We start from the raw sequence: 69,941 nt of genomic DNA, 5'->3' as shown, positions 1-69,941 counted from the left end.
AGCAAAACTGCACTGGAAACAACTTTTCTTTTTGCCAGGTCTTATGGGCACAACCTGCTGGGGTTGATTCCCCACAGCTTCAAAAAGGCAAGGAGAGGAAAAGGGTTTTTCCTCCATCTGAGACAAATTGTGGCCATTAACGCGTCGACATTTATGGGCAGGGAGATAAGGGAGCAATTCATGATGTGGAAAAGCCTTCTAATGATGTTTAATATTCAGATTGGGACTTACCTTGGATTTCTCTTGCTGTGCTTAGATTAATGGCTGGGCAAAGAATAGATTCTTCTTTTCAGGAATGGAATAAAAAAGGGGAGGGAAAAATAAATAACTTTGGGGCAGGTCCAGTGCCAAAACCTCCTTCAGTTCACAAGGGGAAAGGGGGGGGAAAGGAAGGGAGGGGGAAAGGAAGGGGGGAAGAAAGAAAGAGGAGGAATGAAGGAAGGAAAGGAGGAATGGAAGGAAGGAAAAATGAAAGGGGGGAAGGAAGGAAGGGAGGAAGAAAGAGGGAAAGGGAGGAAGAGAGGAAGGGAGGAAGGAAGGGAGGAAGAGAAGAGAGGAAGGGAGGAAGGAAGAGAGGAAGGGAGGAAGAGAAGAGAGGAAGGGAGGAAGGGAGGAAGGAAGAGAGGAAGGGAGGAAGGAAGAGAGGAAGGGAGGGAGGAAGAGAGGAAGGGAGGGAGGAAGAGAGGAAGGGAGGAAGGAAGAGAGGAAGAGAGGAAGGGAGGAAGGAAGAGAGGAAGAGAGGAAGGGAGGAAGGAAGAGAGGAAGAGAGGAAGGAAGGAAGGAAGGAAGGAAGGAAGGAAGGAAGGAAGGAAGGAAGGAAGGAAGGAAGGAAGGAAGGAAGGAAGGAAGGAAGGAAGGAAGGAAGGAAGGAAGGAAGGAAGGAAACCTCTTTACTTTGGGTTGATTAAAGCATTTTTCTCAAGCAGATGTGAAATGTTTTCTCCTCATTTTCAGCCTCACCTTTTGTTTTAATGAATCCAGAGAAAGGATCAATTGACTTCTGAGTCAACATTTTGTTCCAAAAACACCCCGAGATGAAATACTCCACCGGCTCCCCTGCAAACCCAGGGGCTGCAGAGGGACCTGCACACACTCCTCCTTCTCCTTTGTTATGAACACAAGTCCTTTTGCTCCCAGGGTCACAGCCAAGGCAGGAGGTGTGACTTTCTCCTTGCTGACTGCAGTGTTTACCCACGTGCTTCCCTAATGAGCCATTATCATCATTAGTACTTGTTCTGATAGCACTGATCCTTTCTACAAGTGCAGGCACATGAGAAACAAATGAACCTTCCACTTGTTCTGCCCTTCCCTTCTCTGCCTTCCCCACACACTTCTCACCTTATTTTTCACTCCCTCATCTCCTGCAATGGTTTTTTGGCATCATTAGTAGCATTCAAGTAGCTGGAAACACTTTTATAATTTGATAATATTTCCTGTTCTTTCTCTCATTAAGTCCATGAGCTCATTGCATTCAGAGATTGTGCAGGGAGGAAGAATCACCCTCCTCTGCCTCACACGAAATACAAGACTGGGTCAAACAAGGAGCTTCCAGGAGGTGCTTTCACTTCCACAAACTGTTTCTGGCAGGCAAAGAGTGGAAACCTCTAAAAGATAGAGAGGAACCCAATCTTTCTTCCCCACTTCCCAATTAAAAAAAATCCCTTTCCAAGCAAAAATGCCATTTTCTTTGGACCATTCTTCTTTTATCAGCAACCAGTGGGGAAAAGCCCAGAAGCTCTGCCAGAAGAACCATCTGAGCTCAGGTCCAAAAACCACTTGTTCAAGCCAAAAATCAAGTCTCATTAAACCCCAGATCAACAAGTAGGTTTGAAATAATCCTTTTTTAGGCGAAATACAAACAAAAATAAAGGTGGTGTCTGATCTGTCACCCAAGTGTGGCCACTGGGTTTGACCCAGCCTTGTTCCTGCCCCAGTACCAGCAGCCTTGGGGGAAAGAGTTGAAAAAGAATAATAAAACCAAGAAACCCATTGAGATGAGGCCACCACTGCCCTGCAGGAAGGTTCTGTGTCCACAGCTGGACTTTTCCAGCTCCATTGAGGCCTTTCATAAAATCAAGACCCTCCTCCAGTGCTGTTGTCTTGGCTGGACCTGACGTTGGGGTGACTGCATTTCAGTGAGCCTTAATTCCATTTCAGTGACTTAGGCTGCAAGAGAGTCATGGAGGCTTTAATACATGAATAATTCCATGCAAAATAGTTTAAAATTAGCCACTTTGCAAATCCCAGGCACTCAATGATTAGGGGGCAGCAGACTTCACTGTTCATTAAATATTAATCAGCCCATCTCATGCATATCCATTCTGATACAGTCTCATTATACCAACAGACTCCACTTTTTCCAGAGTCTCTGCCTGGAATTGCTATTCCCCAAAACCAGCCCTGGCAGACATTAGGTCTGCCAAGAAACTGCTCATAATATTTCATTTTCATACAAAATGTATTGTAATGTCCCTTCCTAATGCAGCCCTTTCAATCTGTCTTGACAACAGCGTGGCTGGTTTTACAGAAAATGGATCTTGTTGTGCCCTCAATAATAATGCCAATTAAACAATATAATAATCCTTGGAGAGAAGAGAAAAAGCTGGAGCAGCAGTTTTGTCAGCTGACTTGGGTGTGTAGAAAATGGTGGGGAATAAAAGAAAGGTGGGGGTGAGGCTGGTCTGCTCCCCAAAAAGCTTTTCTAAATGCATCTCCAGGATGGAGGGAGCAGGCTCAGATGTTCTTCTGCCTTTCTCCTGTGCTACTCTCTGTTTTGTTGCCAGGAACTGAGAAAGGCTTCGAGTAGGGAGCAATCTTTGAGGCTTTTCAGGCTCCTTGGCAAGATGTGCAACCCCAGCCTGTGTCTCATCGAAGTGCAGTGCAGAAAGACACTGCAAATTTTGATCCATTTGCAGTCTGAAAACAACAAATAAAAGGGGGGGGGGGGGAGGGGAAAGTATAGTTCAGTTAACACTTGAAACATCTGCAATCTCTGAAGGCTTTCTTGGACATTGAGAACTGTGTTTGTCTCCCTCAAGCTTCCCATGTCTGGGAATACATTCCCAAATGTATTGTGGCAGCTGCAGCCTGGAAACATCAGAATCATCATAGAAACAGAGAATCATGGAATAGTTTGGGTTGGAAGGGACCTTATAGATCCTCCAGTCCCACCTCTGCATGGGCAGGGACACCTCCCACCAGCCCAGGTTGCTCCAAGCCCCATCCAACCTGCCCTTCAACACTGCCAGGGATGGGGCAGCCACAGCTTCCCTGGGCAACCTGGGCCAGGCTCTCACCACCCTCACAGCAAAGAATTTCCTCCTCATGTCTCACTTCAATCTCCCTCTCACAGTTTTCATCCATCCCCCTCATCCCATCCCTCCCTGCCCTTGTCCCAAGTCCCTCCCCAGCTTTCCTGGAGCCCCTTCAGGCACTGGAAGGTGCTCTCAGGTCTCCCTGGAGCCTTCTCTTCTCCAGGCTGAACACCCCAACTCTCCCAGCCTGTCCCCAGAGCAGAGCTGCTCCAGCCCTCTCATCATCTCCGGGGCCTCCTCTGGCCTCTTTCCAGGAGCTCCATCTCCTTCTTGTGTTGATGACCCCAGGGCTGGACTCAGCTTTGCAGGGTGGTCTCAGCAGAGTGGAGCAGAAGGGCAGAACCCCTCCCTCACCCTGCTGCGAGCTCTGTGGCCACAGTCCTTTTCCAGGATCATTCCCAAGGGCAAACCAAGCTTGCCTGGCAGCCAGAACAAACCTGGCTCGTTCAACATCCCCTCTATGCCCATCAGAAACAGCTCAGTTTTCTCCCAGGCAGGCAAGAAAGAGTTAATTTGCCTCCACAGCAAAGGGTTGAGGGCAGCAAGAAACAAAACTTTCCAGTATCAGGCAAAGAAGCTCATTTCAAAGGGTTCTCTCCCAAGAATTCAATTCACAGGTGCCAAACCACTTCCTCCAGATCCTGGGCTAGAGATAATTAGGGAGCATTTAAAGCAGAGCCCCTGACTCCCCTCAGCTCATGTGGTGACCCAGGACAGTAATTCTGCAGTTTCCAGAGGCTGGGATCTGCTGGGAGGCTGAGGAAGTCATGGCAGTGTTACTGAAACCACAGGGCATTAGTTACAGGGCTGAGGAAACAAATCTCACAGCATAATCCTGAGGTGCTTCTCATGCTCTAATTAAACCTATATTTAGAAGCTGCAGGCAGGAAAAATGGCATGAAAAGTTTCTCCTCTGCTGAGTAGTTTTCCATCCTTTCCCCCCAACTCACTAAAGCTGGAGAGGGGCTGAAAAAGATTCCTCGTGTTGATCTGGATGGAGGAAGAGAGAAAGAAATGCTGGGCAGATAAGAGATCAGCAGCATTTCCATCCCCTGAGCCCTCTCTGGAGGACCCAGCCCTGCCAAGGCTTGCTGATAAGACTGACTCCTGCCCTGATAAGGTGACATCAGCCCAAGCCACTCACAAAGGGTTGAGCTCTTCACTGTAGGCATCAATATTTTCTCCTTCTCTACTCGCAAGGCAAGGCTGGAGGTGGGACAATGAAGCTGAGGAGCTGGGGACATCACAGAGGCTGCCTGGGGGAGTTTGTGTTCAGCAAAGGGTGGGGAGGGACAGGTGAACCTCACTGCCTTTCCCTGTAGGAAGGGGCACAGCAGAGAGATGAGGAAGGAGGGACAGAAGCCTGCTGTGTCTTTGGCCACTTAGAGCCATCAGACTGGTGGGTGGTGAGGTTGGGAGGCAGGAGACACTTGGCACCAGCAGAGACCCTTTCCCTGGGGTCAGAGCTGCTGGGACAGCAAGGCAACCCCAGGACCCTGGTGTCTGCAAGAGCTTGGTGTTGCTCAAGCTGTTGAACTTGCACAAATGGTCCTTTTGCCTGTGATTGACCATCTGTGCTTGGAGCTTTTCTCCAGGAGGCAGCAGACACGTTGGGGCTCATGGCAGGAGCACCCCCAGGCTCAGGCAACATGGGGAGGCTGAAGATGGTTTAAACTGCAAATCCTGAGGATGAGAATCACAGTGCTAGCTGGGACCCCTTCTGATCATGTCAAACTTTATCCAAAGACATTTTTTTTGACACTCAAATGTGTCTGCTTTAGCAGAGCTTTCACTTCTAGTCACCATGCAGTTTGGGGTCTAGCTTCAAGAAGGATCTCCCTGGGTTCTCCAGGCTGAGGCAGGCATGGCAGTGAGATCTGCTTTCTTCATGCCAGAGCTGTCTGAGAACTCTTGCTCCTTTCTTTTCTCTGCCTTCACAAGGTGCACTGTTGAGCTCACAGCCAGGGAGAAACCCGAAGGCAGCAGAATGAAGGGCTGAGCCTGCTGACCAGGAGGCAGACCAAGATGCTCATTCCCACCCTCTTGATGCCAAAGGAGCCCCTCCCACAGCAGGAATTATTCTATAATTAGCTTAGAGAATAAAATACTTTTCAATAAGGACTGAAAGTCAGCAGGCCATCTGCCTGGTTTGATTTGCAGGCACTAAGCATCTTCTGCTGGCAGCAATGTTTTTCTTGGTTCCTCTCTCTCTAACCCTCCAGGGTGCTGAGCCCAGGCCTGAGGATGTGAGCTGGAGCCAGGACACCCCCATCCTCACTGCCCAGGCCACTGCAATTGCTTGGTTATGACACGGCACAGCTGCTCTCAGAGACAGGCAGGGCAGCAGAGAGGGCATCTTGCACTCCTTGCAGTCTTGCTGCCACCACTTCTGAGCTCCATGACAGCTCCTGCTGCAAGAAGCCCCCTCCTCAGGAAACACCAGCAGATGATCTCTGAGTTAGTTCCTGGGGGAGCCCTTGGGTCTGCTCTGGGGGTCCTTAGAGAGCTTCAGAAAAGGCAGAAGCACAATTCTACAGTATCGTGGAATGGATGGGGTTGGGAGGGACCTTTAGAAATCATCTAGTCCAGCCCCCCTGCAGTGCTCAGGGACCTTTTAAACTTTAAATCGAGTTGCTCAGAGCCCCATCAAGCCTGACCTTGAAGGTCTCCAGGGATGGGGCCTCCAACACCTCTCTGAGCAACCTGTTCCAGGGCTTCCCCACCCTCATGGTAAAGAACTTCCTGATATCCAATCTAAATCTACGCTGCTCTAGTTTCAATCCATCCCCCTCATCCCATTCCTCCCTGCCCTTGTCCCAAGCCCCTCCCCAGCTTTCCTGGAGCCCCTTCAGGCACTGGAAGGTGCTCTCAGGTTTCCCTGGAGCCTTCTCTTCTCCAGGCTGAACACCCCAACTCTCCCAGCCTGTCTTTCTAGGAAAGCTGCTCCAGCCCTTGGATCATTTCTGTGGCCTGTCCTGCCCAGTCGTGGGAAGGGCAGCCAATGAGGTACCTGCTGATCTGGAGGCCAACATGACCAACCTGCCAAAAGAGACAGGTGCTAAAGGGGCTCCTACAATCACACAACACTTCAGCCCCTCACTTAATATCCCCAGATGCTCCATGGGATTTCCAGATCACATGGAATAACCATTTCTCTTTCCAGCACCCTTTGTGTAGCCGCCATCTCCTGCTCCTTCCTTGAGCATCTGGTGGCCTTGCAGTGAGCACAAATGAGACCTTTCCACTTGTGACAACCCTGGGATCTTTCCCATCAATCAGAAACTTAAAATGTTTTGACGTTTCCAAAATGACTATTTATTTGCTTGTTTTCCCCAGCCCCTCAGAATCTCCCTTGAGTGTGGTTGCAGAAACAAGGCATAATCAGCTCAGTTGTGTGGGAAAGAGGAGTGCTCAGAGTCTCTCCTCTCCCTGTGCCATCTCTCTCTGCCTTTTGGCTCCTGCTCTGAGAGAGGGACTCAGACTGGGTCAGGGGAATAATCATTGGCCAAGACTCAATTAGCCTAATTAGGATGTTAGCAGCCACCACTGAGCCACAGTGCCTGGTCACATACAACCATGAAGATGTTTCTTACCTGGGCTGATTAAGAAGGGGCAAAGTGTTGATTGCTGTGTCTTAATAAAAGGAGAAAAGCCACTAATTTGATAAATTGAGACTCTGACTATTCCTGGAACAAAACCCAGCTTGTTTTGTAGCAGCTGTTGGATCAAGTCCACACACGAGCTGTTAACCAGGGCATCTAAAACATCTCTGCTATCCTTTCATTCTATTCCCACCAACTGATCCAGATCCATTCAGCAGCCACAGTCACCCATCCCAGGGAAACCTGTCCCCTGTTGTACTGCCAAGCCCCAGCACCCAGTTTCATCCCTCCTCTGTGCCTTGCTCCTCACATCTCCCCCCCAAAACCTGTCATTCTGGAGGAGATCTCTCCTGGGGATGAAGTGAAGCATCCCAGATCTGAAACACTTTGCATTATCTGTCATCAGCACTTAGAGCCATCAAGCTCTGATGATCTTCAGAGGTCCCTTCCAACACTTAATATTCTGTGATAAGCAGCTTTTCAGTGCCAAGGGATAAAAAAAACCCAAGCATCAGGCTGCCAGTGATGCCTGAACTGAAATGCAGGCAGCTGAAAGAGCTTCAAAAACACCACCCAATTTCTGATGGCTAAATAATACACAGGAAACACACCCTGCTTGTTGTGTGAAGACCAAGCTATGGAGCAAATCCACCTGAATGAGCTCCACAGACCATTCAACAGCTCCCACCAATGTCTGTCAGTGCCAGGCAGGCACTGGGATTCTGTGTGGTTTAGTAGCAGAGCTGCTAATCTTGAGTCATTGCTTTATTTTGCTTTGCAAAGGAGAAAAATTAACTTTTCAGCAGCCCATTATTAGATTTCAGCACCTAATCCTCCGACTGAAAACTGCTCCCCGAGTTCTATGGGGGAGGAATTATTATGAAACATCAAATAATGAGGAAATCAGGTAGTCAGTGACTTAGTCAGCCTTGAAATAGATGATCCCCCTCTGAATTGAAGAGGTGCTGCTGCTGCTGAAAAGACAGTGAAGGGATGAAAATAAAAATTAAACACCAGAATGAAAAGGCAGCTGAAAGCTTTCCCTGTTGGAGGGGGGTGTCTGCAGAGCACTTTCCACTGCCTGTCACAGTGACAGCTTCAAGAATCAATAGGAGAAAGGGAGTAAAAAACCATCTCAAGATATTTTTGGAGCCTGGTGAGCCTTATAGGGAAATTCCTTTGCAGGCAAGGAGCAAATATTTATTACCTTTGTTTTGTTTCTTCTGCCCACTCCAAGCCACAAAGGTCTTTTTGGTCAGTAAACAAGAGGTGACAAACATCCCTTGGTCATTGCCCAGGTTTGGATCAATGTTGAAAATCTCCATGATGAAAAAAATGTTTGGTTTTGGTTTTGTTTGGGGGGTATTGGTGGAAAAGAGCAGCACTGAAATCAAGGGGGAAGTAGAACTGGGGTGGGGTTTGGTCACAAAGTTGGCTGAAATTCCCAGCCAGGGATGTTGGATGGCAAAGATGCAAATCTTGGTCCATCCTGAACTAAATGTCCAGCCTGAGAATCTGCTCCAAACCAAGACATGGTTGCTGTTCTGTCAACCCAACCACCTGTTCTCCCCTGCCAGTGGAAAACTCAGCAAAATTCAGTGGCCAAATTGAATTTGCCTTGTGTTGGAGTCCACAGGCACAGTGTCAAACGAGAGAACCACGGGAGCTGACATGAAAGGGAGATCTCTCCTGGGTTCATACGGCCCCTGGAAGGGCATAAAATGAGTTGGGCTCCCTCTGGAAGGCCATGGGTCACCTCACCCACCCCTGCCCAGCTCACTCCCATCAGTGCCAGACACAGCCAGACCCAGCAGGTCCATCCATGGGGTTCTTCTATCAGGTAGCAAAGAGCAAGTGCAACTTCAGCTGACATTAAGCTGTCCCAAAACATCAGCCTAACCTTTGTGCACATCAGGCTTGTCCCTCAAGCATAGTCCCAAGTTGGTTATTGCCCCTCATGATTCTGCTTCACAATCTATGCTTCATCTTTGCTTAACAAACTCACAGACAGTCAAGCCTGCATCGAGTTCATGTTAATCCTCCTCAAAAGCTACACTTGGACATATCCCAGTGTCCACATCCTTCTCCACATGATCCAACAGGGTCTTTCAGAGATCTGTGTTATTCCTTTGCCAGTTACAGTCGTGTTGTTTGTTAATCTAGTGTCTAATTGCTTATTACTTACTCTCAGTCCCCTCTTTAGTCCAGCTCCACAGCCAGCATTTCTCAGACCGTGGCACAGCTTTGCCAACAGGGGACAGGGTATTTGGTCCAGTCCCAGGAACTGGAAAAAAGTCCATGATGTTGCTGGGGAGGGATGAAAACACCTCTGTAGGCCTCAGGGACATAGCACCAGGAGCAGAGATCCAATGCAGAGGGCAATTCACTGAGCTGTCCCCCAGAGAGCTTTGGAGAAGGAGTCACGTTGCTTCATCCCTGCATAATCTGGTGTCTCACACCATGGTTTACCTGGTGTTTGTGGCTCCTGGTCTGCAGAGAGCTAGGGACAACAAAATTCCTGGAAACCAGAGGAAGCTTTTTCTCCCCACAATCCACAGCTGCCACGTTCCTGCCCCATTCAGGTGAGATCTGAAGGCAGGAGCTCAGCCTTGGGGCAGCTGCTCTTTGAACTTCTTGGTAAGGTGCAAGTCCTGAGTATCACCTGGGCACACACTTGTAACTTGGCTGCTCATTCCAGCCAAGCCCACCCATGCTTGAAATATTTTTGGTTCCCTTCTTTTCCTTCTGGCCAGCATGACCCCAAACCCTGATTGCTCCTTGAAGCCATGTCAGATAAGCTTTGCTTCCTTCTTCCTGCCAGGTCCCCTCAACACTCCTTCATTTCTCTTTGTGGCCACTTTCATTTTGCAGGGACACCTGCAGGCACTGGAAAACACAAGTTTCTTTTAGTTGTTGGTTTCCCAAGAGGAGGGAAATCTCTGGAACATGGAGCAGGGGTTAGAAAGGCCACATCTCAGTGGGTTCCTTTCAGAAAGGTCGTGGTATAACGAGGTAACGACCTGCCAAATGCATTGAACAGGCCCCCCCATTTGCTGAGCCCCCCCTCCTCATGAGAGGCAGGAAAACAGTCACCTCTTCCCACCCTTTGTCTGTCTAATTTGGAATAGGATCTCTTTTATCAGCTGCCTGTATCTGCTTTGACCTCTCCTGAAGGCCACACCACGACCTGTGGGGATGATGTGGGAAGAAAGAAGCATTTCTGCACTGGGATTGCAGCCTTGTGTGGTGTGTAGTGGGGCTTTGGTTTATGTTTGATGAGAAGATGTCTCCGTTTGCCAAGCAGGAGGTCTTTGCAGCTTCTCTCACCTGCAGATGACTGATTCAGGGGAGAAGATGAGGAAACAGGGGTTTCCCTGCAGTGGGGAGAAGCATTGTCAAAGGTTTGGGGCTCACCAGGTGAAGAGTGTTCCCTTCCTCTAGCAGGGAGGACCTCAGCCCTCAATTTCAGGTCCAGTTCTACCAAACCAACCTTTTTCTCATTCACACCTTGCTCATCTGCATGATTTCTGGCACCTCTTCCTGCTGCCAGACCACAGCCACCACCACAGCCCAAACAACACATCAGTGGAGGAAAGTATCACCCCCCCACACACACACACACATCCCAAGTAGGCTGGCAAAGATTTATGATAGCCCTGGTGAGAAAACTGCTGCTGAAATCCTATTTATTCCCCTGCAAACCTCCTGCTTTCCTGGCACACTCCGCAGCAGAGCTTGCAGCAGCCCTGCAGCACTCAGGGTTGCCTCCACGTGCTGGAATAAAAGTGAGGAGGACACTCAGGGAAGGGGACCTGCATCCCATCACGTTCTGCTGCGTTTGCTCACGTCACAAATTCAGGCACTTGAAAGCCAAGAGGGCTGAGTCATCCTCCTCCTCCTCCTCCTCCTCCTGGCTGCCAGACACACACCCAGGGATTTGGGCCGTTTGTTTCTCTTCTAAACTCCTGGTGATTATTTTCTCAGAGGGTGTGTTTGTGGGGGGGTTGAGGACTGGGGGGGGCAGGCTGGTGTCTCAGCTTCAGCTGCAGGAAGGGGTGAATGGAGCAAGAGGTGTGGGGCAGCTCAGCAGCCTTGTGGGGTTGCTGTGGTTGCCTGGATGGAGGTGTCTACCCTTGTGTTAGAGTGGTGAGAGCCTGGCCCAGGTTGCCCAGGGAAGCTGTGGCTGCCCCATCCCTGGCAGTGTTGAAGGGCAGGTTGGATGGGGCTTGGAGCAGCCTGGGCTGGTGGGAGGTGTCCCTGCCCATGCAGGAGGGTTGGATCTAGATGATCTTTAAGGTCCCTTCCAACCCGAACCATTCCATGCTTCTATGTTTGATGTCTCTTTCAAAGGATGTAGTATTTCTTCTGGTCCTATGTTATTTTTTCCAGCCCAGAGACCTCACATGTAGCTTGTAGAACCTCATGTGGCAATAGCCACCCATGTTTGGGCAACTGAGCTCAATGTGTCTATTGTAGGCAACTTCTACTGAAGCCATGTGGCACCAAGGAAGCAATCCTGACCCAAAACAATTGAAGACTGAGCTTAAATTCTTCCATCTTCTGCCAGACACTCTAATTCTACAACTGCCACCCTCCCAGTCTCCAAACACGGTGTGGGAAAACCCCCAGTTGTCCCAGCTCCATGTGTCCCTGACTTCCAGCCACCCTCTGGCCTGCTGCTCAGCTGAGGCTGCAGGATGAAGGGGATGGCAGGAGGGATGGTGGCCTTGTTGGTTCGTGCTCCACAGCTTCAGAGCTGCCCAACTGGGTGGTTGTCATGCGAGGAACATCCTCGTGCTCCCCGGCTGGTGGGCGGCTGTCTGGGAGCAGGGTGGCAGTTGTTTGTGGAATGTGTAATGAGGATTATGGATGGATGGAGTTCACCCAGAGACGGGCTGAGCTTGGCACCTTGTGAAGATCCAACCTCCTCCTTGTCTCCTCTTGGTTTTCTTAAACACAGGAGGGCCCTTCCCCCACCCAACAGAGACAGCAGGATTCATCCTTCCCTGCTCTCTTCATCAAATTGAAGCGACTGATTTGAGTCACAATAGTGTGGGAATCATAATTGACTCTGGGTGTCTTCTCGAGATGCTTCTTGATTTTCTGAGCCAGGCAAAGCAAAGATCTCAAACTGAACTGCAGGCATAAATGATGATCCCCCTCCTGCTTGAAACTGTGCTGGATTTCTAGTCCCATCTTCAGTTGTTTTTTCATGGGACCGTTGAGATTTGTGAAAGGAAACAACACAGCCTGCTCTTCTTCTTCTCAGTGCTGCAGTCTGACATGTCAGAGCAGCCTCACAAGAAAGACAGGGATGGCAGAGAGAGACGAGGCTAAATTGCACTTTTGGATGCAAAATTCCACTTTATGCTGAAGCAATTTCATTCCTATGTCTTTGTGTGTGTTTATTCTCAGCAAGAGGCAGAGTATCTGCCCTGCTCCCCTCCTTCCAGCCTGGGTGACACCCCGAGCCCACCCTCACTCTGTGGTCCTGAACTCTGTGCAGGACCCTGCTGCCTCCCAGCCCACTCTGCAAGTCATTCACCCTCCTTCTTTGACCTGAGCTTCTAGGCAGCTGCTTGGTACAGAAGAGCTGGCTCAGGGTGGAGAGGAGAGCTGGGGAGGATGAGGAGGGTGAGCTGGGGAAGACATGGAGATGGGACGTCAGCGAAGGGGTGGGGGGAGAGGAAGGCAGTCGAAGGGCAAGGTAGGGAGGATGTCTTCCTGCTTTCTCTTCCAAGTGTCTGTTTTGTTGACCGTAAAGATCTTGTCCACAGAAAGGGAAGAGAATATGTTTGTGTCAGGAAATCATCTGCAGATCCACCACAGCACAGGAGTCCAAGGCCCCATCCATACGTCTCTGCTGTCCCTCAGCAAAGCACTGTCACCAGCAGCCATTGAGGTGTCCAGGAGCACCAGAAGTGGGTCTGCCCACACCCTGAGCCCCTAAACCTGACTCAAGAGTGCAATGAAGGCAGGGAAGAAACTCCTGAGGTGCCTGCAGAAACTCAGATTCATACTTCAAAACACTTTTCTGGCTGAAAGTCTCACTATCCAGGGCACAGGAATTTTTTTGGCAGCTTTGGGTATGAGGAACACTCACCTTTCCATCACATCCACACTTGCTGAGGAGGGAGGGCAGCTGGTAGGTGTCCAAGATATGCAATGGTACCCAACAGGAATGAGTGAATGGAGAGACAGTTACTCCATCACTTCTGTTTCCTTCTTCCTTTTCATTTAGCTCTTCCTAGAGGCCTTGGTTTCTCACACTGGGTGCTATGAATGGTCACTTGGGGCTTTCATGTGCTCTGTGTAATTGTATCATTTCCAGAACAAGAGCCAGAGGTTGCCTTTGGTTTTCCTTTTGAAGTCTTTTAAGACTCAGCCTCCTCTCTGACAAAACCAGCAGTCATTTGTTCCCCCTCAAAACATTAACTGGGTTATTTTCAGACTTGTCCTTTGATGAGGTTTTATTCTTCTCTCCATCTCTGAGGAAACATATATTGTCAGTCTTGAAAAGATCTCCAATAATGTTTATTTTTGATATTTGGGAAGGAGCAGAAGAATATGCACATATGATATGAGAGGAATCAACTACTTTTTGGTCCCTCAGTAACTAAGAAGGTCATTAAGCAACACCTGATAGGAACAAAACTGTCTTTATATCATTTCAAATTGATAAGCTGAGGTAGTTTTCTTTCAGGAGTCTTCAAAAAGCTGATCAAGAAATTCTCCAGGACACTGATAACAAATAGTAATGAGGGAGAAATCCTTCTTGTGAAGGAACTTGCAGGAATCCATGGCACGTTGTGAAGAGAAGACAAGCAGGATGTCCCAGAGCACAACACATTTGCTGAACAGGTGTTGGTCAAGGGCAGAACGACAGGAAAGTTGATCATGGAATTTAGTTAATTGGGAAGTAAAGGCTGGGAATGTCTTGCCATGGATGATGGAGGATTTCTCTGGTTGAGTGGATTTTCAGTCTTCCATTTATGGTGGATAAAAGTACCTGCTCTGATCTAGTAGGATTTGATTTCTGACAGGCTTAGCACTGATAAAACAATTAGCACTAAGCCTGGAAATAACTTTATCTGCCCAGTTGGACTGAGAGAAGTTATTACCACTCCTGACAGAGCCTGACTTGCCAGTGTTAATGAGGCAGATGAATAAAGAGCTGCCAGGAGGAAACCACCCTTGGTGGGGTGTTTCTGGTGAAGAGCTGCACAGCCCCAGCCAGACACTTCCCTCCTGGCTCATCCCCACCCTTGGAGCAGACAGAAAATCACACCCAATAAATTCACTTGCAAAACTTGATAAATTGGGGAAGAGCAAAAAAAGAGAAAACAGGCCAGTGATTACAAGTCTCATATCCAACAAGCCTGGTCTAATCCATCTGTCTCTACATCTTCCTTCCCTCATCTCTCCCCAGAAACAAAGCTCTGCATCAAAGGATGAGTCTGGTTAGTGTGACCCCCAACTCCAAAAATGAATCAACTCCAAGAATTGAAGCAAGCACCAAGCACCAGCCTGGCTGAAGGGGCTGGAGGCAACATCTGCTTAGAGCCAGAAATGGCCAACCAATAATTATCTGCTTCCCTGGCTCTGCCCACACGGGCAGCTCAGGTGTTGGCAGCATCTGTGGTCTTTAAGAGAAGGAGAAAATTCAAGGACTGAAAGCAGGGACAGGGTGTGATTAGAGACTGAGAGAAAATGTCATACCCTGGGAGACTGAAAGAGCTCGGTCTGCTCAGCTGATCAAAATAAAGGGGAAAAAAAAGAACACACACAAAAAAAGCAGCCAGATTGAGAGGTGATTTGATCACAGTGAGTAAGTGTCTCCCTGCAGAGAAAATACAAGGTACTCAAATGTTCTTGAATGTTGAGGAGAAGGAATCAGTGGTGAGGATCTGAAACCAGGCAGCTTTGCATTGGAAATGAGAAGGTGGAGAGAGGATTCTGGTTGAGAACCAGACAAGGGCAGGGAGGGATGGGATGAGGGGGATGGATTAAAACTGAGGGTGGTGAGAGCCTGGCCCAGGGTGCCCAGGGAAGCTGTGGCTGCCCCATCCCTGGCAGTGTTGAAGGGCAGGTTGGATGGGGCTTGGAGCAACCTGGGCTGGTGGGAGGTGTCCCTGCCCATGCAGAGGGTGGGACTGGATGATCTTTAATGACCCTTCACACCCACACCAGTCTGGGATTCTATGACATAGATGGGTGCACCTACACCAAAAACTCTGCCAAGAGGAGGAACCCAACTCCTTCTTGTAGCTTCCTCAGGTCAGAAACATACGGTTTCCCCCAGATTTTTACCCCACTAACACGCCAGTCAGGTTAACTCCTGCTGAACCAGTGCCACCCTGGTGGGGAATCCATGGCAGCTGGGAGTGACTCAGCCCCAGTGGGACAACGTGCCCAGTCAATGGGAGTGACTCACAGCACAGGAGCTGGGGGTGTCTGCAGCTCTGCAGGCAGCAGAGGAACACACCATCCCTGGCACTGGGGATGAGCTGGCTCAGACACAACTTCCCTTTTTTCATCCCTTGATGAAAAGCAGAAGCAAGGCCAGGTCTCAACACCTGGAAACTGAAGCAGGGCTGGCTCCAATGCTGATTCAGCTCATTGCAGCTCCTGCAGCTGTGTTCTGGGCTGCTCCCAAGGGTATTTCCCTCCACCTCTTTGGGTGCTGGCATCTACAACAAGGGAGAAATCCATGCAGCCTCTGCCCAGGCCAGCTCCAGCAGCTGGGAAGAAAATCACTGCTGACATCACTCCCCAGCAGGGCCTGCAGCACACCGGGACCCCCAACAGCTCCTCCTCGTCCTGAGGACTCTCAACATGGTTAAAAAAAGATGTGTGCCACTCCTGCAGTGAGAGCAAGTTCATCAGATACGTGAAGAAACAGCAGCAAGTGTCACAAAGGAGCTAATATTCCCCTTCCGGAGCGCGGCACAAATGAAATCTTGCCGGCTAATTAAAATCCCTCCATCCATCTCATAAACATCCTGGAATCATTTATATCTCTGACTGAATTATTGAAGAGTTCATCCTCTCGGGATACAAAACGATTGCTTGAGTGCTGCACTGCTGCAGGTTTGGTGTGGTGGAAGATCCTGTGACCTCCAAGGAGCTTTCTTTGTATAAGGAACCGACAAAGCGACACGGTGGTTCTGTCTCCAGAGAACTTCCAACAACTAGTCCTGGGAAGCAGTGAGGAAGAGCCTTTAGGGACCTCATTCCTGCTGGCAGAACTGCATGAAATACAGGAGAGAAGGGAGCAACTCAAAGCTTCTTTTGGTTCCCCCATCCACTCGTCTAAATAGGCCCAGAAATTGCACCTTCAACACGAGCGAGAACCTCAGGTGAGACTAGGGGTGAGGGATGGGGTGAGGAGGAGGTAGGAACTGCTTAATGAGGCACTGTCACCATAGAAGATGGCCATCCTGACCAAATGGGTCACCAGAGGTGGCTCAGGGGACTTGCAGGGTAGAGCTGCCCAGTTGAGCAGGGGAGGCTCTGCTAAACTACCCCAAAGGACTCCCAGGTTGGTCTCTTCATCTCCAGCTGCATTTCAGCCATGAAGAAGGTGGCAGCTGGACACACGAGGACACTGACGACTGACAGGGCTGGCTGGAGCTCCCAGCAAGACTGTTATGGAGGTCTGGAGTCCCAGCACACCTGCTGGGATGTGATGGCACTGCTGGCACCCTGCAGCCTGCTCAGGGGATGTCCCCTCTCCTGGGCACAGCTGTCACAGCTCCTCAGCCCTGGGGAAAGAAACTTCTACAGTAGTGGCTTCAGCTGTACCTTTACTTACAGGAACACTTCTTGCTAGCCCAGTCTTTCAAAGTCTGTTTCAAAATCCTCCCCTGTTCCTTTTTAATGGGTTTTGACCCACCAGCAGACAAACTGAAGCTTTCAGTTCAGGCAAAGCACCTGATGGAAGACAGCAAAGCACTTCCCATCCACTCAGCTTTTTGGCCCACGAAGGGTGTCTTCAGAGCACCCACCTCCTTGGTCAGGGGAGTCTGTGCCATGGCAAGGGAAGGATGCCTCCAGATGACTTCAGGGATGTGGAGAAGTGGTTGAACAAGGCATTCCACATGAGCACTAGCACTTTGCCTGTCTCGCGTTCGCTCTGGAAGTGCTAATCACGGTACATCAAATGCAATTTAATTTCAATTACAATCTCTCTGATGAAGCTTATGCCTTTCCCCATCCCCCCTCTCAGCACCCTCATGCACTCCAGCTCACACACACACCACACACAGCACGGAGCACTTTGAGACAAGAGAAGATTCAACTGATTTCTGTTGCCCTGTGCTGGCTTTCTGCCCCCCTGCGTGCATTTGTGGTGCACCAAGGAGGTAGAAACACCATTACTAACCAAACATGACTCATAACATCAGTAGTTAAGAGATTCCCAGGGAAAGGAGAGACAGTTCTGACTTTAATCTGACACTTTGGGGGAATCAGGAGGAAGAACATTCCTTTATTGGACCTGCACTCAGCTTGGAATGCTGCAGAAAATGGCATTGGTTTCAGGGAGGCTGTAGAATCCTTACAGAGGCTCTGGCTGGAACATATGATGGGGGTTTATCTCCTCTGCAAATGACATCTGCAGGGCTTTCCATGTCTGCCAGGAGCTGGGTGAGTCAAGGAAATCAAACAGTATCAGGCACCTGCCCAGCTCCAGGGCAGCAAGGGAGGGTAAAGGGTGGAGAAGTGAGGGGGACAAGCCAGCCTGGGAACTGCCCTCAAGACTGGGGGTGCTGGAGAAAGGCTGGGACAGAGCAGAGGGGGCAAGGCCGTGGCCAATGGCAACATGATGGTCAGGTTTTTCCCTTGGCTTTGGCGTGCTTGGCTCAAAGCCTGCTCCTTAGTGGTCAAACTTCCAGATGACAACTCTCACAATCCCCTTCTCCCCTGCCCTTGGCCTGACACACGGGTGTGAATGTCCCTGTTCATCCCTACCCTGAGCCCAGTGGGGCTTTCACCCTAGAGCTTGCATTTCCTTTTTTGTTTGGTTCTTCCTTCTATTTTGCAGCTGTTCCTGTCAGCTCCAGCAACCTACTCCACTCTGGAAAAGTCCATGGAATGGAGATGAGACAAAAGCAGGAATTAGCCACATGGTCCTGCAGTCATTAGACCATGGGAGATCAGAGTCTCCCTCCAAAGAGCAAATTATGGGTGGTGGCTTCACAGGGGCCAAGAGATTCAGGCAGCTTCCAAGGAATGTCACATCCAGGCTTGTTTTCATTCCAGAGCCTTCTTAGTTTATTCCAACTGACCTTGATTTGGAAGATGGTGTTTGAAAGGATAATAAATAGAAGGCCCTAAGTTTGCAGTTAGACCAAGGAAAGTGGTAGAAACTGAATCTCCAGGGCTGGAAACAAGCTCAGATGGCTCAGGATGGTGGGTCACCTGAACCCAAGAGGTTGCACTAGCAGACCACCACCAAGAATAGTTTTGGTTCTTCTCCAGTGGCCAGGGGGGTGCAGGCTGCACCCTGACTGCAACACAGCTGGGTCCCCCCTATTTGAAAAGATGGATTTTTGACCAGGTTACTGGCTATTTTTTTGTGTGTCAGCAGAGCACCAGAACCCTGAGGCTCTCCAAAACCACCCAGAGGTGATGGTCAGGAGGACAATATTATCATTTGTCTCCCTTCCCTCCTGTAAAAGAGAGAAAATTGCATTTCCCTTGTGAAAGATTGAAGGGGAGAGATTGCAGCACTCCTCTCTGTCTCTTTTTCACCCTTGCTTGTCCATTTTCTCTCTATTCCCCCTCCCCAACAACACCTTTTTCCCCATGTCCTCCCTCCCCAAACACACCAAGCTCCCAGTTTTGGGGCCTGAGCCCTACAACTGGTTGCAGCCCTTCCCTGAAATAAGCCTTCTTTTACTTCAGATGCAAATACTTTCCAGATTGCAGCAAAGCTTCTGCCTCCAGTTGAAAGAGCTTTTCAAACCTGTGGCTTGAGCTGAAGTGTGAGCCCCTTCCTCAGCAGGGCCCAGTCCCTGCTCAAGTGAAAATGGAAGTTGTCAGGAGACAATGAGATTAAATCTTTGCAAACTGTGATCAGCAAATAACCAGGCTGCTATGAAAAAGATACAAATTGCTTCTAAATACCCTTTTTGCAGGTTTTGAAGATGAGCTGTAATGTAAAAAGGAACAAAAAACCCCCCCAAAAAAACAACCCAGAAGGAGAGAGAAGAAAAAGAGGAAAAGAAAAAAAAAGCAAAAGCAAGCCCAGGGTAGTAGGAGAAGCATTGATCATGGAGAAGACAGCCTGGCTGTCTCCAGGTGGTTGCACAGGGTGGCTCGTTCACAGGGGACACTGGGGTCACCCTCCTTGTTCTGGTGTCCAGAGGCTGGATGTGCACAGAGCTGGTGAACCCAACCCACCTGTGTCTGAGCTGGGGAGGGGTCAGTGTGGGTGTCCCCAGACACTCTTCTTGGTGCAGACACCAGCTCTCCTAGGGACATCCTTTGGCCTGTCTCAGGGTCCAGCCCTAGGACAAGATGAAATGTGACCCAGAAGTCTCCCAGACATCCCTTCCAACTTACATGACCCTGTGATGCCCCTAAGTTAATGTATTTAGGGACATTCTTAGTGCAGGGACTTTCTTACCACGTGTTTCACCTGCTCAGCCTTGTGGGCTCCTGCTGTTGGAGGACCTGGAGCAGGAATAAACCCCAACCTCTGGGTTTGTGGAGGTCTGCTGTGCATGAAACCAAAGCTTTCCCCTCCTGTCACGGGAGGTTCAGAAAAAACCAAAAATCCCCCTTTTGCAGCAAAGAGCATCATAATCAGGGCAGTGATGCTGGAAGGGTCTGTGGGGTGGTGATGCCAGCAGGATGCAGGGAAGGGGGGTGACTTGCTGAGCTCTGTCCCCTTGTTACTCCCCCTCCCAGCCTTTCCAAGACACTAAAGGAGAGCAATGGAAAGAAAACCTGTGGGAACTGACTGATCACCCCTCTGAACAGCAGGAATTTCCTGGCTGGAAACACTGCCCACTGCAGCACCAGGACAGGAGCAGTGGCCCTTTGTCACTCACTGCTGGGACTGCCACGTGCCCTGGGGCATGGCTGCTTTTGTCAAACCAACTCTGCAGAAACACTCTGCTTTCTAATCCAGCATAATCCCTGCAGGCAGCTCCCGGGGAGCAGAGCAGTGCTCCCAGCTGGTCCCAGCTGAAGGGAGGGCTCAGTTCTGCTCTGTTCTGCTTCGCTTCACTTTGCTCTGCTCTGCTTCACTCTGCTCTGCTCTGCTCCACTCTGCTCTGCTCCACTCTGCTCTGCTTTACTTTGCTCTGCTTCACTTTGCTCTGCTCTGCTTCACTTTGCTCTACTCTGCTCCACTCTGCTCTGCTCCACTCTGCTCTGCTCTGCTTTGTTCTGCTCTGCTTCACTTTGCTCTGCTCTGCTTTGTTCTGCTCTGCTTCACTTTGCTCTGCTCTGCTTTGCTCTGCTCTGCTTTGCTCTGCTCTGCTTTGTTCTGCTCTGCTTCACTTTGCTCTGCTCTGCTTCACTTTGCTCTGCTCAGCTCTGCCTTCCCACTGGCACTGCCTGTTCTCCAGGCTTCTCCAACTCACCCTGCAGATTTGCCCTTTGCCTCCAGCAATTCCCTCTGTCAGCCTGCCTGAGGCTCACAGGTCACTGCCCTGGTCATAAGGCAGCTCCTGGAGAGGTCCCTTTGTCTTGGTCCCTCTTGGGGCACAGCCCTGTCCCGTCACCATCATGAACATTTGGCTCCCAGTGATGGGTGCTGGTTTGCACTGGGAGCGTTCAGCACCCACTGAGTGCAGGGGAAAACAGGGGCCAGTCCTTGGAAGTGCCAGTTGTGGCCTTAGATGTGGCATTGGCTGCCTTCCTGTCCCCACCTCCTTCAAAACCAACACTGTTGGGGCTTAGAAGGGGACAAACTCAGCCTTGTCCATCTCTGCTTTGAAGAGGTGGGTTGGACTCTGCCATCCAGTCAGATGAAGAATGTCCCAGGAATGTCCCCTCCTCACTCTCTTGGCTTCCATCACCTGCTGGTTGGAGGGCCCTGCCTTGGGAACCCACTGTGGTCCTTTCAAGCCTCACACCCACAAGCAGCCAACCTGTGCACACCAGAGTGAGGTGAACCCTGCTTTTTTCCAGCTCACAGATTCCACTCTGCAATGCAAGAGACTTTCTTTCTCCTCCTGGTGCCAACTCTTCCATCTCCAGGGAAAAGCTGTTATTGAAATAGTGGAGCTGGGGGAAATAACTTCATACATACCAAGAGACACAAAAGGCAGAGACACCTCAATACTTTTCTAAGACCAGATCTTTTGCTGGTAGGATCTGGCTAAATTGATTGGCTTCCAGGTGATGCCAAAGTGCCCAGAGATGCTGCTCACCAGGACCCCCCAGGCCAGGGTTTGGTCCTGTCTGGTTGGTTCATTTCCCCTGTAATATCCACAAAGCATCAAGGCTGGAAACCTCCCACCCTGTCCCACCCCCATCCCTAATTTCAGAGCAAATACATCCGCAGCTGCCTCCTGCCATGGGTCAGTGCTGGGGACTCTGGTTGTCTTTTTTTCTCCTCCCTGCCTCTCTGGGCAGCCTGTCCCAGGGCTCTGTCACCCTCACAGGAAAGAAGCTTTTTCTGATATTCACATGGAACCTCCTGTGCTCCAGTTTGCACCCACTGCCCCTTGTCCTGTCCCTGGACATCACTGAACAAAGCCTGGCTCTGTCCTCCTGACACTGCCCTGAACGTGTCTGTGAACATGGATGAGGTCACCCCTCAGCCTCCTCTTCTCCAAGCCCAACAGACCCAGCTCCCTCAGCCTTTCCTCATCAGGGAGATGTTCCACTCCCTCCAGCATCTCTGGGGCTCTGCCCTGGGCTCTCTCAAGCAGTTCCCTGTCCTTCTGGAACTGAGGGGCCCAGAACTGGACACAATACTCCAGATGTGGCCTCACCAGGGCAGAACAGAGGGGGAGGAGAACCTCCCTTGACCTACCAACCACCCCCTTTCTAGCCCACCCCAGGATCCATTGGCCTTCAGTGGATTTGACCCCATTGACCACCACACAGCTGAGCACAGGGAACCTCTCCAGCTCTCACTCATTCCCACTCCCCCTGTGCTGCTGCATTGAAGTGGAGACCTAATGCATTGCAGCAGGGAGCTTGTCACAACACATGAGCAGGGTATCTCTGGATAATTCCCTTCCATCAGCTCAACTACATCTCATTTTCCAGGCAGATTTTGGGAAGTTTTTCTGTGTGTTACACGAGGCTCAGCCATGAAGCTCTGACTGGCTCTGCAGAGCTTTCTCACAGCCTGCCCTGCCCTTCACTTGATGTTCTGGATGTGTTTCTTAAGCTGCTTTCAACCCCCCCTGTATCTGATGACATTCTTCTCTCTTTTAGCTTGATCCTTGCTGAGAGTTTTATTCATCTGACCTAAGTGTTGTGTTTGGGTGGGACCTGAAGGTGACCAGCCCCAGTGTGGAGACCCCTATGGTGACAGATAATGACCTGCCCCCATCAAGCAATATAAAAGCTAAAACCAAATGAACAGGACAAAGAGGAAGGAGAGATGAGGTTTTACTTGAAAAGATTTCAGTGCTTTGAGAAACCTCCCTCAAGCCAAACACTGGGATGTCCTTGGGCCTGTTCCCTGTCGTCTTCCCACCTAAGGGAGTTTCCCAAGCCCTGAATCATTTTGCATTAAATAACCCCAATCAGCATGACAGGGCTGGTTAAAAAGGCAGGGAAACATCCAGGGATCAGGCAGTCCCATCCTCACAGCTCAGTGATTCCATGGAAGATGGATTGGCTGGGTAATATCCACAGAGCAGCCATTCAGCTCCTGAGGGCTGATCCAGGGCCTTTGGCAGGAATTACAAGGTTAATCACACCAACTTGTTTCATGATTATTACTTCCATGGCTACAGCTCCCCATGCACCTCCATCACAGCAGCACAAACACAGTGGAGAAGCCACTGGGAATGGCACGGAGGAGATCCAGGCTTCTCCTGAGAAATGGGTTGATTTCAACTTTCCAGATACCAGATTTAGGGATGGAAATCTGGCTGAGCCATTGGCACAGTCCCAAACCCTGGCCTGCATCACCAGGGCTTCCCTTCCTGACCCCTGGTGGGAGCTGCAGCCCTTTAAGGCCCATGTCAGAGTCAAACCTAAGGCCCAGTCAAGCTTTTCAGAGATTCACACAAAACAGGAACGTGTTACAGGGACCAGAGCAACCTCAGGATGTGATGGGATCTCAGCAAAGAAGAGCTGATCCCAAACAAGGTGCACGGTTCCTTCTCCCCCACAAGCTGCTCCTGGTCCTCAGCTGACTGAGCCTGCTGAGTGCTGAGAACAGAGCAAGAATGGGGGGGGAAAAAACCCCAACCCTGAGGACTGGAAGAAAAACCACAGCTCATCAGGCCACCTCTGGTCCAGGCAATGCTTAAACCCCAGGTAGAACTGGACAACATGAACATATTTCAGGGCACCTGAACACCCTGGCAGAGGTCAAACCAGAGCTTTTTGGTTTGTGGTGGTGAACCTCTGCTCCCAAAGCAAACCTCTGCTCTCTGGTGTCTGTCACTGAGAAGCAATTTCCCTCTGCAACCCCTGGAGCCTGTAAAAGCTGACAGAGGTCCTGGTTTGGCTGAGGTTGGACAGGATTGTATCAAGGATGTGATTTCACTGCAGCATGAACAGAATGGCTGTGCACATTACTTATATTCCTGCATATTCTTCTTCTTCCCTGCCTCAAAAATGGTATGTGCAGGCATCAGAGTCATGTCTCAGCAGCCAGGAGGTTATTTACTCCTCTGTCTCTCTGTACTCCTTTGCCCCCAAGTTGTGGCAGGACGTCCCCATCAGGGCAGCCTGAGCCATTCCTGTGAGCCACAGAAAAACCCAAGGCCAGGTGAGACCTGCTCAGCAGTTGGTAGAGCCTGGAAGACAGAAAATGAATCAAAAGAACCATGGACTTGCAAGGAGCTCCTCCTGGCCAACTGAGCAGCAGGTTGCTGGCGCGTACAAAGCAGTGGTTGTTTCTGGGTCCCCTATTTTGGGACTTTTGAGGGAGCTGGGGGTGTCCAGCCTGGAGACAAGAAGGTGAGGGGAGACCTGCTGGCTCTGCAGCTGCCTGAGAGGAGGTTGGAGCCAGGGGGGTCGGGCTCTGCTCCCCAGGAACAAGTGACAGGAGCAGAGGAACCGGCCTCAAGTTGTGCCAGGGGAGGCTGAGGTTGGAGCTTGGGAACAGTTTCTCCCTGGCAAGGGTTGTCAGGGCCTGGCCCAGGCTGCCCAGGGCAGGGGGGGAGTCCCCATCCCTGGAGGGGTTTCCAAGCCCTGGAGATGGTGCTGAGGGACGTGGGGCAGAGGTCTCACCATCCTCACAGCAAAGAATTTATTTCTAAACTCTCATCTCAATCTCAGCTTGAAACCCCCCCCGTCCTATCACTCCCTGCCCTTGTAAGAAGTCCCTCTCAGAAGTTGTCCTCTCCCCTGCTGGAGGAGGTCAGAGGGCTGGAGGTGCCCCAGGGAAGCAGCTTGGTGACCCACATCATTTCACCAGAGAGTGGGAGGTTGTCCTGAAGGTGCAGCCTGGAGAGCCCAGGTGTGAACTTGCTCAGCAGCCCGGGAAGGGTCAGGGTGCCCCAGGCTCAGCACCTTGGCAGCATGACACCCATCCCTGCTGCTGACCCTGCCCAGGCTGTGCAGGACACCCATTCCCTCTAGGTACATCAGGCAGGATAATAAATGCCCACCCTCTGCCTGGAGGCAGTGACAGATTGGGGATGGTGCTAGTTCTGACCTCCCTGCACGTGGGCACTGCTCAGGAGAGGGGGGTTCAGCCCCAGAGGGAGCCATTCAGACAGAACTCGGCCAAGGACAAGGACACATCCCTCCTCTTTCACACAATTTTACCTAGCTAAGGCATTTCTTGGATCCTTGTTACTAGGTATCCAAGGACATGGAGACCTCAGAGCATCCCCCTGAGGCTGGAGCAGGGTCCCATCCCCTGCCAGAGCCTCAGCTGTAAATGCCCAGCAGCTCAGTGTGCTCAGCTAAAATGCTGGGTCCTGCAAGCAGGACTTGGGCCACAGGGGCCAAATGAATCTGGGAAGGACACCCTGACCTGAGCTGCTTGCACGTGGGGAGGAAAAAAGGCCTCCTGCAAGCCCCCCACTCTCTAAATTGCTGAACCTGCACAAGCCAAGGTTTAAGAGCCAGGGCAGGTGTTGCTAAGAGAGCTGCTGCCCTTCGGGTCTGGGATTAGCTGCCAGAAACATTAACAAGCACTTAAAGTGCCCAGAATGGAGGAGAACCACAAATGATGGTACTGGAGACCTGGGAGAGCAGCCCGAGCACCTGCTGAGCTCATGGTCTGACCTGCTCCCCCCTGCCCTGCAGCTCATTTTAGGGAAGCAGCCTTTATCAGCTGCCCAGCCCCCGGCAGGCTCCAGGCACTCTGCAAGAACCAAGGCTCCTTCCCGTGGCTTCCTGAAGGGAAATGTGAAGTTTGGAGGGCAGCAGAAGTGACAGCTTTACACAGAGCAGCTCCTACAGGCTGCCCTTGGAAGTGCCCAAGAAAAACCTCTCCTGGACCAGGACATCTGGAAGGGCATTTCTTTGCCTCACTCGACTTTTTTTGGCACCTTCAGCTTCAGGGGAACCTCACCTGATGCTGGATGGGTCACCCCCACTGACTGGAAGGCCCCAGCTATTAAAAACCCTACATTTCCAGGTGGTTGATAAAAAAATAAAAGGTCACCTTCTCTAGCCTTCATTTCCTAATTTTCCTGTTTGGATGGAAAGTTTGGATTCCCACAGACCTAGGATCTCAAGCCTGAGCACACCCCAACATTTTGGGGCTCACAGTAAATCTGAGCAGCACAAGCACTTTCAGTCTGCCTAGAAAACAAAAACAGAGCCAGTTCCTTCCCAAGGGGGAGGAGTTCATGGACAAGGTGATGACTTTCTTACCAACAGCAAAGCTCTCAAAGGCCAAAGTGTTTCCAGAGGCAGCAGCAAACTCAGCCTTCAACAGGGCAAATTCTGCATCTTGCATCCTGCATCTGCTGAGCACCTCCCAGCTTTGAGCAGCCCAGTGCACTGAAGGGTCAAGCTGGAGCCAAACCTTGCCAAATGAGTTCATTCAGCTGCTGATGCTCAAGTTGGTGGGAAGGTGGAGGCTTTAGTTGTGTTGAGTCATCCCGTGGAGCAATAACACCCAAGTAGAAAAAGACCCATGAGCCCAAGTCCCTGCTCTGGGGTGGATGGGGTTGCCTTTCTGCAAAGCTCACGAGCTGGGGTGGTGGCCTGAGCCTGGCAGAGCTGAGGGTGGGTTTCCCCTGGTTGCAGGTACAAGTGTTGCCAAGACACCTTCTTCTGGTACAGGGACAAAGAGGCAGCTCCAGCTGCTGCCCCTTCCCTGCCTGTGCTGAGGATGCAAACCTGCAGTGCTCTGTGTGGCTGGTTTCTGAGCTGCTCCTCTGGATAACTGGCCAAAAAATAAGCAGCAGGATTGATTGGAGAATTGAATTAGAGGCTGAGGGCTGCAGATCCCAGCCCTGCTCCAGGATCTCAGCACCCTGGAGCTGGTCAGCTCTGCAGCAGGCAGGAAAAAGCAGGGGAAATGGATGGGAGAGAGGAATGAGCTAGAGCAGACATCTGGGAGTGCATCCATCAGAGCTCTGCTGCTGCTGGATTCAGTCCTGCTGAACTGCAGTGCTGGGAGGCTGGGAATGCTGTCCAGGCTTCTGGATCAGCACACCCAGTGCCGAGCAGCTGGGACATGGCCAGGGAGGACTGTTCTTCCCTGGTGCACACCTGAGCCACGGGTGGGCTGGGCACCTCAACCAACCTCAAACTGACCAGAGCCAAGTGGGACATCAGGCTCCTCTGCAGCCCAGCAATGATGAAGCCTGACCCGGGCTGCATTGTCACCAGTGGACATCACTGCTGTCTGTGGCTCTTCCCTGGGAGCCTGAGGTCAAAAACTCCCTGGTGTGAAGCCTGGATGTGAAAGGTGTCTATAGTTTCATAGCTGGCTCTGTCCCAGATAGCCTAGAACATGCACAGGAGAGGTGGAGGAGACAGGCTGCAAGGGACAGATGTTCTGCAAGTGGGATCTGCTGCTTTGCAGAGAGGTGGGAAAGGAGGAAAAACATCCTCTCCTCTCCTCTCCTCTCCTCTCCTCTCCTCTCCTCTCCTCTCCTCTCCTCTCCTCTCCTCTCCTCTCCTCTCCTCTCCTCTCCTCTCCTCTCCTCTCCTCTCCTCTCCTCTCCTCTCCTCTCCTCTCCTCTCCTCTCCTCTTCCTCCTTCTCCTTCTCCTTCTTCTCCTTCTCCTTCTCCTTCTCCTTCCCTTCTTTCTCTTCTGATTTCTTCCTCTTCATCCAGAAGAGGGAATTCCCTGCTCTGAAGGCAGCCCTGCCCTGCTATTACCAGCCCTGCAGAAGCAATTCCTGCAGCTCCCACAGCAAAGCTCCATGTGTGGAAGGTCACACCACCTGCCACACACAACATTCCCATTCCCACCCCATGCCCACCACTGGGACATCCAAGAACACATGCTGAGGGGAGAAACCCATCCCCATCCCAACGGGATCCCTTTCTGCAGACCAGCTTTGTGATTTCCTCTCCCACTCTGTAATAGATGCCAGTCCTTTGGTTGACCCTTACTCAGTTAATTGTTCCTCATGCAGGAAAAATCCTGGTTGAGCAATGATGGAGGAAAACATGGATGAGGAACACAGTTAGCAAGCTGCCAAGGGCCTTCAGCTCCATGGGATGGAGCACTGTAGGAGTATTACTGATCTCTGTGGTTCTCATGGACTGAGGGACTTCATAAAATGAGAAGAGACCAAAAGAAATGCCCAGTAAATGTGCAGCTCCCTGGCTGAGCAGTGAGGACCTACATGATCCTAGTTAACGTGTGCCTGGAGAAAAACATGTGGTAGAAAGAGGATTTTTAGCTATTTGGCCAAATGATTGTATTGCTGGAAGTAGTAGGGAAGAGACCTTTCCCCTCACTTCCCACAACACCCACCACATCTGTACAAAGGCCACAGCTGGAGAAACAGAGAAGGTGGAAAGTTGTTGGGCTCATCAAATACCAGGAGATGGTCTGTGAGAACATTGTAATGGAAAGATGCACCAACAACCCCAAAAGACACAAAGAAAATGGGCTGAGAGGATACAAAACTGGACACCACCTTGCCAAACTTTTTTGGACTTCACTTTCAAACCATTTTGTACCAGCACCATCCACGGGAGCCATGAATGTTTTCCAGGAGCCACGTTCTTGGGCTTGGGAAGACAGAGGAGCATGGCTTTGGAGGAGAGTCAAGCAGAACGTCTCAGCCACCACCTGAGTCCAGTTCCAGGCTGCATGACCCTGAAAGCAGATGGAGAAGGGGCCTCGTGTCAGCCTTAAGCTTTGAGAAGAGACATCCCCACATCAAAGCTCCTTCTCCAGGCCAGTGTTGGCTGCAGTCCTGCCAGGCAGTGTGGTTGCTACGAGGAACAACCAGCACCACCTCCAGCACGTCCACCTTCTGGCTCCCTCCCAGCTCCCAGCACTAGTGCCCAAGCTGGCTGCTGCCTTGGCACCAACCCACCCTCTAATTAAGACACAAGAGAAGGAAGGGGAAGCCTCCAAAGAAATCCCACCAACAGCCCTTACAGGAAAGAGCTGCCTGATCCAAGTCCTCTTCATACCCACCTCAGCCTCCCAAGTTCATCTGCCCTGAAGGCACCAGGTCACTTTGTCTCTGCCCTTCATGCCACCACAGAGATGCCTTTTAGAGCATTTTACACTGTGTTTGTGTTTGTATTTTATTTTATTTTGCTGCTTTTTTGCTCTCTGCATGGTGGCCCCTGTGTCTTTCCTTCTGGGTTTTATTTCATTGCCTTTTGGAGATGAGGAGATTAATATTTCATCAGATGTACAGGGAATAAATAACCAGATTTGAAAGACATCCAGAAACTGTCCTTCCTTGACTGGCATTTACAGATCTGAGGAGTGGGGAGGGATTTTTGCCACAAGCCACTTCTAAGGAAGTCACAATCCTTGCCATGACATTTCCATCACCCATGACATGTCCATAGAATCATATCATCAAATCATAGAGAGGTTTGGAGTGGAAGTACCTTCAAGATCATCTAGATCCAACCCCCTGCATGGGCAGGGACACCTCCCACCAGCCCAGGTTGCTCCAAGCCCCATCCAACCTGCCCTTCAACACTGCCAGGGATGGGGCAGCCACAGCTTCCCTGGGCAACCTGGGCCAGGCTCTCACCACCCTCACAGCAAAGAATTTCCTCCTAATCATGGAATGGTTCGGGTTGGAAGGGACCTTCAAGATGATCATGTAGATCCAACCCCCCTGCATGGGCAGGGACACCTCCCAGCAGCCCAGGCTGCTCCAAGCCCCATCCAACCTGCTCTTCAACACTGCCAGGGATGGGCCAGAGCACTTTTGGCTGGTGGATGGATGGGATCAGCCTCCAGAGTGAAACAGTGGAGTTTTTTTTCCCAACTCCAAACTGTGGCTTCTTGTTTGATGGGAAATACCAATTTGCTGATTGGCAAATTTTGACTGACTTGCCTAAAAGCATTTGGATTGAGGAAAACATAATCATTAGAACTGTTCTTATGATTAGTTTATTATTCTGCCTTGAGGTGTCGTTAGCTGTAAAACAAAAGCTTTTGTGTTGCTCTTCTGTTCCAAACTGACAGTTCCTCCCAAAAGAAATCTGAAAAATATGACAAGCTATTTTTAAGAACCTCAGAAATCAAATGAGAGGCTCAGTGAGATCCCAGAGCTTCCTGCATTTCCCACCTTTCTTGAATTTGCTTGTTTCAAATCACAGTTGCAGTGGTTTTGTTCAAGTGGTATCTCCTTATTGACATAATCTGGAGAAGGGAGAAGAAAGAGCAGGAGGGAATGATCCATGGAAGGAATCAGTCATTTGCTGCATGGAGCAAAGAGCCAGAGAAAAGTCCAGCCCAGTGTGTGGTTTAGTTGGGTTCTCCACTCAAGAGGACACTGGTTTCTGCTCCTGAGTGACTGTGTGGATATTCCTACATCTCCAGCAGAGTTTGGTGGGATGAAGAGGGCTGGGAAGCACCCAGAGGACCAAGAAGCTTCCCTGCCAGCACAGCTCTAAGGTAAGAACCTTTGAAGGAGGTTTTTGAATAACAAGCCTTGGGCTTGCAATGTAGTCAGTAGCTCTGTGATTTGAACTTTCCTGCTCTTCCTTTTGGAGTCACCATAAAGTTTCTGGGGACAGGACAGGCTGTACCCAGAGGTCACATCCAACAGGGCCACCCAAATTTGGGGCATGGTTCTATGGCATGGTGACCTGGAATGAGGGAAGAGGGGAGATTTAGGTGAGACATGAGGAGGGAATTCTGGAGTGTGAGGGTGGTGAGAGCCTGGCCCAGGGAAGCTGTGGCTGCCCCATCCCTGGCAGTGTTGAAGGGCAGGTTGGATGGGGCTTGGAGCAGCCTGGGCTGGTGGGAGGTGTCCCTGCCCATGCAGGGGCTTGGATCTAGATGATCTTGAAGGTCCCTTCCAACCCAAATTATTCTATGTTTCTATGGAACCTGGTCCCAGCAACCCCCTTCTTTTGCCAGGTAGGATTTGAGCACATGTTCTCCAGGTCTTGGAGAAGTGGAAAGGGCACAGGACAGAAAGCCTGAATCTGGATTTTAAAACCAGGGCAAAAAGCAAGCTCCCTGGGAAGAACTTGACATATTGTGGGTTCTTTTCTTTCTCTGCCTGCAGTTGCTGCCTCGGCTCCACTTGCTGACAGTCCTTCCTCCACCTCCACACAGAAAAGCTTCCTCAGCTTCACTCCATTTATAGTGGAAACAAACAAGCCTAACACACCAGCAGGGAAACTGAGGCACATGGCTGATTTCAGCTGTGTTTTCAGCCGAGCAGCCAAGCTCCACTCCTGCAGCAACCTGAGCTCTGTGTCCACAACCCCCAGGATTATTTTTCTCCTGCCAATATCCCACTGGGAAGCAAAGCCCCACGGCTCCCACTGCCACCCGTGCCCCTGGTGGGAAGCAGGGACACATCTGCCACATTTCCCTGGTGCAGGGACCAGTCTCATCCCTGTTGTGCAGGATGGACACATGGAATTGCACGTTTTTCCCAGACAAGGGAGGGGAGGGGATGGCTGCAGGGGACAATGTGGGAGCAGTGAGTCACAGAAGCAGCCCCACGGAGCAGCCGTCGTGGAGCTGCTCAGACAGGAGTGTCAAACCATATGCTGTATAATAATAGGAATAATAATAATAATCATAGAATCATAGAATCCTAGGGGTTGGAAGGGACCTTGAAAGATCATCTAGTCCAACCCCCCTGCCAGAGCAGGGTCACCCAGAACACATCACACAGGAACATGTCCAGGGGGGTTTGAATGTCTCCAGAGAAGGAGACTCCACAACCTCTCTGGGCAGCCTGGCCCAGGGCTCTGTCACTCTCACAGTAAAAAATATTTTTCTGATATTCACCTTAAACCTCCTATGCTCCAATTTGTATCCATTACTCCTTGTCCTATCACTGGTCATCACTGAAAAAAGCTTAACTCCATCTTCTTGACACTCACCCTTTACATATATAATAACAGTACACCAAAGGCAGATGAAGTCAGGCTAAATCTCTCCTCTCCCTCCTTCCCAGAGGTCCAATACTCCTTTTCATTCTCCCCATCCCTAATACCCAGCTCCCACATTTGTCTCTGCATCCCTCCGAGGAGTTTGAGATTAACCACGACAAACGGACTGATTTCTGTGTCTCAGGGCCTGGTTTATTTTTCCTTTGCCACATTGGACAAGTTGCATTTTACTATCAATCCCCTCAATTAGGCCTTTCAAACAGCTCTGCAACCGTTTCCCTGAGAGAGAGGGAAGGAATTATCTTCACATCCCTGGCAACCAATTCCTTAACTAAAAATAGTTCATGTTCGCTCTTGTTTTCCTCCTGTTACCCCCCAAGTTGGGCACCTGAGGAGAACATGGTCATTGCTCACGTCCCACTTGGTGGCCACGAGCCACTATGAATAGCTAAGGAGAATCCACAGGGTCTCAGCATGGAAACGGGGTCTCTGGTTTTCCCCACTTCAAGGTGTCTCCTGTGTCCTGGGGTGAACAAAGCAGCCCCCCAAAACCAGAGCTTGGAGCCGTGTCCTAGACCCACGGAGCACTGGGTGGATGGGCTGAATCCAGGCTGCTCCAGGGGGGTGGGACTTTTCCCAAGCCTTTTGTAGAAAGTTTAGCATTTTCCTTTGGGCTTATCAAAGTGAGAGGTAACACAAAAGTGGCTCTGGAGTGTGTCTCATCCCCTCACCTCTCAGGGGTAGGGATGTTAGGAGACCAAAGAAACAGGTTCCTGAATTTACCAGAGCTTTACATATCTTCAAACTTCTTTGCCAAGCAATGACACAGTTGATTAAATCCAGCTAGTGCCAGAAGATTTATGTCTGTGTTGTTTATTCCCTTTAATTTCTGTGTCAGGAGCATTTACCCTTTGAGGTCTGGGGTGGGTGCAGCCCTGCCCAGCCCCTTGTGCCTTCATCCAGAGGGTGCAGGAAGGACCTTGACCACCTCCTGCCCTCTCTCATGCTTCAGAGACAGCAAGTGGCTCAGTGAAGATGGATGGAGGCTTGGGCTGTGAATCCATCACAGGACACTGCCCTGCTATTGATCTGTCTGCGTGGGCTGCAGCCCTTCCCAGAGGCAGGGGCTGTGGCTGGGATGGAGAGGGGAGCACAGTCCAGCACCCCTTGAGAGGCTGTTGGTGGATGTACCAGCACCAGGCAGGGGAAAGGTCTTTGGTCCCCCCAGGATGGTGACCCCAATGGCAAGATCTCATTGCCCCCTTCCCAGCAGCATGTCTTGGCTCTCCTTATTTCCTCAAGGAAAGAAGAAACCATGATTTGCTGCCCACCGTGGGCAGGGGGATCCTGGCTCAACCCTGGGGTGGGTGCAGCAGCCACAGCTGGGATGTCACCCCCCTCGAACCCCAGGTGGGTGTAGAGGGATGCCCTGAAGCTGCCCTGGCACAGAGGAGCAGGTTGCACCCAGAGAGAGATTCATCCCACTCAGAAATGGACCCAAGCCTGGCCATGGCATCCCCGAGGGACAGGGCATGTAGGGAACCCATCCCTAGGAGCCCAGGGTGGAGGACGCAGGGGACAGCAGGAGATGAGACAGAGGCAGGACAGAGAGTCCTTAACGTCTGAGGGGGGCAGGAGAACTGTTATTAGCCAAGACCCCAAGAGCATCACCCAGGCTCCCCTGCACCACCCACTCCTGCTCCCCACCCTCCCCTGGACACCTCCCCCAAACCAGTGCCCCCCTCCTCTGCCACTCCAAGCCCCTCTGCTCTTGCCCCATCACCTCTTCCACAAACCCCACCCTCCCAGCAGTACCCCCACCTCCTCTGTGACTCAGTTTCCCCCCGTTATGATCAAGTGCCCCCACCACAGCCCCCCCTACATGGCAGGACCTCCATCCCCCTGCTCCACATCTACTCCTTGTCTCATGAGCATCTCCCTCAAGCCTTCAGCCCCTTCCACCCCATCCTGGTGGGAGGGGACAGGGGGGGTTCCCACCTCCCTCCACGCTCACCAGCCAGTCTTCAAAGGTGCTGCAGAGGGTGGCAGCGGAAGGAACCCCCCTCACACACCATTTCCCCATCCCTCTGCCAGAGCCCTGGAGCCAAATCCTCCAGTGCATCCATCCCCCCACAACCTGCAGCCCCCAGCCCGTTATGTACACACACACGGAGCCCACGGGCCCCCCAGCACGGCTGCAAAATGGGGGTGTGGGGCAGAGAGGGGAGAGCCTGGGCCGGGGATGGGGGGAAGCCGGGGATGGGGGGAGTCGGGGATGGGGGGCAGCCGGGGTTGGGGCAGTCGGGGATGGGGGGGGAGCCGGGGATATGGGGGGGGAGCCGGGGATATGAGGGGAGTCGGGGATGGGGGGCAGCCGGGGATGGGGGGAAGCCGGGGATGGGGGGAAGCCGGGGATGGGGGGCAGCCGGGCACGGGGCAGTCGGGGATGGGGCAGTCGGGGATGGGGGGGGAGCCGGGGATATGGGGGGGAGGCGGGGATGGGGGGGAAGCCGGGATGGGGGGAGCCGGGGATATGGGGGGAGGCGGGGATATGGGGGGAGGCGGGGATATGGGGGGAGTCGGGGATGGGGGGCAGCCGGGGATGGGGGGCAGCCGGGGATGGGGGGGGAGCCGGGGATGGGGGGGAGCTGGGGATGGGGGGGAACGGTCCTGGGTCGGTGGGAAGTTTCTGCTGCTGAAGATGCTGAGGGAGGGAAGGAGGATGGGGGGGGGGGGGGAGCAGAAATAATAATAACATAAACCCCGAGTTGGAAAGCATTCGGGGGGTGGAGGAAAGAAAAAGGGGAGGAGGAAGAGGAGCAGGAGGGAGGGCAGGGGGAGTGGGAGGCCGGTGAGGAGCGATGCAGCCCAGCGCCGGGCGGCCGGGCAGCCCGAGGAGCGGCTCCCGGGGAGGTGATAAAGGCAGAACCAGGGGCTGAGAGAAGGGGAGGGCCAAGGCACCTGCAGCACCCCCACCCCCCCCCCCGGAACCTCCCCCGGCCTCGCTTCTCTGCACCAAACCCGGAGGATTTTTCTCCCCGACGGCAGAAGGAGCCCAGCAGGAGCGGGGGGCGCTGCCAGCCATGCCCCGCAGCACTGGGAGCACTGGGAGCACTGGGAGCTAAGGATGGTGCCCAGCTTACGTCCCGCCCTCCTCCTCCTCCTGCAGGTAAGATGCTTTTTAAGTCCTTTTCTCCCAGGAAGGCCCTTCTGCCCTCCCCCCCAGCCCCCCGCACCGCTCGCTTTCCTCCGCAACCACTTTCCCGTGTCTTTGGAGAAAGGGAAAAGTCAAAGGAGAAACCTCTACACAAAGAGCCCTGGGGAGAATTCCTCCAGTCCAGGCCCGGGGGCTTGGCAAGAGCTCGTCATGCCCAAAAAAACTAGCGGGGAGGAGACTGGGATCAGTGAAAGGAGCGTTCAAGGGGGGAGAGTTGCAGCCAGGTCCTCCCAGCTGCTCCCTGCCTCGCACCTCCCAGTTAAACCAGCTGCCACCCGTTTCCCTCCGGCTGCTGGGATGGGGGGGGGGATAAATGGGGACAACACCAACGCAGCCCCTGGTTGTGCCCTCCCTGGGTCGTTTTTCTAAAGGAGCCTCTCCTTTCCACCCCCCCCCCATCCACAAACACAAGACTTTCCTCTCTGAAATTGCTGGCTGTGGAACTGGAGCCACTGCTAATTTTTGCAGCCCTGCACAAAATGCAAATGCTTTTGTCAGGAGCAATATCCCTCCTCCCCGAGGGCTCATCCAGAAAGGGAATGTTCCCAGTCCAGAACACGTTTAAATCCCAAACCTTGGGGGGGGGGGGGGGGAAATGAGAAGACAAAAAAAGGTTACCCCTGAAATCTTGAGTGTTATTTGAAGAAGCCTCTGCAGGCATTTAAGCAAAATGAGCAGGGTTTTGATTAAGCCTCTGTGTTGGAGAGGATTAAAAGGGAGAAAAATTGCCTGAGTCCCTCTGAAATGCTGTCTCAGTGGTCCAGTTGTGACTGCAGAGCTAAAACAGCAGGAAAAGTGGGGGGTCAGACCTCCCCCCCATCAGCACTGGTGTGGTTTATACCCCACGGGCTGGTTTCTCATGGGTATAAAGAGCAGGAAGGAGTATTTTAGCTGCACCTTTAGGATGGGAAAGTTCTCACCTAAGTGATGAGAAGGGCTGATGTGCACCAGGCAACCCCCTTGTCGAGTTGGTGTTGCCTTGGAAAGCTCCTCTTTCTGAGCAGCTCCTGTTCTAGAGGATTTATTTTGTACTTATGTTCCTTGGTTCAGGTTTTGGTTGGTTCTGATAGAAGAAATGAAGGTGAGACAGGGCAGAATCTTCCCAGCCCGGGTCCTCCTTGGCCAAGATGTGGAGACACTGTTGGCAAAGCTGCAGACCTGGTGCAATAGGGTCAGGGTCTGAGCTGAGGACAGCCAAGTGAGCCTGACAGCTCCCATCAGCTACTGTGTGAGCCAAAACTGGGCAGAAAAAAAGCCCAAAGGGTGCTGAGACACAGCTCCCATCCTCTGCTAGACCTCCTCAGGCTTGGGGGTTTCCTTACCCATCCCTGGGTGTTCCCCAAGGATGATCCCCTGGTTAAGATGGAGACAAAAAGCTTCCAGAGTTTGAAAGCAAAACCACTCCTGGGCTGGGGTTGGTACCAGGAGGGGGGGGGGTAATAAAAATTGCCCCAAGCAAAGAGAAATCTCTTCCAGTCAACTCAAAAAAAACCCCAAACACCCCATCTACAAAACACCCCTTTGCAGTCAGCTGGTCTATTTTTTCTTATAAATGTATGCATTCAAAATTCAGACCCTATTCCAGCACAAGCCCAGCCCTCTCCTGGGGCAGCATGGGCTTCAGGACCATGAAGCTCCAGCCTGTAGTGAGATGTCCCTCCAGCCAGGGTCTGCAGAGACCTGCAGCAGCCCAGCTCCACTGGTGGGTTCAGCAGGATGAATCCCCCCTGCTTGGGCAAGTTCTGCAGCCTGCAGCTCCCTGGGCTGGCACAGTGAAGGTGTTCCTCATGTATCCGGCCAGTAGCTCCAGTTTAGCATTGGTTTGTCCACTTTGCCTTGCTGGGCAGACATCCTTTTGGGAGGAAGGACACACAGACCAGCAGACAGGCAGCCAAACTTGCTGCAAAATGCTCTCTGGCACCCTGCAAGTATTTTGAATGAATTAAACAAGTGGTTGTAAACAAGCAGCTCACCTGCACCCTTGTCAGGAACCCGCTGACGTTTCTGGAGCTGATAAAAGTGTTTGCAGAAGCATTTTCTGAAAATAAGGAGTTTGGTGCTGGGTTTGGGGCAGTTCCCCCTCTCCCTTGATCAGCTCCAGCAGCAACATGCCCAAAAACCAGCTCCCTGCCCCTTGGCTGCTCAGATCCTTGTGTAAGAGGTGGAACTGCAGCAGCAGGACATGCTGACCCTGGGGATCTCCTCCAGTCCTCCCTTTCCTTAAAAGCAGGAGTTGATTCAGTGCCTATGAAGTCACCCCCCTGGTTTTGCATCTCCTGTGAAGAAATGAATGGAAATGGCACAGCCTGTTCCCAGAATAGCTGCTCTGTCACCAGAGGATGAATGTGTAGAAATACGATGAGAACAGCCTGCCCAGCCCTGCCCTGCAGCACAGCTCTGCTCACCAGGAACCCTGCACAGGGCTGGCCCAGAAGTTTGTTGTGAGCCACCAGCTCAAGCTGAGGTCCCACTCTGCAGCGTTTCGAGAGGCTGCAGCTGTGGTTTTATCTTGTTGAACAGTGTTTGGACCCAAAGGAAGGCACAAATCCTAAGAGTGGGGGTTCCCTCACCAGACAGAGCCCAGGAGCTCATGTCCAACACTCAAGAGCTGTCACTCAGGAGCAGGTGGCTGTTTCTGAGGATGGTATAACATCCCCAGAGGCCCATCTGGTGTTTTTCCTTTTTTCCCTGACTGTATTTTGAGCTGATAAAGGAGACCAAGACCCTCCTTCTCTGCAGAGTGTCCTGTGGCATCAATGAGTCACCCACCCAGAAGCAACCTCCTCCATTCAGGTGGCAGAAAGCAAAGGGTGTTGGTTTTTTTTGCAGATCACAGACCCTCTTCCACTCTGAAATCCTCACCCTGGAGGGGCAAAGGCAGGTGCAGCTTTTGGTGTGGCCAAATTTCCCTCCCTGTGAATGCAGATAAACTGGAGGAGAATGATAGGGGGATGAAAGAGTGGATGTTCAGCCCAGGGGATGACCCCAAAAGGGTAATGGATGAAGGAGGGGGTTTGGGGCAGCTCCGTGGGGGGCTTGGCAAGGAGCTGGGGAGAGGAAAACTCCAACCCCAGAAGGAAAATATGTGGGAATGCACACGGGTCTCACAGGTACAACCTGCAGGAGAGTTTCATCCAACCACCTTAGAAAAACAGCCCTGGTCTTGTGTCCATCCCTCCAGCTCTTCCTTAGCAGCACATCCAGGAGCCACTTTGACTCATGCAGTGTCCCCTTCCCCAGCTGCTTTGTGCCTTCAGCTGCCACTGTCCAAATACCATCTTTTTCCACCTCTCCCTAAAAATCCATACCCGTTTTGATAGATAAATGAAGTCAAAATTATTTATGGCAAGCCAAACACACCAGAGCTTAATCCAGGAAAATCTTTAATTGCTCATAAATCGGGTCTTACAGGGCAATCATTTAGCCCTGATTGATATTCTTTTGTTAGGATCTGCCTCCAGAACACTCAGAGAGAGACTCCAGACTGGTAAATACTCACACCCAAGCCTCTGTCTACACACAGCAGGGGCTGGCTCTCTAATATGGTTAAATTCATACATTCATAGATTTTTATTGCAAACAGAGGTGGTCTCACTGCCTGCTCCTTCCCCTGAGTAGCATCAGCCCCAGAAAATCCCCCCTGTGGTTCTTGCTTTGAGCTTTGTTCTGCCTGGGTGCCTGAGCAGGGTCTGAGGAGGCTTTGCACCACAGCAAGTGAAGGAGCTTGTTGGTGAAGGGGGTCTTGGAGAAAGCTTGAGCTCTTGGGGTGACAAAGCTGGTCACTGGCAGGGCTATGGCAGGGGGTTGTAGAGGGGTGGTCCTTCATGGGCCAGATGCTGCCTGGGAGTTTCATTCATGGCTTGGCCCTGGGGATGGGATTTATCCAAGGGAAAGCCCTCAAGGTGGAGGTGGTAAGAAGCTCAGCAGCTGCAGAAGGTGGTGCCTGGGAGTCAGAGGAGAAAATGGCAAAGGGATCCCCCCATCAGGGAGTGACAGCAGGGGACAGGGAGGTCTGGGCTGCAGGGGCTGGAGGTGCCCTGGCCGAGCACGTTTGAGGGGGCAGCTCATTTGGTCCAGCTTTTCAAGGCCACCTCCAGCCCACGGCTGTGGGACGACCTGCAGCTCTGTGCCCTCCCTTCCTGCTCCACTGGTGTTGCTCTGCCACCCCAGGCTGGCAGCCAGCTCTTTTAACATTCCCTGTGTTGACACCCAGAGGCTGGCACTTTCTCCTGCAGGCTCAGAGCCAAGGGCAGGCTTGATCCCAGCCTGACACCCCAGGGAGCCTCCGTGAAGGTCCAGGGCAGGGGCTGTGCTCAGCCTTGCCCGTGTCCCAGGGGCACTAGCCAGGTTTAGTTCCAAGCAAGGTGGTCTTCTCCTCAGTTCCTTCAGTGGCAGGAAAAGCTGAAAGGACTAGGAAAACACAAGTGGTGAATGAGTGGTTTAGAGGCTGGTGCTGTCGGGTGAACTTTGGGGTTTTTGATCATGGAGATGTTTACAGGGCACCAGGTATGTTAGCAAACAATGGCATGGAGCTGTCAACAAGGGGGAAAAGGATTCTTGGCCAGGAGTTAGGGGGGCTCATTGAAAGAGCTTTAAACTAGACTTGAAGGGGGTAGGGGACAAAACTCCTGGATGGTTTGATTTCCAGGACACCGGGCCTGCTGGCATTGGGTGGGAAGACCTTGTCCTGCAGGGGACAAAGGCTCCTAGGGCAGGAGTTAGCAGGGCCCAGGTCCCTGAAGCCCCAGAAGAAGTCAGGCTGAAGGAGGAGTTTGCTGTGGTAGATGAGGATTGGGTTAGGGAGCAGTTAAGCAATCTGGACATCCATAAATCCATGGGTCTGGATGGAATACACCTGTGGGTGCTGAGGGAACTGGTGGAGGTCATTGCTGGGCCACTCTCCATCATCTTTGGTCAATTGTGGGCAACAGGAGAGGTGCCTGAGGACTGGAGGACAGCAAATGTCACGCAAGTGTACAAGAAGGGCAAGAAGGAGGACCCGGGTAACTATAGACCTCGTCAGCTTCACCTCCATCCCTGGAAAGGTGATGGAACAACTTGTTCTTGGCACTATCTAGGCACATTAAGGATGAGGGGGTCATTAGGAGCAGTCAACATGGTTTGAGAACATGGGTGAGAAAGGCCCCTACAGAAAGGACCACCCCAGGTTGGCTGGTGTTGCCCCCCCATCCCAGGGAGGTCTTGGTGGCCATCACCACCCAGCACCACTCTGACCTGTCCAGCTTGGTGCAAAGCTCCCACTGCTCCGTCCTGCTAATTGCTCTGCTCACCAATTTCAGCCCTGTGGAAAACCCAAGCCCCATCTTAGCTTGCTAATTAGGCTACGAGCCATCCATCTGAGAGATGTCAGCCCTTCCCACCACGCAGATCTGATCTTCTTGGAGGCAAGAAGACATCAAGGCCTGTCTCTGGGCAGCGTGGTACGGGGAGGGGGTTGATGTTTGCCTCAGATGTGAATATATTAATTAATATCTGTGGAATGCTTTGGAGAGGGAAAGCACTGCAGGGGGACATTAATTCCTAATGGTTATTAATTGAATGTTGCTGCTGGGTCAGTGGGAGGTCACAGAGACTGACACTGTGTGTGTGGTTTTGCTGCTCACACCCAGAGCAGGAGCGAGACCCCCCGGGCTCCTCCTGCCCAAGACCTGAAGCTGTCTCAGCTTGTTGTGCTGCACCCCCTGGCCCAGGGGACCTGTCACCATGTGTCCCTCACGGGCACAGGGAATGGCTCTGGAAAACCCAGTGGCTTTGTATCATGACGTGGCTGGTGGGACCGGATGGGAGCGACTCACCCAGTGCCTCCTTTTTGGAACAGCTTTGGCTGGATGGGTGGTGGGACACTGGTCACAGCTGGTGCTGGCCACGTGTGGGGTGCAGTGCATACTGGGGCAGCAGCAGGTTCTGGTGTCTGAGCCACGCAGTGAGGGCAGGTGTGGGGTGGCTGATCCCACTGCAGGAGATGTGGTGGTGAGAGAAAGGAGCTCAGTTCTCTGCGAGCTCCAAGGTCAGCCAGCACCACCAGCGGCTGCGGCGACGCCTCCCTGCAAGTCAAACAGCAACGTCTGCAGAGCTGGGGAGATGCTGAGGCAATGGCAGTGGAGCCCTTGGTGGCTCCCAATGGAGGAGAAGCTGCTGCCAGTGCAGGACCTCCTGGGGCCTGTCCAGATCCCAGCAGAACCATCATCCCTACGGGAGCATCTCCCCGGGAGCTCCGTGCGAAGCGGCTGCTTCCAGAGCAGCAGATGGCTTTTCCTTCCCCTTGCAGCTGAAGCTCTCCGGGAACTTGGCAGTCAGAGAGAGGTCAGGGAGGTCTGTTCTTCACTGCAGAGCATGATTTGCCATAGCCTGTGTCCAAGCAGGGCCAGGAGGGCACAGGGACATGGCCCCTCTCTGGCATAAACATGACCAGTCCAGGGCTGTTGAGCCCTGCTTGGCTCCAGCCCGGCCAGGCTGGACCTGCTGGGTGCAGGTGGCAGCTCATGGCAGTGATGCTCTGCAGGTGAGAGCTCTTCAAGGACAGAGCTTTGACCTGTTCTCTCTGCAAAGCCTGGGGAGGGGTTAAAATAACCCACAAAAGGCGAAACAGAGGAGAGCCCGACTGTCAGGGAAGCAGGTCAGGATGCTTTGGGCTTGTGCAAACCCTCCTGCAGCTGCCACCACCCCCAGCTCATCCCCCTCGAGCTGGGGCTGCAGGGAGTGGGAAAAGCTCTCAGCCTCTGCCAAGAGCATTGGCCACAGTGCAGGGAGATAAGGCTCAGAGCCTGGTAAAAAAGCTCTTGGGGTTCTTGAGTTTTGGGGAACCTTTTTGTTCTTTCTTCCTTCCTTCTGTAGCTGTTTCAGCTCGTTTACAAAGGCTGCAAAGAGCCAGAGACTGCAACCCACCCACACCCCCCTCTAGCTGTAGCTTGGCCCATGTCACTGCTCAGTGCCAAGACCTCCCCCTGTGTCTGGAAGGAGAATGGGAAGTGTCAGCTGGAGCAGGCTGCAATCAGGAGAAACACATCCAATTAACACTTGAGGGTAGGCAGACCAGAGAATCATGGAATGGTTTGGGTTGGAAGGGATCTTAAAGATCATCTAGATCCAACCCCCTGCATGGGCAGGGACACCTCCCACCAGCCCAGGTTGCTCCAAGCCCCATCCAACCTGCCCTTCAACACTGCCAGGGATGGGGCACCCACAGCTTCCCTGGGCAACCTGGGCCAGGCTCTCCCCACCCTCACACCAAAGAATTTCCTCCTCATGTCTCACCTCAATCTCCCTCTTCCACTTTTCATCCATCCCCCTCATCCCATCCCTCCCTGCCCTTGTCCCAAGCCCCTCCCCAGCTTTCCTGGAGCCCCTTCAGGCACTGGAAGGTGCTCTAAGGTCTCCCTGGAGCCTTCTCTTCTCCAGGCTGAACACCCCAACTCTCCCAGCCTGTCCTAATGGAAGAGGTGCTCCATCCCAGTCCCTTTTGGAAGGAACCCTTTTTTCCAACCTACCCATGCAAAGAGCCACCAGGTCGAGTGAACACCAGCTGCAGGCATCAACTCAGAGGGGAGCCAACCCCCTACACATTTCTTACCCCATGTCTGAGGTTTGGATGCCCAGCTCCTGCAGGACCAGGACAGCAGGAGCCCCATGAAGTGCCCACGCTCAGGGCAGGGTTTTGTTGCTGGATCCCCTGTGCCATCTGGAGCAGTCATGACAAGGAAGCTTTTCTCATCTCCATTTAGTCGTCTGCCTGACATCTCTTTCACTGTCAAAACCAGCTTCCCAAGGCAGTAAATTGTTGTTTGGAAAAGAGCAAGTGGGTGCTGAGCTTGTCTCCATGTCTGAATAAATCCTGCTAATGCTTTGGTTAGACACAGGGCATTGCTGGCTGTGCCAGCAAGAGCAGCCAGTGTTTATGCAGCCAAAGGGCAAGAGGAAGATGGTCTTCTCCCCACCCAGAGCAGTTTGGAAGGTAAATGGCACTAGGGAATGAGACCAGGCACTTTCCTGGTGAGGAAAGCAGAGGTTGTTGTTCATTTCATCAGCTCAGCACAGGATGTGTCCAAGCCCCAGGGAGCAGGGAGCTTGCCTGCAAGTGGGGGAGGCTGCAGCCCTTCCCACCTCTGGGCTCCACGGGAGCTTCCCAAGGGATCTGTACTCGTGTCTCAGGGCACAGCTCTGCTGACCCACAGTCTGCAGTGAGCTTTGCTCCAAGGACTTGGTCAGTCCCTGCAGGGCAGGCTTGGGGCAAGGGAAGAGGAGCTCAGCTCCATCCACCCTTGCCATTTGTCCCCTGAGCAGGGGGGATCAGCCCGTGTCACCCTGCCACCCATCTCTGTGCTGGAGGAGAAAGAAGTGGGCAGCTGCCCTGGTAGAAACCCATGTGTTCTGCAAACCAGCAGGTCCCCTCCTTCCCCCACCCCTGGTGAGCCTGGGGTCTGACAGCCCCATCCCTCTGCCATCTCCCACTTGCACTTCCCTCCCTCAGGTTGAGTTTCCCCAGGCTCCTACAAATGCCCAGGAACCCAGGCATTGCTTTCCCAAACCAGCTCCCTCCTGTGCAGGTGGATGGATGGTTGGCACTTACAGCAGAGCCACCCAGGTGGGGAAGGGGTGGGATAAATCCTGCTCAGTGCTTCCCCAGGCAGTGGGAAGGTCAGGGTGTGCAGACAAGCCTTTCTCTGGGGGAAAAAAAAGAAAAAAAGAAAGAAAGAAATAAAAATAAAGGCTTATCCAGACCCAGTTGTCAGTGGATCAGATCTCCTTCAGGACATGTATTAACATCTTCCCACTGACAGCTTGCAAGGCTGTGATTTTAATCAGGTATTGAAAAGCCAGGTCGGGCTTCTCGGGTTTCCCCTGCCTGCTCCCAGGAGGCAGAGCTGCTAAAACTTCCAGTGCTGATTAAATTGCTTAATAGCAGAAGCTCAGTGACCCAGCAGGGCTGGGTGGGGCCGTGGTGTGGGTTGCTGAGGGGGGTGTTTGGGGCAGGAGAGGATGGGTGGGTGGGTTGGAGGCAGAGCAACGGGCACACAGCTCCAGGTTGGGCAAGCACAGGTCGTCTGGGCTGGGAACACAGACGTGTCCATCCTGCCAGTGGGGATGTCTCCATCCTGCCACTGGGGTTGTGTCCATCCTGCCAGTGGGGACGTGTCCATCCTGCCACTGGGGATGTCTCCATCCTGCCACTGGGGTTGTGTCCATCCTGCCAGTGGGGACGTGTCCATCCTGCCAGTGGGGATGTCTCCATCCTGCCACTGGGGTTGTGTCCATCCTACTGATGGAGAAATGTCCATCCTGCCAGTGGGGATGTCTCCATCCTGCCAGTGGGGGTGTGCCCATCCTACTGATGGACACATGTCCATCCTGCCACTGGGGACGTGTCCATCCTGCCAATGGGGATGTGTCCATCCTACTGATGGAGACATATCCATCCTGGCCAGTGGGGACAAGTCCGTTGCACAGCTCTTTGGGGTGACATCCACCAAGGCATGGACGAGCTCAGCCATGACCCACACACAGCCATGTCCATGGAGGGTTTGGGGGCTGGGGACATGGGCTATTGCAGCTTCAATCCTGCCTGTTCTCTGCTCCCTCCCCTGCAGGCACTTCTCCTGTGGGACAGCCCAGTTGCAGCCTCCATCCAAGAGCAGTACTGCGAGAGCCTGGCACCGGCCACCAACCACACGGGTGAGTGTCCTGTGTCCCCAGCCCAGCCATCCCCAGGGAACCCCAGTGGCAGGGATGGCTGGAAGAGGGTGTAGGAGGGTGTCCCTGGGCTGATCTGCAGCTGCCCAGCTCCTTTCTGGGGGTGGTGGGGTGTGCTGAGGCTGTGCTGCAGCCCTGTGCTGGCCGTGCAGCAGCCTCTTCACAGGGTGAGAGTGGAGGCAGGAGATGGAGAGCCCCAGGAGAGCTAAAAATAGAGAAAATCAATGTCTGTTGGGCTGGGCTCCAGGTGGGGTTGGGCAAAAACATATCTGCCCAGCCCCTGCTCCTGTGCTGCCTGTTCTCTACCATGCCCAGGGGCACCAGGACTTTTGTCCCCTCTGCCACCTCCATGCCCAGGGTTTATAACTGGCAGTTGTGACTTTCTGTGGAGACCACGTCACCAGTGCAGTGTGGCCACCATGTGCTCAGGGCTTGGCCACCTTCCATCCCCCAGCACCCCCAGGTGTGTGTCACTGAGCTCTCTGAGGGGCCACCAACCATCAGGAGCTTCTAGGGACGTGGTTGTGTTCAGGGCTGGCTCAGCAGGGTCATGGGCAGCTCCCTCCTACTCAACACCCCTGCATGGGTTTGCATCCAACTGAGATCTCTTCTTTTTTTGCCCAAAACTGGCTTTTTGCCTATATTCAAGCTGTGACTTGGATGTCACCTCAGCAGTGACAGGTCTGGTTCAGTGACAGGTTTTGGAAGAGGAAAAGTGGCTGAGGGAGAGGAGAGGAGCTCACAGGGGCAAGAAGAGAAGTTCTCCCTCAGCTCAGACATGCTGCAGAGTTCATTTTCCCACCACTGAATGACAGCTAGAGTGGGCTCCAAGCAACTGCCCAGCTTGTCCTGGTCCCTGCTGCTCTCTCCACCAGGGTGATGGATGGCTGCAGAGCCCTGGCACTGATGGATGGCTGCCCACCACCCAGCTCCCATTAACAGCAGCATTAAAAACCCCTTCTTCAAAAATCACAGCTTGGCACTAGTTGATTCAGTGCTTGGCCAAGCCCTGGCCACCACAGCCCTGCAAGGACCATCCCCAGAACCTTCCCAGCCTGGGAACAGGAGGCAGAAAGCTGAGGGAGGACAAGGCTGCCTGTGGACAGGGAATTGCCTGCCTGTCTCCAGCCTGGGCACGGTGCAGACAGGAAACCTGGTCATCACTCACGTGCTTTGCTCCCTGAGGGTTTCATCACTCTGCTCAGCAAGGTGATTGTTCTTGGCCTTTGGACTTGGCAGTGCTGGGTTAACAGTTAGACCTCATGATCTTAAAGGTCTTCTCTAATCATAGTGGTGCTGTGATTCTGTGTCAGGCTGTGATAAATGGCATTTGTTTTCTTGCTCACTGTCCAGCTCTGTGGGCTCTGACCCACTGAAGCACCAGCTAAGCACCACAGGATCCTCTTGCCAAGTCCAGACCAGCTGGTGACACATCCCAGGGCAGCAGGCAGGTCCCAGAGCCTCCTTGTACCCAGCTGGTGGCCTTTGCCACCCACTGCTGGAACCTCCTGAGCCCAGGAGGGCAAACAGGGGGGAGAATTTCTGCCACAGCTTTCCTGATGGGTGTGCCCTGCAGTCACCACCACCCTCAGGCAGTGGGTGCTGCTGCCTGCAAGGGTTGGGCTTTGCTCAGTCAGGACTTACTGGTGTGAATCCAAACAGGATTTAGTGCACCTCAGTGCCCATCACCCTGGGACAGGGAAGAACAAGACACCAAGCTTCTGATCTGCCAAACCTCTAGCACCTCCACGCATCCAACCTGTCACCCCTGTGCAACTCCTTAATTTGGGATGGGGCTGGCACATGTGAGAGCTGCTTCCAGCACGAGGAGGGGGCTTAGAACAACATGAAGAGACTAAAGTAATGGTCTCCTGTCTGCTGGTAAGTGGAGCTCAGTGCCAGCCCCCACCCTTGGGGTCCATTTGAGCCCTGCCTGATCGAGGCAGTGATTCCCAGGGAGGGAACTTGGTTTGGAGGCTGCTCCACACGAAGGGCTGTCAGGATGACGTTCATGAGAATCGCAGGGAGGCCACGAGACTTAATTTGTTAATGTCTGCAGAACCCTTGGGAAATGGCACATGCCAGTAACACGAGCCCAGGGGCCCTGGGGCTCAGCAGGACAGCGGTGGGATGCACGGAAGGGCCCTGCCTCGTGCCTCTCTGCTGCTTCCCTCCTCCAAAAAAACAACCCAGCCTGGGTGCTCCTCCTCTCTGGGGTCACCTATCCCTTCATTACTTCATCTCACCCTTTATAATGAGGCTGCTGGCTGGGAAGTGGTATCCCCAGGGTGTCAGTGCTCTCTGAGGCACCTGCACTGAGCTGGGAAGGTCTCTGCACACAGCAGTGTGGTGGGAACAGGCCTGGGGTGATGGTCACCAGGTTTTGGGGGTGCAGGTGTTGCCAGAAAACCCTCATTCCAGGCAATGGAGCAGCTGAGCCCCACAGAGCTCCTTTATCCTGCCCCTTGTTGTGGTGATTTACCAGGCCTCCTCCAAGCAGTGTCCCCAACACCATGTCCCCTTCCAGGGGATGCCCCAGATACACGTCAAAAATACCTCTTGATGAGCCACTGATTCTGTTCAGTGCTGGGACACGTGGTCACCCACACCCAACTGGCCACTCCAGCAGAGAGGCTGCTCTCCTCTGTAGCAGGGAGCACGTTCTCCTCCAGGCAGAAATGGCATCAGCTGCACTTGAGGGCATTTCTTGGCTTCCAGATGTCTTGGGGTGCAGCTGACCTGGCTTTCCTGCCAAGAAATTCCCTGATTCGGCTTGTAAAGGAGTCAGAGAGGCTCAGCATCCCTTCTCCAGGGTGGGTAAGATCATGTCCCACGGGCTTCCAGCCTCCAGATTGTCTCATCCCACAGATTTGTCTTCCTGATGGTTTCAGGTCCCCAGGGTCTGGGCGCAGCTGCTTCTCGCCTCGTCCTGCCGCGACGCCCGTCGGGGAGGGACAAGGTCACTTCACCCAGGGGGACAAAAGTGTCCCCTGCCAGCTGCAGGGCCACTTCCCATCACGGCACTTCCCTGGGGAAGGAGGGGAGAACCTGAGTAGATGGAAAAGCCTCTTCCTAATGAGTAGATGAGGCTTTCCTGAAGCAGCCCAGGGAAGCACTCGAGCGCAGCCCGGAGCGCTCCTGGGCTTGTTTTGCCGTCCCTTCCACTCCAGCTTGGAGCAGCTCGAGGAGTTGGCACCTACTTGCTGATACTCCCAGCTGGCCCTGGCTGCACCACTCACTCCTTTAAGCTGTTAAACCGTTATCACAAGAAACTGTTGTCTTCAATTCCCTGTGTGTGCTCAGGAGAGAGGGGGGAGTAGAACTGACTCCTTCCTAGGAGTGGCTTCTGCCACTCCAAGTTCACCTAAAGCAGAAGAGAATGACAACAAAGCAAGGCAGATCTGAACAGAGATGTCTTTTTTTTTTAGCTGGAGGTTTTTTCCAGGAGGGGTGAGTTTATTTAAATCCTGTTGGTCCAGATATAGCAGAAGCCTGTGGCTGAGAAGCAGAGAGAGCAGGGAGGGGTGAGAGCGTTTCCCTCACGGGCATCTCATCTGACAGGCTCAGAAACACGTTTCACAGCAGGTGACACTTTGACCAAGAGACTTTCCACCTGCCCTAGCTGAGCTCCCTCAAACTGCTGCTGGGGCTCCAGCTTCCCCTCCTCATGCTGCCCTCCCTGACTCCCCTGGGGAGACGCTGGAATTGAAATTCATAAAGGTCAAATTAACAACATCAGCGTCTCTTCTCGGTTCAGCCTCGTTGGCGTCTCTCCCACCAAGGCAGAAATACTAATAAAGAGGCTGAGCAGGGGCTAAAGAGGCAGCAGGGAGTGACTTAGCACCTAGGGAGAGCTGTGATCCTGGTGTAGGGTTAGGAACAAGAAGATACAAACTCATCTTTATGGAAAACCATCATGGTGTAATGTACAGTGGTATCAGTGCAGCCAGTCTGCCCCATTGTCCAGGAAACAGGAATGTCAGTAGAAACTTGCTTATGTTCTTGGAATTTCTTGTGGAGGAGGGAAGGAGGTGATGAGGTTTTCTGGTAGGAAATAGTGTCCTGGCACATCTCAGGGTGAGCAGCAGCTACAGCACTTCCACTGTGCCTTGGACTGACTGCAGGAAAAACATTGCCAGCTACTCCAGTCACTTGTAGCCAAACTAGAAGTCTTTGCTAGGAAAGCTCTGCCAGGGAGGGATTTTTTTTTTAGTTTGCTCACCCACCAGCAAAGCCCAACCAACACCAGGGAATAAACCACTTGCTGCTACCCTTGCTAATAACACAACTGCAGCCACTCCATGGGTCGGATCAGGACAAGACATGCTCCAAACCCAACCCACTACCTTGTATATTCCATAAATATGTCAAGAGAGACCCCACCAAGAGCACTGTGTCCAGTTCTGGAGCTCCCAACATAAGAGGGACATGGAGCTCCTGGAGAGAGTCCAGAGGAGACCACAGAGATGATGGGAGGGCTGGAGCAGCTCTGCTCTGGAGACAGGCTGGGAGAGTTGGGGTGTTCAGCCTGGAGAAGAGAAGGCTCCAGTGAGACCTTAGAGCAGCTTCCAGTGCCTGAAGGGGCTCCAGGAAAGCTGGGGAGGGGCTTGGGACAAGGGCAGGGAGGGGTGGGATGAGGGGGATGGATGAAAACTGGAAGAGGGAGATTGAGGTGAGACATGAGAAGGAAATTCTTGGCTGTGAGGGTGGTGAGAGCCTGGCCCAGGTTGCCCAGGGAAGCTGTGGCTGCCCCATCCCTGGCAGTGTTGAAGGGCAGGTTGGATGGGGCTTGGAGCAGCCTGGGCTGGTGGGAGGTGTCCCTGCCCATGCAGGAGGTGGGACTGGATGATCTTTAAGATCCCTTCCAACCCAAACCATTCTGTTCTATGATTCTGGATGTGCTCCACAGGAGCTGTGCACGGAACAGTCTGAAGTGATGACATTGAGCAGATGCATCAAACACCAATGGCAGGAGCTGGGTTTGTTGCCTCCTATTTATTCTTCTCCAGAATGGCAGCAGAGACCCAAGGGGACAGTCAATGTTGGTGAATAGTAACAAGCTGAAAATTCATTACAAAGACACTTTGCTATCTTAATGCTTAATGAGCCTGTGTAATTATTTTACATTGAGGATCATGGAACTTGAATGCTTGGGAGGATTGCTGGGATTATTTTAAGGACTGGACTCTTACAAAGATAAATAGAAACACCCAGTGGCATGGGAAGTTGTGCTGGAGGGAGAGTGTCAGCAAGGATCTGGGTATTTTGAGACAACCAGCCACACTGAGTAGCCAGCCCTGGCTCAGAGGGAAGGCAGGCAGCTCCACCACCCCAATTTCAACCCCATGTTAACAGCAATTGTCCCCTGGTGCCATTTCCCTCAAGGCCTCAAGGTGTTACTCAAGCATTTAGCCCCAGAAGCAGCCAGGATGGAGCCACCCCTCCTTGGCCCACCAGAGCCACCCCCCAACAGCCCTTCCTTTGGGGCAACGAGGTATGAAATGGCTCTTTCTGCTCCACCAGTGTGGTGGAGCTGCTCAGGAGGGCCACAAGACCTTTTGTGCACTAGCTGGGCTGAGGGTGTTTTGCTTGGATGTGGAGATGAAGCCCTGGTTCCCAAATGCAAATGCTGCAGCAGGGGTGGCCTGGAGGAGCCAGAGGCTTCATTCTGTCCACGAGGCAGCAGCAGCAACACAGTCACTGAGGACATCAGGGATGGACAGAGATGATTGTGACTGAGCATGAGCTCAGGACAGGTACAGATTGGAGCTTGACCTTTCAGCTGTTCCTCAGCCTCCTGAGACGCATCAGATCAACGACCCAGCCATGGAAAAGAGCCTGAGCTGCACATTTCCATCATGTCTCCTGGCCCTTTGCACGAGGGGAGAGAGGCTCTGCCTTTGGAGCAGCCCCAGCATGGCTGGGGGCACAGCACCAGCTGTGGTGCAAAGCTTGGGGTGAGACCAGAACCAGTTTACTGGCACAGTTACACCAACACAGACCTTTGCTTCCCTCCTCTTCACACCATCCTAGCAAGGCTTGGATGCCACAATAACACTTGAACCCTCCTGGCATCAGCTGAAAAGCACCTTGGCCACATGTCTGGTGGTGCTGACCCAGGAGAAACCTGCTCCATCCTCTTCCAATTTGCTCCAAATCTTTGGCAGCTGAGCTGGGAAGGGGAGAGTTTTCCCCTGCCAGGCTTCCCCAGTTTGAGCTTGGAGCCATCACCAGGGGCCTGTGTGAGGGGGAAGGAGGCTGGAGGGGGCTGTTTGGTGTAGACAGGAGGGATATTGCTGTTGTTATCCTGTCTCAGTGAAAGTCCCTGGACAGACACTGGTTGTTTTTTTTTTCTTTAGAAGAAAGGGAACAATTTTATAACCCTTCAAACAGCACAACCCGAAGGAAACGGGTGGGAAGGGACTTGAGTGACATCCCCCAGGCCACATTCCCCTCCTCACAGCAGGACTAGCTCCTTCCTGCCCCAAAATGCAGTGTTTCTGTGTGGGAGGGACCTAAATCAGGGCTGTTGGGTGCAGGTAGAAGATTCACTGACCTTTCTTGCTGCCAAGACCCAAAACTGTCTGTGCAGCCAACGGTGCTGAGGAAGCTGCAGCAGAACCTGGGGGGGAATCATCTCCTGCAAATACAGAGAGGCCAGGAAGCAGACATGGAAGCATTTAGCACTGATATATCTCATTTCCATGCTAAACACTGCTCTAAGTGCTGGGAGCAGCTGGAGCAGATGGTCCTGCTGGGCAAACCCATGGTGGAAGCCCTCCCAGCACTCTTCGCCTTCACTGTTTTACTTAACTCTTCCCCAGCAGGAGATTTATGTGGGTTTTTTTTTTCCCTTCCCTACATGCTGGTGAGAGCAGCAAGAGCAGCATCTGCTTCCTGCAGCTCGTCTTCATCCAGTGTTTCTCAGTGTGAGCCTGGGAAAAATATTACAGCCACCCACTGGATGGGAAGCTGGTGGGACAGACCTCAACAGGCTGCCTGCCGTGGTGCTGGCTTGATGGTGGCATCTCAGAAGTGTCCTACAGCCTGGCTGAGCCCCTCCTCTGCTCACCCCACTGCAGCCCCCAAGCCCAAGTCTCACCCCAACCACCCTCACCCGTGGGATTAGGAGTTGCTGAGGTCCTGGTGATCTTGCTCCACCTTCCCCCTGCCGTGGTGGGACTGCAAGAGCCACCCCCTGGGTTTGTCACCAAGTGGGTGGCCATAGCCATTGACAGCAGTGCCAAGCAGCATTAGATCCAGTGCCCTGGAGAAATGGGGGGGTATTTTATCCAGGCATAGAAGAGAATGATGCCACCTTTGTCTGACAGCATCATTTCCATGAGTTTACCTTGGGTTTGGTGATGAATGGCACGGCTGTGGCTTTGTTTTGCTGATCCCGTTGCTGCTTCTCTCTGGATCTGAGTCATTTCATCCTGAGTCCTCCTGCCTGTCCTCCCTGAGCAACCTGTGCCCCTGGGATACAGGAGGGAAACTGAGGCACGAGGGGATGGGGAGAAAATGGAGGTTGTGTTCAGCCCCACAGCTCACAGGGGAGGTTTCAACAACTGCATGAGCTGCTCTGGGCATTAGAACCACACAAACCCCCTTTTCTTATGTTGATTCATTCCAAGTGAATCTTCTCCTGTTTCACATGTTCACGTGGCTTCTGACCTGGGAGGATTCCCAGGTGCCCAACAGGGAAAGCACTTGGGATTTCACTTTATCCTTGAATGAATTCCCAGTTTTCTTTTCCTCTACCTTGATGCAAATCAAGATACATTTTTAATCAGGGGGCTTCATTTTCCACGACCCTCTGCTTCCCTGTCAGATTTGGGTCAAAACAACTGAGGAACTCAACGAATGTTAATGGATGCAGATAAAAGCAGACACACACACCCCCCACGTGTGATTAAATGCACCTTGTTTCCCAAGGAAGACAGCCTTAAAACAGTTAATTTAAAGGGAAGGTTGCTGCAGCAACCACACACATTAGCCAAGCTAAAAGCAAAGGTCATGGATAAAATTAATTTCTCACTCCAAGCTATGGGAGGCAGAAGGTAACACTCACCATGGGCTGATGCTTCCCCAGCTCCCACTCTTGGAAGTTGTTTTTCTTTGCAAAGATATTGGCAGAAAACCTTCTCTTGGAATATTTGCCCTGGGAACATCCCAGAAAAACAAGGAGCCAGTTTTTTCAGATAATCGATGAAGACAAATATTCCCCTATTTAAAACTTCGTTGTGTGAATCACAAAATGTGTTGGGATTTTTTGGGTTTGGTGGCTCTTTATCCAGCTCTATCCATAGGAATTCTCAGGGGAGGTGTTCAAAGAACAGTCCCTGAGTTGGGGTGGAGAGGAGACGTCGTGTTTTCACCCTCCCCGAGAACTGGGAATTGGGGTGTTTTGCCTTTGGGAAGGGCAACATCTGTGTCAGTTCCAGCAGCACAAACATCTCTGGTGCCCCAGAGTGGTTTGCTCTGACCTCTGCCCCTGCCAGGCTCTGCTGCCCACCCACCAGCTGCCTGCCAAGGACTGTATTTTATGGGTATTTCAGCCTTTGTGCTTCCTGCTCCACTCTGAGATGCAGCGAGGACGTATTTAGCTCCAGTACATGTTGTTCTAAATATACAGAAATTAGAGATAAAAAAGTCTGCAATCTGGCCTACCTAGTGCCCACGTTAGCACGCCCGTGGAGCTGGGAAAATCACACGACTCCTGCCTGAAATCAGAAATAGCAGCAGCAGACTTGGAGTTTTCTTCCTGGGAAAGGCTGGAAGAGACCAACGGGAAGGGCTAGGAAGGAGATCTTGCAGCCAGGAGGCTGTGAGAGGGTTGGGGGAGCTCTGAGGAACATCCCACCAGGACCAGGCTGGAGTCACCTCTGGGAAAGGGAAAAGCTGGCTGATTGCTGGTTGTTGTGGGGCTGAATGCCAAAGTTGTGGTTGAAGAAAGGAGCAGGGCTGGAGGACCAGAGCCAGGAACTCCCAGATGACTTTGGAAGCTGGCTCAGAAAACCAGGCTTGCACCAGAACTGGACTTCACCCAGGTGCTCAAGCAGGTCCAGAACAATAGTCGTGGCCAGAATGGGCTAACCAGTCCTTGGAGAGTCCTGGAACAGACCCTGCTTGGCATCTGCCATGAGGCTCTTCTGAGGGCTGATCTTGCAGCGACCCACCAGCTCAGCCAGGACTGCAGCACCAAACCTAGACCCTTCAGCAGCCTGGAGGTGGCCAGGAGCCCTCCAGTAACTCTGTCCCCTCCTGCCCCCCAGGTCCCCAGTGCAAGGCCAGGATCCCTCCAGTAACTCTGTCCCCTCCTGTCCCCCAGGTCCCCAGTGCAAGGCCAGGATCCCTCCAGTAACTCTGTCCCCTGCTGCCCCCCAGGTCCCCAGTGCAAGGCCAGGATCCCTCCAGTAACTCTGTCCCCTGCTGCCCCCCAGGTCCCCAGTGCAAGGCCAGGATCCCTCCAGTAACTCTGTCCCCTCCTGCCCCCCAGGTCCCCAGTGCAAGGCCAGGATCCCTCCAGTAACTCTGTCCCCTGCTGCCCCCCAGGTCCCCAGTGCAACGCCTCGGTGGACCTGATCGGCACGTGCTGGCCCCGCAGCGCGGTGGGGCAGCTGGTGGCACGACCCTGCCCCGAGTACTTCTACGGCGTGCGGTACAACACCACCAGTAAGACAACCAGAACCAGCTGGGATGGGGTCGGTGAGGGCTGGGGGCGTTCAGGGAGTCGTGTGCCTCAAGGGCTGCGGGGACACGAGGGACAACGCGGCCCCGGGGGCCGGGTGGGATCTGCCCCACCAGCAGAAGGAGGGAGCTTCCCTGTCCCAGCTCACAGGGGAAGTGGTTTCACAGCAGTGGCTTTGCAAGCAGGACATGACCCCCCCGGGAAGGGGAAGAGGGTTGATGCCCCCACGGTGGGGGGCAGGGGCAGAGGAGGGAGCTGCCCACCCTCCTGGAGGGGACCCCGAGCTCTGCAGCCCCAGCTGAGCAAGGACTGGGGGACCTTGTGGCTCATCCCCTCCCGGCAGGGGTGACTTGTCACTGCTGGTGACAGGGGACAAAGCAAAGCCACTTGAAAAGGGCCCAAAGCCATTCCTAGCTCTCAGCTGAGCTCCTGACCACCCAAGCTCTGCTTTTGATGCATGAAACCTCTTCCTTCCCACAGAAAAACATTTTTTCCATCCCACACCTTTTTGCTGCAGTGGAAGATCAGGTGCTCACAGCTCCTGCTTCCTGCTGCCTCTCCTGCCATTCCAGGAGTCTCTTTGCATGAATCCATACTTAAGCCTGCCTGAAAGCCATCTCCATCCCTGTCCCACCCCACCATCCCACCCATGGTCTTTCCTATTAATAGCAGCAGCCCAGCATGGCCCCAGTGCTGGCATCACCCCAGAGCCAACACCATCCAGAGACTGCTCCAGGGCTGGCGTGGTCATTCCTTCCCAATTAACCTTCTCCTCCCCGTCCTTCCTGAGAGGTGAAGAAAGCTCCAAGTGCAGGGAGAGGAGGGAGAGCCTGAGGCTGCTGCTACAGCAGGTGACACCTCATCACTCCAGCACATGGTGCAGAAATGGGCCAGAGATTTTGGTTCTGCAATTGCAACCCAGGTGGCATCTGGGCTGGCTTCAAAGCAAAAGATGCCACCGGCTTGGTGGCAGGGACCCCTGCATTGGTAACAGTCACCAGGTCACCTCGTTGTGCCCCTGCCTTGATAACCCTTTGTTGGGCACCTTCTCTTTCAGACAATGGCTACAGGGAGTGCCTCACCAACGGGAGCTGGGCAGCACGGGTCAACTATTCCCAGTGCCAGGAGATCCTCAGTGAAGAGGTAGGACCTCTTAGACTTTAGGAGGAACTGTCTCTTAGACATTTGGAAGAATTTCTTCACTATGAAGTTGGAGAGACACTGAAACATGTTGCCCAGAGAAGCTGTGGCTGCCCCATCCCTGGCAGTGTTGAAGGGCAGGTTGGATGGGGCTTGGAGCAGCCTGGGCTGGTGGGAGGTGTCCCTGCCCACGCAGGGGGTTGGATCTAGATAATCTTTAAGATGCCTTCCAACTGAAACCATTCCATGATTCTATGACCTTGGTAGCCTCTCAGCCAAGCTCTTGGCAGGAGGGTGAGGGACAAAAAATGGAGTTTTGGAGGACAACAGCATCCAGGCCAGGAACAGCCCCAGCTTGTGGGCTGGGCGTGCAGCAGCAGCCCAGGTCAAGGGCTGGCTGCAGCACATATGACCCCCTTCTTGATCTGGGTTTTCATTCCCTGCCAAAAATAAAGCCACACCTGTGTCCTTCCCTGTTAAACCTCCAGGAGGATTTGCAGTGTGAGGTCTTCTGGCCCCAGGGCCTCTGGGTGCAGATCAGCAAGTCCTCTGGCCACACCACCCTCCCCCAGCTCCCTCCTGCCACAGGCCCCCAGTGCAAACCCCACCCTCCCCACTGGCAAGGAACAAAGCAGGTGTTTAGGAGACTGAGAGGGATAAAAACATGGGCACCATCAATCAGAAGCCCCCGAGGAGGTCAAGCCACCCCACGGAGCAGAGGAGAAGACATATGGGCTGTTCATTTGCAGTTGATAACCACCTCTGGTATTTAAGCTGCTGCTATCTCTTGCCAGGAATGGTTTTCTCACTCAGATAATTGCTAATTCACAGGTTGGATGAGTGCCTAACAGCAGGAGCAATCAATTAATTTAATTATCACTCACACCTTCCCGAGATCTCCTGCTCCCTCTGCCCAGATTCATCCCAGGCTCTCAGCTGCCCTCAGGGCAATGGGGAATGAACTGAGACATCAGATGTCACTGCTGGGCTGAGCTGCAGCAGGATTTCTCTGGACAAGGGGTTGGGAATGTCCCAGCACTGAGTAAAGGTGATGTGACAGCCATGAGCTGCAGTGACATGGGCAGGAGATGAAGTGCCTGAGCCCTTTGCTGGTCCCTCTCCTGTCCACATGATCCCCACCCAACCAGTTGTGTCTCCTTCCAGCCCCATCTCCACAGTCCTGCACCGGGTGGGCTCCAGTTGGTTTCTCAAAAAGGACCCCAATTTTGCAGTGTGGCTCTCAGAGGTGATGTGGTGGAGGAGGTGGGTTTGTGGTGGTACCCAGGGCTGCTGCTGACCCCTTCCCCCTCTCCCCTCATCAGAAGAAGAGCAAGCTGCATTACCACATCGCAGTCATCATCAACTACCTGGGGCACTGTGTCTCTCTGGGGGCTCTCCTGGTGGCCTTTGTGCTCTTCATGCGCCTGCGGTGAGTGGCCTGACCTGCTCTTGTCCTCCTGCCCTGGCCACAAGCCCAGGGAGGTCACCTCTTGGGCTGGGAACAGACCTGGCCCTTGTGTCTTTCCATATCATCCCCCACGGCTCAATGCTCTCCAGCCTGGAGGGATCATGCCTATCTCAGGGGCATTTTCCTCCTGCTGCTTTTTTTAAAGGAGTGGGTTATGGAGGCAGAGGGTCCTCCTTGGTGCCTTCCACCTCCTGGCCTTGCTCCTGCCCACCTCACACAGGGCATGGCCCCAGCGCTTCACCCTTGGGCTCCCAACAAAGACCTTCACCTACAAAAGCAGCCCCTTCCCCCCCCCAGCCCACACATGGCCATCCTGCAGGCACCCACCATGCTCTGACAGTCCCTCCTCCCCCTCCTCTCCAGGAGCATCCGGTGCCTGAGGAACATCATCCACTGGAACCTGATCACAGCCTTCATCCTACGCAACGCCACGTGGTTCGTGGTGCAGCTCACCATGAACCCTGAGGTGCACGAGAGCAACGTGGTAGGTGCAGCTCTGCCAGGCAGCTGGGCTGAGCCTGGGACCTGTGGGGGGCTGGAGGATCTGAGATATCAAACCACAAGAGCAGCTTGAGGGCCCGGACAAGGCTGACCTGGTGGCTGGTGGACAACCCAGGCTGACGAGCAATGTGGGTTGAATGGTTCTGCTGGGCTCTGGGTTGCTCTGGGCGTTGGTTCTGCCACCCTAACCCAGAGATCTGCTTGTCACCCTCCATGTCTTCTCCTACCCCCCTCTTGGCAGGTCTGGTGCCGCTTGGTCACTGCCGCCTACAACTACTTCCACGTCACCAACTTCTTCTGGATGTTTGGGGAGGGCTGCTACCTGCACACGGCCATCGTGCTCACCTACTCCACCGACAAGCTCCGCAAGTGGATGTTCATCTGCATTGGCTGGTGTAAGTGTCAGGACTCCCCCTCTCCACCCACCGGGTGCCCAGGGTCTCAGTGATGGGTGATTCCCACCTCCATCCTCTGCTCCCGCTCTTCTCCCACCCCAGGAGCTGCAAAGAGGCTGCCAGGAGTGGGAGGATGGGGTCTAGCATAATGGTAGGATGGAGAAGAGAAGGCTCTGGAGAGACCTCATAGGAGGCTTCCAGTGCCTGAAGGGGCTCCAGGAAAGATGAGGAGAGACCTGGGACAAGGGCAGGGAGGGATGGGATGAGGGGGATGGATAAAAACTGGAAGAGGGAGATTGAGGTGAGACATGAGGAGGAAATTCTTGGCTGTGAGGGTGGTGAGAGCCTGGCCCAGGCTGCCCAGGGAAGCTGTGGCTGCCCCATCCCTGGCAGTGTTGAAGGGCAGGTTGGATGGGGCTTGGAGCAACCTGGGCTGGTGGGAGGTGTCCCTGCCCATGCAGGGGGTGGGACTGGATGATCTTGAAGGTCCCTTTCAACCCAAACCACTCCATGATTTATGATTCCATGATCTATGTATCGTCTCCCCCCGTGCTCTGCCCTGGTGAGGACATCCCTGGCACAGCACAGTTCAGTGGCAACGCTGCAGGCCTGAGGCTCCTCCCTGTGTTCCTCTCCAGGTATCCCCTTCCCCATCATCGTCGCCTGGGCCATCGGGAAGCTCTACTATGACAACGAGAAGTGAGATGGGTTTGCTCCCCTTCCCCAGCCTCCTTCCCATCCCAGTTCCCCAGGGAGCAGTTGTGCCAGGGGCTGGGGCAGACATGGACCATGCTTGGAAGGGCTGACAAGGGTCCATAGAAAGGGTGGGAGGAAAAACAAGGATCATATTCTTTCTTTCACCCCCTCTTTGGGCTTTCTGGTGCACAAGCCCTGCCTGCAGCTGCCTGTGGCTGCACGTTCCTCCTCAAAGGGCAAATGAGATCTTGTTTTCTTTTAAGGGGAAAAGGTGAGATTAAGGCAGAGCTCCTGTGATGTGTCTGCTAAATGGAGCTGGGATTTCACCTGCCAGTGGGGATATAAACTGCCACCCCCTGAGCCACGTTCACAGACACTTGCTAATGGAGCAGTTCACAGGCACCTGAGAGCTCATCCCCTGGGCTGGGAGGTTCCAGGGAGCCCGTGCAGATCAGGTCTCAGTTTTCAGGGCTGGTTTTGCCCCCTTGGCTCAGCAGCCCTGATGTACAAACCCCACCCAGGTGCTCTTGGGACCTGGATGCACCCAAGGGAGCTCCCATGGGGTTTGCTGGGGACCAGCCTGGATCTGTCTGCATTCCCTGCTGCTCTGCCCTGGAGAACTGTGTCCTGTTCTGGGCTGCCCAGTTCAAGAAGGACAGGGAACTGCTGGAGAGGGGACAGCAAAGGGCTGCAAAAATGATGAGGAGACTAAAACATCTTCCTTATGAGGAAAGGCTGAGGGACCTGGGTCTTTTTAGTCTGGAGAAGAGGAGAATGAGGGGGGATGTTATCAGTGCTGATCAATACTTCAAGGGTGGGTGGCAGGAGGGTGGGCCAGGCTTTTCTCAGAGGTGCCCAGTGACAGGACAAGAGGTAACAGGCACAGACTTGAACACAGGAAGTTCCATCTAAACATGAGGAGGAACTTCTGTACTGTGAAGGTGGCAGAGCACAGGGACAGGCTGCCCAGGTTGCTTGTGGAGGCTCCATCTCTGGAGACATTCTAAACCCACCTGGATGCCATGACCCTTGGACTGCATTATCTCCAGGGGTCCCTTCCAACCCCTAACACTGTGACTCTGTGTAAGGCTGTCCCTGCTCATCCCATCATAACCAGGTCCCACATCCATCCAGGGCCCATCATCACCCCCACAAGCCCATCCAGGGCCCATCATCACCCCCACAAGCCCCTGGGAACCTGGATTATGGGGGTTCGTGGGGGAAGCTCTTCCGTTGTGGCTAAGCAGTGTAAGCCATAGAGCTTTCACCCTGGGGACAGTGACTTACAGAGACTGTGCAAGGACAGGAATAATGTCACTCACACTGCAGCCTTGTCCCCAACACCAGATGTCCCTGACACTGCTTGTCCTTGCCCTGCAGGTGCTGGTTTGGGAAGCGAGCAGGAGTTTACACTGACTACATCTACCAAGGTCCCATGATCCTGGTGCTGCTGGTAAGAGCAAAGTGACCTTGTCTCCTAAATCCAGGATCCTTCCATCTACCCGTGGGGTCAAGCTGCTCCTGGACAGGGATTCTGGTCCCCTCCTTCGGGGTCACCCCACCACAGCAGTGCCATTCACCCTGCAGGCTCAGCTCCCAACCTGCACCTCCAGCAAACGTGGGCACCTCACCCACGCTGAGGAGTGGCCTGCATGGACCCTGCTGCTGTGGGATGGGCTAGAAAGAGGGCCTGGAGACCCCTCTCCCATGGGGAAGCTGCCATCAGCAGACTCCCACATGCATCAGTAAGTGCCTCCATCCCTGCCCTGGCACAGTTTGGGTGCAGGTGGGTGTTTTGTCCAGCATTTGCAGCAGCTTGGGGACCTCAACCCCATTCCTTGATGCACATCGCTTTGCTCCTGGCCCTTGGCTGGGCCGCAATGGTCCTACACACCATCTTTTGCTGGGGCTTTGCCCTTTTGGGAAGGGACAAAGAGGTGGCAGGTCACAAGCAGCAGTGCCAGGCTCTGACCTGTGCTTGCAGGGAGGAACCTCTGCACGAGGTCCCACAGCTTTTCCTCCCTCCTCACCCGACGCCAAGAAAATCCAAGGGAGGACTAATCACTGGCACCACCTGGCCTGGCTGGATAATTGAGCCTGCTTCTCATTTCCCAGCTCATCAGGTAGCCAGGCCACCTCTCCCTGGTGACAATTGTGCTGGGCTCCCAGGGCTGCCTTCCCGTGCCCTCGTTAGCAGCTCAGGGCTGGGAGAGTGGCCAAGTGGCTCCTTGCTGGCACGGCAGCCACGCTCTCAAAATCCCTTCAGCCACCTTTATGTGCCTCTTGCCCCTCCAACTTTTTCACCAGCAGCCCTTTCTCCAAGGTTTGCCCATCCTTACCAACCTGGGCCCTCCTGCTCCAATCCCTTGACCCAGCTCCTGCAGCTTCTTGCTTTAAAACCAATAAATGCAGATGTCCTCTTCCAAGAGGCAAGACATCATGCTCAAGAGGAAACGTTCCCATTTCCACTGGTATGGCCTCTTGCCTCTGCTGGGGAAATGGGGAACAACGTTGGGGAAGAAGACAGTTAACCAGGTGTCCTCTTCCTTCCAGATCAACTTCATCTTTCTGTTCAACATCGTCCGAATCCTCATGACAAAGCTCCGAGCTTCAACCACATCAGAGACCATCCAGTACAGGTAAGAGGATCAGTGACCCTGCAGAAAGCAGACCTAGAAACTGCAGCAGCATGATTTGGGGGGGATAGGAACAGTCCCACCAGCCAGGCAGCAAGGGGATGGGAGCATGGAGAGATATCTAAGAGCACCTCAACTGCTTTTTTTGGAGACACGTGGTCATTGCATCTGGGGCTGGTGACAAATCCTGGCTGGTGGAGAAGGTGGATGGTTGGATCTGCCTTTGAAGGGAGCTGAGGCTCTTTGCAAACGCCTGTTCTGGTGGGACTGGATCAGCTCTCCAGCCTTGGAGCTGCAAATCCTGGCATGGAGGTGAGAATTAAATTGCTTGGCAGCAAAGCAAAGGGCAAGGAAGGAGTAATGGATCCACACCACCCAAAACACCTCCTTGGGAAGCTGCAAGGAGAAGGCAACACTCTCAGCAGACACAACAAGAAGATTTAACCCATCCTGCTGCAGAGTATTTTCCAGGAGACTTGGGAAGTGGACAGTCAGAACAGCCCTCCAAAGCTCCTGGAACAGGAGAAGACCTTGGTCTTTTTCAGTGCTTCTCTCTGGATCATTTTCTGGGCAGGAACCAAGGAATCTCGCTGTGTGCTGGGTCAAGAGAAGCAGGTTGGGGGCAGAGGGTGATTTTTTTCATCTCAAAAAGGAAAAATCCAGATGCAATCCTTGGGAAATTCCAGCTGTCTTGATCCAGGAGCACTGAGCTGGGATGAATGATTCAGCTTGTGGTGAGCAGAGATGAAGGGGATTGAAAGGGGCTGGTTGGCCTCAGTCAGCAGTTTTGAGAGACTTTGGGTTTTTCAGTGTTTCCCTGATTTTGGCAGGGAAGGTTTTTTTACCTTTGGGCAGAAGAAGGTTTTCATTTCCCAGGGCCATTTTGTGGGACAGGGAAACTTGGGAGTGTTTGGTAGGTTATGAACTGGGCAGTCCTGCTTCAGCCAGGCCTGGGACAGCCCTGCAGGGTTTCTGCTCCACCTTAGACAGCAGCTTTTTACCAAAAAAGGGCTCTCCCCTGGGAAAGCTACACGGGTGCACGTGCTGCCCTGTGGTTTGCCAGCCTGAAGATGCTCAAATCAGCTCCTCCCAGCTCCTCTGTGCCATCTGGCAGGTTGTACCCATGGCTGTGGGCTCTCCTCCAGGCCAGGGATGCAGCCCAGGTCCCAGCCCCCAGCCCAGACCTGCCAGGGGTGACTTTCCCTCTTCTCAGCTCGTGTTGGAATCTGTCCATTAACAGGATTTTTAAGCAAAAAAAGTGTTGACTTGGCGTTGTTCTTGTCCCCTAATCCAAAGGAAGGAGATGCCAAGCCCTGATCCTTCCTCTTGTATCAGCCCCGTGACTTTTCACAAACTGCACTTGCAATCTCATCAAGAAAAGACATAAAATGAATTAGCTGGGTTAAGATTTTCATAAACCCCTGTTGACAGCTGTGAATGATATTTTTCCTCCTTAATTCTTTTTTAATCGAGCCTTGGATCAGCCAAGCAATCGTTTCCTGCCAGCTCAAGGTCAGGTCTCCACTCTCCACTGCCCTTTCCTGGATGGAGAACCCATGGAAGGTTCCCAGTGCTCAAACCAGCCCAGTCACTTGGAGATTGTGTTGGAAAACATCTGCTCCCTCCTCCCCTGGTCACTGATTTGCCCAGTCCCAGCTAGACCGGTCCCAGACTGGGAGTAGGATGTGGGGAGTTCCTCATGTCCAGGGCTGCCCTGTAGCAGCTCAGGTCCATGTTTTCTCCCCAGGAAAGCAGTCAAGGCCACGTTGGTGCTGCTGCCCTTGCTGGGAATCACCTACATGCTGTTCTTTGTCAACCCAGGGGAGGATGAGATCTCCAGGATTGTCTTCATCTATTTCAACTCCTTTCTGGAGTCCTTCCAGGTATGGTCCTCAGCACGAACTTCCACCCTGGTCCCCCCAGTAAGGGATGTGGAGGAGTCTGAACTGGTTGATGCTTCATCCTGCTTCTCCCCCCCCCCCCAAAACCAGACATCCCCAACCCCTGGAGCTGCTCTGGAGCCTGGGGGTGCCTGGTGGCCACAGGTCTGTGGTAACTCTGCTGCTTGTCTCCTTCCAGGGCTTCTTTGTCTCTGTCTTCTACTGCTTCCTGAACAGTGAGGTGAGCACAGGGGGGTCCTCAGGGGGTCTACACCCTTCCTCACAAGCAGCCACAAGCTCAGGCAGAGGCTGGGCTCCTGCACTGGGCTGAGAGGGTGCTGGCACCCAACTCCCCAGCTGAAGGTCTTTGCTGATCAGAGTTGGTGCTTCACCTCCAGGCACTGCTGTAGATGGGAATGACCACTCCTGGTCTCCTCCTCTTTTGGAGGAGGAAAATCCACCCCCAAGAGCAGATGCTGTGGGGTTGCACCCGTGTGATCTGGTGCAGCAGAGGAGCTGAGGGTCTCCCCATTCCTGAGGAACCCTTCCCAGTGGGAACTCTGGACACATGTGGGTACCCAGCACATGGACAAGGGCAGCTCTGACCCAAAACAGAGACAGCAGAAAGAAAGGAGGTGAGAGCAGAGGCTGATCCTTTGGGCAGCTCTTTCCTCTGCCTCCTCCCAAGTGCTCTTGCATCTTTTCTGGCTCAGGAGGGTTTGTCCCAGACAAGCTTCTTGTTACCAAACCAGCCATAATTGATGCAGGAGGAAAAGGGGCTGGAGCAAGGTGAGCTGGTGACCCGGGAACGTATCACACCGTGCAGTTCAGGGTTCTTCACCTCTCCGTGGGGTTTTTGATGCTCACCCAACAGCACCATCTCAGCCCAGTGCCCATCTCCTGGGGCCAGCCCCCACTGCAGCCCACGAAGGGGCATTTCTTCACTATCTACCTGCCACACAAAGCACTTGGGCTGTTGGAGGGTGGCATTAACGTTGGAGAAATGCCACCAGGCTCAACCAGACAAGCCATAAACCCTCCCTGGCTGTCTCCCACCCCTCTTCCAGCCCCTGGCAGCACCCGATGCAGGGTGGAAGGTGCTGGTTTGCCTGCAGAGCCCCTGCTCACCTTTATTTCTCCCTCTTGTTTCCGTGTTGCTCTCAGAGGCACCACCAGTCAGGTCCAGCTCTCCTCCCAGCAGCAAGGCTTGCGTCCCACCACCACATCAGACCAGGCTGGGTTCCCCGGGAGGTGACAGGGACGTTTTTTGGTTGAAAGCCTGAGGGTGAGGCTGGCTGGTGCCTCTGCAGATCTCTGGACGGCTGCGTGGTGATGATGTCCCCCTCTTCTGCCTCCCCCCACAGGTCAGGTCAGCCGTGAGGAAGCGCTGGCACCGCTGGCAGGACAAACACTCCATCCGCGCCCGGGTGGCTCGGGCCATGTCCATCCCCACCTCTCCCACCCGGGTCAGCTTCCACAGCATCAAGCAGTCCACAGCTGTCTGAGCTGGCAGCCAACTGCCCCGGGGGCAGGAGGAGCTGGTGTCCCCCCCTGCCTGGGAGCCCCGAGGTGGCACAGCCCAGGAGCCGGGTCCTGCCTGCGCCCGCCGGGCTGGCAGAGGCCGCGCAAACTCACTGCACCCGTGGGAGACCCTGCAGAAGGTCCTGTCCCACTTGCTGGGGCAGAGCCGTAGGACAGGACAGCTGAGATGCTGCTTTGTCACCTCCCTGGCAGTGGTGTGACCTGCTGGGGTGGCAGGAGGAGCCAGAGGAGCCCGGGGAGGTGGCAGCAGCCTCCCTGCCCACCTCCGTCCTGGGCACGGTGCCCCGTGTCCCACGGCTGCCTCGTTTGTCACTGCATTGAGGTGACAGGACAGCAGGACGTGGCTGGGACACCTCGTGGGGCTAATCCCTTGGGAAGATGGGTCAGCTTCCCAGTGTGTGCTTGCTGGGATGCTGCTGGGAGTGGGGGGGGAACCCTCCAGGGGGCAGGGGGGGTGGATGGAGAGCCCTGGACTGGTGGCAGATGTGGCTTCAGGTGGTTGTGGTTTTGTTCCACTGGTTGTTTGAGCCCTTCCCCTGCTCCTTGGCAGGTCCCCAGGATGTCCTGCAACTGCTGCTTGGTCTGACCAGGTCATTTCTCATCTCCACCCCGAGGATGTGGGACAGAGCAACAGGGTGGGAGAGGGAGAGGGGAGGGAACCACCGGGGGGGGGGGGGGAACAGGGATGGGTCTCAGGGGCTCTGAACAGCCACATGGAGGAGGCTTGGCCTTGAAGGGAGGTGTGAGATTTAGTTCATCCCATGGTCCAGCCCAGAAGGGTCTAAGGGTCCTTGCAAAGCCCCCAGACCTCAGGCTGCCTCTGTGCAGGGACCTCAGGGCTGAGGTCCCCAAAAGAGCTATGGTGGGGACACACTGGAGCTTTCTCCCCTCTTCCCTGTCCTGCTTTAACCCAGGCAGGAGGGCTTGGGCCAAAGCTGCTCCTTGCACCTATGCAAGGGATGGGGCCAAATCCTGCCCTTGTTGGGGTTAAGTGCCTTGGAGGAGCAGCAGCCTCCCTCCCCATGGGGAGCTCCAACCACCTCCTGTGCAGCTGCCCAGGCCCTGACCCAACCCCACCGCCCTGGTTCAGGTGGTCACCAGAAGCAGCTGAGCAGAAGAGGCCCAGGCAAGGTGGAGGGTTTTGCCCTGACCTCCTCAGAGCCACCTTTTCCCTGCCCCACGTGTGGTCTGGGGATGCTGGGGCAGAAGGAGGATACCAGAGGGGGTTCTGAGCTGGGTCTGCTCCCTGCACCCCAGGGATTTTGCTACTGGGGCCCTACAGGGTCTGGTATGAGTCCCTCCACACTTCCACACTGCCTCAGTTTCCCCACTATAAAGAACAAGCAGAAGCATTTCTTGCCCTAGGGAGATTTTAAGCATCTTTGACATTGAAGTAGTTTGTGATTTTCCTCAGGACACACCACCAGAAAGGGATAAAACAGATATTTTATTTTATTTTTTTTTCTTTAAAGGGAGGGACAGGCAAAATCCTCCAGGTTCTTTCTTTCAACGCTGGAAAAGTTCAGTAATTTGAAGCAAATTCCTCCTATTTCCTTCCCTCTGAGATTTCCCACCTGCATGTCAACAGGGCAGCCAAAACCAGAAACACCCCATTGCCTCCAGTCATGTCCTGGGAGCAGGGACAGCTCCTGCTAGGATGGGGTCACCACAACGTTTTGGTCCTTGTACAAGCTTGTCCATCATCAACAGTCCCAGGAACTGCCCCTTAACCAATGTATGGGTGAGAAAAAGACCCCTGGAGTGATGCAGTGGGAAAACTGGCAGCTCCCAGCTCTACAGATGCTTTTTATGATGCCCTACAAAGAGCAGACTTGGGTGGTGCCACCACCATGGGTCAGGTTTTTCATTCCAGTTTGATTTCTCTGGTGGGTGCTTTGGCAAGAGCTCAGGAAGATCTGCTGGCCATGGAGAAGGGGAAATGCCCCAGGGGGCTTTTAGTTTTGTGCTTCATACATCCAGTTGATGTTACACACGACGTGTTCAAGTTGGATTTTTCCAAAGGAGGGGCATTGTAGGTGGAAGGGAAGCTGGAAATTGGAAAAAACACCAAAGAAAGGAACCCAAATAGAAGCATCTGTGTTCCCATCACTGGATTTTCCCTCTCCTCTTGGTGGTCTGTTCTGACTGATGTGACTTTTCTTCCTGTAGCTGGAGAAGTGTGTGTGTGCTCTCACCTTTGTTTGATTAAAATGACTTCAATTCCTGTCCCAAGGACTTTTGGGGCAATTTTATCTTTTGGAAAAGACAAGCCCAGCATGGTTCTTACCCAGTTCCCACGGGAGGAACCTCACCCTGCAGTGGGCTCAGCATCCCACTGGCCACAGATGCACCTGGGGCAGCTGGTGGCTTTTTTTGTCCCCTTCTATCCCGAGGCCACAAGCCCAGAGCATGGAAGTGGGAGTCTCTGGGGTCCTCAACTCAAGAGGGACATGGACCTGTTGGAATGAGTCCAGAGGAGGCCACAGAAATGATCTGAGGGCTGGAGCAGCTCTGCTCTGGAGCCAGGCTGGGAGAGCTGGGGTGTCCAGCCTGGAGAAGAGAAGGCTCCAGGGAGACCTTAGAGCACCTTCCAGGGCCTGAAGGGGCTCCAGGAAAGCTGGGGAGGGACTTGGGACAAGGGCAGGGAGGGATGGGATGAGGGGGATGGATGAAAACTGGAAGAGGGAGATTGAGGTGAGACATGAGGAGGAAATTCTTTGCTGTGAGGGTGGTGAGAGCCTGGCCCAGGTTGCCCAGGGAAGCTGTGGCTGCCCCATCCTTGGAGACATTCACAGTCAGGCTTGACCAGGCTCTGAGCAAACCAAATTAGTTAATAAGGTCCCTGTGCACTGCAAGGGGGAAGCTGGACTAGATGACCTTTAAAGATCCCTTCCAACCCCACCCACTCTATGACAGGGGCTCTCCATGAAGGTGCCAACACCATCTCATCTAAAAGGGGGTGAGGACCACCTGCTTCTGGGTCTCCCACACAAGCACCACCAGGGCTAGAGAAACTCCTCCAAGTGTTCCATGCTGCTCCTTCTCACCAGCTGAGCAAAGACAGAATGAAAACATAATGGGTTGCACAGCAGGAAAGGGGGGGGGGGGGCAATTAAACTGGAATTTCATTTCACACATCAATGTTTACAAGTGAAATTCAGACACAAACATCTCTTTCTGGTCAAGCTCTTCCATTGGAGAACTAATTTGTTCCTCACACAGAGCCTTGGAGAGCACTGTAATTTGGTAAGCACCAGGCACACAAATCATCATTACAGGTTCCTGCTGGTTGCATGATTGTATTTAAAGTTATCAGGTCATTCTGATATTAATGACCTGCCAATCCTGTGCTCTTGATGAGGTTGTAGCCTCTTGAGATAAGTCTGCATTAACTTATCTTGGTGTTATCCCAAGGCTTGGAGAGGCAAAGTGGGACCATGAGAATGGGAGCTCACGATGCTGTGGGACATGCCAGACTCACAGCAGCCTCCCCAGCACAGAAATGGAATTTAATCCAGCTTCTTTCATAGAATCATAGAATCTCAGACCAGTTTGGGTTGGAAGAGACCTTCAAGATCATCCAATCCCAACCCCCTGCATGGGCAGGGACACCTCCCACCAGCCCAGGCTGCTCCAAGCCCCATCCAACCTGCCCTTCAACACTGCCAGGGATGGGGCAGCCACAGCTTCCCTGGGCAACCTGGGCCAGGCTCTCATCCCTCACAGCAAAGAATTTCCTCCTACTATCCAGTCTAAATCTCCCCTCTTTCAGCTTAAAACCTTTCTCCTTCATCCTATCACTCCATACCCTTGTAAAAACTCCCTCTCCATCTTTCCTGTAGCCCCTTCAGGTTAATGGAAGTCTTAATTTCTTTGATTAACACATGAAACCCACAATGGAGCTGCCTCCAGCCCTGGAGTTGCTCCCCAGCACCTGGGTCTCCTGTCCTACTCTTGCAGCTCCAGTAGTGCCAGGTGAGGCCTCAGAGGCTAGATGGGTCCTTATTGCAGGAGCATCACTTGAGCAGGGTGGTGAGTGATCCCAAGGAGCTGGTGGCTCTGGAGAAGCCTGTGACAGACCAAGAAGGTGATCCCTGGCTGGACCACTTGCATCATCCCAGCTTGCAGAGGGGTCGTGGCACAGCAGGACCCAGATGCCCCATCCCTGGCAGTGTTGAAGGGCAGGTTGGATGGGGCTTGGAGCAGCCTGGGCTGGTGGGAGGTGTCCCTGCCCATGCAGGGGGGTTGGATCTAGATGATCTTTAAGGTCCCTTCCAACCCAAACCATTTTATCATTCTAGAAGGGGGTCTACAGACTGCCCAGCTGGTCAGGAGCAGCCCACAGCCACAACTCCAGGACAGTCTCCAGCCAACGTTGGTGTGTCCTGTGCAGGTGCAGCCTTGAAGCAGCTGCCACCTCCTCTCCCCACTGCACAGGTGCTGCTGGGACTGCCAGTCCCTGGCTGTGACAGCTGGGAGATGCCACCATGTGCTTTGTCCCATTCACCCCCAGCACCTCAGGGGTGTCCCATCACCAGACACATCCCAACATTTCTGTGGCTTGGCTCCACCTCCCTCTCCCCAGCCCAGCTGAGACCTGACACACATACCACAAACTGGATCTAATCCCACCCCAGTATCTCCTGGAACAGCCCTGCTGCTTCCACCAAGCACTGGATGCTCCCAGCAGGCCTGAGTCCACCTGGATACTTGTCCCAGCTTGTTATGGAACCTCTCATCAGCTGCTGGGCTTTGGTGGCAGGGAGGCTTTTACCACCTCCCCTCCCTGGTGCAAACACACCAAACCCCCCCAAAGCTGGGGCAAAACCCCCCTATTTTAATTCAGCTCAGCTTACAAATACTTCCCTCTTATCATTTGACCCATGGGAGAAAGGTCATTTTGCTCAAACACTAAATCCTGCTTGGTTTGTAGTGACCAACAGAAAAGTGTGTTCCCTGCCCCTCCGTTTTCCCATCATCTGTGTGTAGTTCCCATGTTCTCCTGTTCCTTTTTCCAAAAGCAGCACCCCAAAACGTGGGGTGATAGTGAGGAGCAAAGCCCAGCCCCTGGAGATCTCCTTCTGTAAAAGCTGCACTTCAGACGAGTTACACCTAAATGAAGGTCTGAAGGTCTCAACACAGCCCAGAGCATCCCAAATCCCAGCCTGGCAAAACAAGACAAGAGTCAAGCACCACTGGAGAGGAGGGAGAGAGGAGCCAACACCACAGCAGTTGAGGAAAATCTATGCAAAATGAGTAGCAATTAAATGATAATTAACTGGCTTGCAAGAGGAGACAATTGCTTCTCTCAAACCCTCCTGATTATATAGTTGAAACAGCCCAGAGCTCCCCTGGTTTGACACCCCCGTGAGCAGATGAAGAGGTTGTTAATCAAGATTGTCAGAAGTTTGCCCAAAGCCAAACGTCCTCCCTGGAGCCAGGGCTTGGTGGGGCCCTTTGCTTTGCTGCAGCTTCGTCTGCTCAGCTGCCACCCCAGCAGAGCTGGCCAGGGCTGGCAGCT

At 53.2% G+C, this 69,941-nt stretch overlaps 1 protein-coding gene across 1 annotated transcript; it reads left to right on the top strand.

Moving 5' to 3' along the window:
• The first annotated feature begins 34,538 nt into the window (after positions 1-34,538).
• CRHR1 (corticotropin releasing hormone receptor 1) lies at positions 34,539-64,859 on the top strand. The gene is made up of 13 exons (XM_051640508.1): positions 34,539-34,715; positions 44,369-44,453; positions 54,027-54,146; positions 55,220-55,305; positions 56,625-56,731; positions 57,134-57,254; positions 57,513-57,666; positions 58,305-58,365; positions 59,743-59,815; positions 60,916-61,001; positions 62,746-62,881; positions 63,078-63,119; positions 64,243-64,859. The coding sequence occupies exons 1-13, from the start codon at positions 34,674-34,676 to the stop codon at positions 64,381-64,383; spliced, it is 1,254 nt and encodes a 417-aa protein (XP_051496468.1). The 5' UTR covers positions 34,539-34,673; the 3' UTR covers positions 64,384-64,859.
• Positions 64,860-69,941: the final 5,082 nt, after the last annotated feature.

Source organism: Apus apus, chromosome 25 (genome assembly GCF_020740795.1).
Source record: "Apus apus isolate bApuApu2 chromosome 25, bApuApu2.pri.cur, whole genome shotgun sequence".
In the NCBI taxonomy this organism is placed as follows: Eukaryota; Metazoa; Chordata; class Aves; order Apodiformes; family Apodidae; genus Apus; species Apus apus.
Note: the sequence above shows the minus strand (reverse complement) of the source record. Positions and strands in the feature narration are given on the sequence as shown.

What these genes read in the sequence shown, in the direction of transcription:
- CRHR1 (XM_051640508.1), top strand. Translation starts at nt 34,674, where the DNA reads ATGGTGCCCAGCTTACGTCCCGCCCTCCTCCTCCTCCTGCAG. An exon ending in ACCGGCCACCAACCACACGG is followed by an intron (nt 44,454 to 54,026) that starts GTGAGTGTCCTG and finishes GCTGCCCCCCAG; the next exon opens with GTCCCCAGTGCAACGCCTCG. An exon ending in CCTTTCTGGAGTCCTTCCAG is followed by an intron (nt 62,882 to 63,077) that starts GTATGGTCCTCA and finishes GTCTCCTTCCAG; the next exon opens with GGCTTCTTTGTCTCTGTCTT.